This window comes from Triplophysa dalaica, chromosome 6 (assembly GCF_015846415.1).
Source record: "Triplophysa dalaica isolate WHDGS20190420 chromosome 6, ASM1584641v1, whole genome shotgun sequence".
NCBI lineage: Eukaryota > Metazoa > Chordata > Actinopteri > Cypriniformes > Nemacheilidae > Triplophysa > Triplophysa dalaica.
This window is the reverse complement of record NC_079547.1, coordinates 10,589,493-10,661,581: the sequence shown is the minus strand read 5'-3', so window position 1 is coordinate 10,661,581 and position 72,089 is coordinate 10,589,493. Positions and strand designations below refer to the sequence as shown.

Sequence of the window (72,089 nt, the reverse complement as noted above, 5' to 3'; positions counted from 1 at the left end):
CGGGTTCGAGCAGTCTAAGGGGACTAAGGTCGACTGCCTTCGCTGACTACGGTCAGGAATCGGACCATAACACATCCGCAAGGGATGACACTTACCCATAACCAGAAAAATGAAAGAAATGGTCATCAACGGTTAATACAGACCACGCATGCTTACACTCATATGCAAAAACAGGTGTAAACCGATAATACCTGAGGGGCGAGTGAAATTAACCAATTCTCATGTCTCTACGATGTTCAGTTCCAGAGATATAGGTCTAGCTTAATGGTTGCTAAGTTAACATGTTTAGTTGCTATGGATGTGGCATGGCACCTGCCATACATTATGATAGACGTGTATAAAAAAAGCTTAAGGCTTATGGCCAGGAGCATCTTAAATAGATACATTGATTCCCATTCATAATAGTCTAGAATGCGGTGCCATTTAAATTGTGTTTATTTTGTACACACATTATACAGTATATCCCATTTTGATGTAAGGTTTGAACTTCAGGAAGTCATGTTTACCATGTCTAAATGCATTGAGTTGCTGCCATGTGACTGGCTTAGTAGCAATTTGGGTTTACATGCAATTAAACTGGTGTACCTAATAAAGGTGTGTTGTATATATATATATATATATCAACACAGCATCATAAAAGCAGCCAGACATGTGCTGTATTTATAGATGTGTAATTATGGAGCAACGTTTAATGTGTAATACATTTTATTTCTAACACTGTCTTCCTGTGAGACACATTTCATTCCACACACATGCACAGTCTCGATCACACATGACACACAGAACTATACAGTACATGCACACTCTTATTATACAGAGAGACATAATATCCATAAATACACACATTGTGATCTGGTGACTCTAAAAAAGCCATTGAAATTAATTATATTTCACTTTTTTGTCTGTTATGAAGGCATGCCTCTTCCGATGACCTTCACATTTTGCATGCTTTTTTTGTGTCATAATATGTATAATAGTACTATATGGCAAGTCAGTTGGATTATTCATTAAGGAGCAGCAAGCTTTCAGGTAGACTTTTGAGGTTAATATAATAAAGGACTCTGTTATGGTCACATTTATGAAAAAGTTCAACATGTCCTTGATCATAAATTATCTAGAGAGTCCAGAGAATTGTACTGTGGTGAAAATTTGGAAATTGCTTGAAAGACCTAAAATTAGTATGCAAAAGTACGTCTTTAACATCATCACCAATAACTTGCGAACTGTTTGATTGACATCAATGGATCAAGAGGCAAAGTTGTTCTGAATGAGGAGAACTATCATATGATTATATTAGTTTGTGTAAATGACAAATGTCACGTGATACACAACTGCTTAAGCAATGAAATACGCAACAATTTTACCATTTTTACTGTTATAGCGCCACCTAGTGTGCAAATGCCACGTTATTTTGTAGGTGAACTTGGAGTGATGGTATACACATATTTCCCGAGCCCCATGATGATATGTTAAGCCGTTCTGGATTTATGGCCATTTAAATGTGATAGGCTCCTCCCATTTTTAAATTTGGCCGCCCCTAAGGGACCGTGAAAGGAAATTTCTGCTTTTTTTCGATAATTATTTACAATCACTCTCCACAGAAGTCATTTGCATTGTTTTGGTTCCGTTAAGTCGAAAAACCAACGACTAGTTCGCGAAAGTAGGTTTTAGACATCATCTGCGATAACTCACAAATCGTTTAATCGACAGAAGTGGTTCAAGAGGCAAAGTTGCTCAGAATAAGGAGAGCTATCATATGATAACATTAGTTTGGGTATATGTCAAATGTCACGTGATACACAATGGTTTAAGCACTCCTAAAGCGTTATTTCGCCCCCCGGTGGCCAAATGAGTTCATATTTCTTACAGACCTTAAGGACTGTGAGACAAATAATCCCAGCGAGTGTCGTTTTGATCGGCCTCAGTTAACTCGGTGTAATTAGCGCTCAAACTTCATTGGCCAATGGCGGCCATGTTTTTTGAGATACGCCAATGTCCTTTGAGATATTCATGTAGCATGAGACAAAGACCCACCATACCACATATCAAGTCAATCGGGCAAAGGGTTGCGTAGTTATAGCCATTTTCTAGCTCATTCAAATTATAGCGCCACCTAGTGGCCAAATGCCGCAGTTTTTTTATTGTGACCCCGGACTGAGAGTCTACACATATTTTCCAAGCCCCATGAACATATCTCAAACAGTTCACGAGTTAGGGCCATTTTAGTTAAATATGTTACTTCCGGTTTGGACGTTTTAGCGCCACATAGCGGCCGTGAATTGAAAATTCAACTTTTTTTTGATAATTATTTACATTCACACTCATCAGAACTCATCAGCGTTGGTTTGGTTCCGATCGGGCAAAAATCCAGGGACTAGTTCATTTTTAATTTTTTTCATAAAATGCAAATTAGCGAAAAAATTTGCATACCGGAAATGAAATCGGAGATATACGTTTTTTAAGTTTTGAGCCAATGATTACACTGATATAAAACACTTGGGTGTGCGACAAACGGTTTAGGGGTTACGTGCGCAAACGCGCCTTTCATCGCTGTAGCGCCACCTATGGGCCGATTTGGCTGGCTCCCTGTATCTGAGTAGCGACAAGGACTACTACCATCTGACCAAGTCACAGCTCTGTCGGCTTTACGGTTTGGGCTGCACGATCACTTTTAGGGAAGAATAATAATAAGAAGAAGAAGAAGAATTAAAGCTGCAAGCAGCATTTAGCGGGTTCGAGCAGTCTAAGGCCTCTATTGGCCTTGCCATTGTCAACTAGGCTCAGGAATGGCACCGTAACAAATCCACAACGAATGACACTCTTCCACACCAAGAAATATGACAGAAACGGTTGGTAACTTTTAATTCAGACCATGCATGCGTACACTCGTATGCAAAAACGGGCGTAAACCGATAATACCTAAGGGACGAGTGCAATAAACCATTTCTCATGTCTCTATGATGATTTGTTGCAGAGATAGAGATCTTGCTAAACGGTTGCTAAGCTAACCTGTTCGGTTGCCATGGGTGTCAATTAATACCTGTCAATTAATAACACATCAAACCACAAGTCAAACGAACCAAGCCCCGTGTCTTTATAATATTCTACTGCAGAGATGTAGGTCTGGCTAGACGATTGCAAAAAATAATCTGTTTGGTTGCTAAGGGTGTGGCTTGGCAGCTGTCAATTGATAAAGAACGAAGCCATTAGCAAAACAAAGCAACTCCTGTGTCTCTAAAACATTCTATTGCACAGATATAGGTCTTTTTTTTAATACAATGCACATTCTTCAAAATAGCTTATTTTTTGTTCTGAAGAATTGATAAAAAAAATACGACCAATTTAAATAGATAATTGATTCACATTCATGGTCTGCAACAATATTCCAGAAGACCTTGCCATTTAAGTGATGCTTATTTGGTTGAGTCTGGTGACTCTGAAGGCCATTGGAGTACAGTGAGCTCATTGTCATGTTCAAGAAACCAGTTTGAGATCATTTGAGCTTTCTGACATGGTCGATTTTTTTTACTGCTGGAAGTAGCCATCAAAACATGGACATGGTTGGCAACAATCCTCAGGTGGTATGTGTTATCTAATATATCCCATACCATATATCCAATTGTTTCTCCATTTTGATGCTCGGTTTGAACTTCAGCAAGTGTGTTTACCACGTCTAGATGCCAAAATGGATTGAGTTTATGCTATGTGACTGGCTGATTAGCAATTTGACTAGCAAATGATGTATTTATTAAAGACAAGTTTAAAATAGTAATTTTAAATGTATGATATTTCACCTTTTTGACTGTTGTGAAGGCATGCCTCTTCCGATAAGAATCACATGTTGCATGCTTGTTTTGTGTCATAATATGTATAATAGTACTTAATGGCAAGTCAGTTGGATTAATTATTAAGGAGTGGTGACCTTCACCACACTTGTTTCACGCTAATATAATAAAGGACCCTGTTATGGTCACAAAACAAAAAAAAACTCAACATGTTTTTGATGATTATTGACCTAGAGAGTCCAGAGAAATGTACTGTGCTGGAAATTTTGTAATTGCTTGAAAATCTTTGAACAAGTTTGCAAAAGTAGGTTTTATACATCATCACCAATAACTCACAAACCATTTGATAGACATCAATGGTTCAAGAGGCAAAGTTGTTATGAATGAGGAGATCTATCGTTTGATATCAATAGTTTGTGTATTAGTCAAATGTCACATGACACAAAGTTGTCCAGGCCACCAAAATACATGTACATTTTGCCTTTTTTAATGTTTTAGCGCCACCTAGTATCCAAACGCCACCTTCCTTTGTATGTGACCTTGGAGTGATGGTCTACACATATCATCTGAGCCCCATGATGATATGTTAAGCCGTTCTGGATTCATGGCCATTTTAATGTGATAGGCTCAGACCATTTTAAGTTTTGGCGTCCCTAAGCAGCGGTGAAAGAAAAATTTCAACTTTTTTTCAATGATTATTTACATTCACACTCCACAGAAGTCATCTGCATTGGTTTGGTTCCGATCGGTTGAAAAACCAGGAACTAGTTCGCGAAAGTAGGTTTTTGACATCATCAGCGATAACTCACGAACCGTTTGATCAATAGAAGTTGTTCCAGAGGCAAAGTTGCTCAGAATGAAGAGTACTATCATATTATAACCATAGTTTGGGTAAATGTCAAATATCACGTGATACACAGTTGTGCATGCACTCCAAAAGCGCTATTACGCCCCCAGGTGGCCGAATAAGTTCATGTTTCTTACACACCGTCAGGACCATGAGACAAATAAGCCCAGTGAGTGGCGTTTTGATCGGCCTCCGTTAACCCGGCGTAATGAGTGCTCAAACTTCATCGACCAATGGCGGCCATGTTTTTTGATATACGCCAATGTCCATTTAGATATTTATGTAGAATGAGACAAAGACACACCATACCAAATAATAAGTCAATCGGGCAAACTGTTGCGTAGTTATAGACATTTTCTAGCTCATTCAAATTATAGCGCCATCTAGTGGCCAAACGCCACTGTCTTTTTATTGTGACCCCGGACTGAGGGTCTACACATGTGTTCCAAGCCCCATGAAGATATCTCAAACAGTTCAGGAGTTATGGCCATTTTAGCTAAATATGTTACTTCCGGTTTGAATGTTTTAGCGCCACCTAGCGACCGTGAATTGAAAATTGAACTTTTTTTTAATAATTATTCATATTCACACTCCACAGAACTCATCAGCGTTGGTTTGGTTCCAATAGGGCAAAAATCCAGGGACTAGTTCATTTTTTTTTTTTTTCATAAAATGCTAATTACCGAAAAATCTATAATGGCGGAAATGAAATCGGAGATATACGTTTTTTAAGTTTTGAGCCAGTGATTACACTGATATAAGACACTTGGGTGTGCGACAAACGGTTTCGGAGTAACAAGCGCAAACGCGTTTGGTATTGCTATAGCGCCACCTATGGGTCGATATGGCTGGCTCCGTGTATCTGAGTAGCGACAAGGACTACTACCATCTGACCAAGTCTCAGCTCTGTCGGCCTTACGGTTTGGGCTGCAGTATCAGTTTTATGGCAGAATAATAATAAGAAGAAGAATAATTAAAGCTGCAAGCAGCATTTAGCGGGTTCGAGCGATTTAAGGCATCTAAGGTACGTCTGCCATCGCCGATCAGTTTCAATAATCGCACCATAACAGATCAAGGACGGACGACACTCTAGCGCACCAAGTAAAATGTCAGAAACGTTTAATACAGTTGCAGAGATATAGATCTTGCTAAAAGGTTGCTAAGCTAATCCGTTTGGTTGCTATTGGCGTGGAATGGCACCTGCCAATTAATAACACATCAAACCACAAGTGGCGAAACAACTCCAGTGACTCTGCGATGCTCTATTGCAGAGATGGAGGTCTAGCTTAATGGTTGCTAAGTTAACAGTTTAGTTGCTATGGGTGTGGTATGGCACCTGCCAATTGATATTACATTAAGTCACAAGTGAAATTAACCGAACCCCTGTGTCTCTACAATATTCAACTGCAGAGATATACGTCTGTGTAACTGATTGTAGAGCTAATCTGTTTAGTTGCTATGGGCATAGCTTGTCACCTGTCATATTATAATACACTTTTCCATGAGTAGAACGAAGCAACTTCTTTGTCTCTATGACATTCGATTGCAGAGATATTGGTCTTTTTTGTTCATTTAATGCATATTTTTCAACATAGCCTCTTTTGTGTTTTGAAGAATTAAAATTGAATTTAAAATTTAGGACAATTTTAAATGGATACATTGATTCATATTCATGAATACATTGTGGTCAGTAGGACATTGACATTGTCTGCAATAATATTTTAGAAGGACGTGCCATTTAAATTTTGTTTCTTTGGTAGACACACCTCACATGATATATCCCATTTCTTCTCAATTTTGATGTTTGGTTTGAACTTCAGGAAGTCATGTTTACCATGTCTAAATGCCTAAATGCATTGAGTTGCTGCCATGTGACTGGCTGAGTAGCAATTTGGGTTTACATGCAATTAAACTGGTTTTATCTAATAAAGGTGTGTTGTATATATATATATATCAACACAGCATCTTAAAACCAGCCAGACATGTGCTATATTTATAGATGTGTAAATATGGAGCAACTTTTAATCTGTAATACATTATATTTCTAACACTGTCTTCCTGTGAGACATATTTCATTACACACACATGCACAGTCTCGATCACACAAGACACACAGAACTATACAGTGCATTCACACTCTTATGATAAAGAGGGAAATGATACCCAGAAACATACACACATGCACACTACACACCTTTATCCTGCACACATTTATCGTTCCTTAAGCAAAGCTACATGCATTGTGATCTGGTGACTCTATAAGAAAGCCATTGAAATGAATGATATTTCACCTTTTTGACTCTTATGAAGGAAAGCCTATTCCTATGAGCATCACATTTTGCATGATTGTTAAGTATCATAATATGTATAATAGTACTAAATGGCAAGTCAGTTGGATCATTTATTAAGGACTAGCGACCTTCACCGTACTCGATTCACGCTAATATCAAAAAGGACACTGTTATGGTCACAAAACTAAAAACACTCAACATGTTTTTGATGATTATTGACCTAGAGAATCTGAAAAAATGTACTGTGGTGGAAATTTAGAAATTGCTTGAAAATCCTTGAACAAGTTTGCAAAAGTAGTTTTTTACATCATAACCAATAAGTCACAAACCTTTTGATAGACATGATAGACAATGGTTCAAGAGGCAAAGTTGTTATGAATGAGGAGATCTATCGTTTGATATCAATAGTTTGTGTATTACTCAAATGACATGTGACACAGAGTTGTCTAGGCCACCAAAAGACATGTACATTTGGCCATTTTTACTGTTATAGCGCCACCTAGTGTCCAAACACCACGTTATTTTGTAGGTGACCTTGGAGTGATGATCTACATATATTTCCCGAGGCATATGATGATATGTTAAGCCGTTCTGGATTTATGGCCATTTAAATGTGATAGGCTCCACCCATTCTTTTATTTTGGCGCCCCTAAGCGACCGTGAAAGGAAATTTCTACTTTTTTTCAATAATTATTTACAAACACTTCCCACAGAAGTCATCTGCATTGTTTTGGTTCCGATCGGTCGAAAATCCAACGACTAGTTTGCGAAGGTAGGTTTTTGACCTCATCAGCGATAACTCACAAACTGTTCGATTGACAGAAGTTGTTCCAGAGGCAAAGTTGCTCAGAATGAAGAGTACTATCATATGATACCAATAGTTTCTGTATATGTCAAATGTCACGTGATACACAATTGTTAAAGCACTCCTAAAGCGTTATTTCGCCCCCCGGTGGCCGAATGAGTTCACATTTCTTACAGACCTTAAAGACCATGAGACGAATAAGCCCAGCGAGCGTCGTTTTGTTCGGCCTCCGTTAACTCGGTCTAATAAGTGCTCAAACTTCATTGGCCAATGGCGGCCATGTTTTTTAAGATACGCCAATGTCCTTTTAGATATTCATGTAGAATGAGACAAAGACACACCATACCAAATAATAAGTCAATCGGGCAAACTGTTGCGTAGTTATGGCCATTTTCTAGCTCATTCAAATTATAGCGCCACCTAGTGGCCAAACGCCGCATTTTTTTTTATTGTGACCCCGGATTGAGGGTGTACACATATGTTAAAAGCCCCATGAAGATATCTCAAACAGTTAAGGAGTTATGGCCATTTTAGTTCAATATGTTACTTCCGTTTTGGACATTTTTGCGCCCTCTAGCGATGGGGGATGAAAATTTCAACTTTTTTTTAATAATTATTCATATTCACACTCCACAGAACTCATCAGCGTTGGTTTGGTTCCAATAGGGCAAAAATCCAGGGACTAGTTCATTTTTAATTTTTTTCATAAAATGCTAATTAGCGAAAAAATTTGCATACCGGAAATGAAATCAGAGATATACGTTTTTTAAGTTTTGAGCCAGTGATTACACTGATATAAGACACATGGGTGTGCGACAAACGGTTTAGGAGTAACAAGCGTTAACGCGTTCGGCATCGCTGTAGCGCCACCTATGGGCCGATTTGGCTGGTTCCGTGTATCTGAGTAGCGACAAGGACTACAACCATCTGACCAAGTCTCAGCCCTGTCGGCCTTACGGTTTGGGCTGCAGTATCAGTTCTAGGGAAGAAGTATAATAATAATAATAAAACCAACAAATACAATAGGTTTCTAGCCCTTCGGGCTCGAACCCTAATAAAACCAACAAATACAATAGGTTTCTAGCCCTTCGGGCTCGAACCCTAATAAAACCTACAAATACAATAGGTTTCTAGCCCTACGGGCTCGAACCCTAAATATAGCTGCAAGCAGCAATCATCGGGTTCGAGCAGTCTAAGGGGACTAAGGTCGACTGCCTTCGCTGACTACGGTCAGGAATCGGACCATAACACATCCGCAAGGGATGACACTTACCCATAACCAGAAAAATGAAAGAAATGGTCATCAACGGTTAATACAGACCACGCATGCTTACACTCATATGCAAAAACAGGTGTAAACCGATAATACCTGAGGGGCGAGTGAAATTAACCAATTCTCATGTCTCTACGATGTTCAGTTCCAGAGATATAGGTCTAGCTTAATGGTTGCTAAGTTAACATGTTTAGTTGCTATGGATGTGGCATGGCACCTGCCATACATTATGATAGACGTGTATAAAAAAAGCTTAAGGCTTATGGCCAGGAGCATCTTAAATAGATACATTGATTCCCATTCATAATAGTCTAGAATGCCGTGCCATTTAAATTGTGTTTATTTTGTACACACATTATACAGTATATCCCATTTTGATGTAAGGTTTGAACTTCAGGAAGTCATGTTTACCATGTCTAAATGCATTGAGTTGCTGCCATGTGACTGGCTTAGTAGCAATTTGGGTTTACATGCAATTAAACTGGTGTACCTAATAAAGGTGTGTTGTATATATATATATATATATATATCAACACAGCATCATAAAAGCAGCCAGACATGTGCTGTATTCATAGATGTGTAATTATGGAGCAACGTTTAATGTGTAATACATTTTATTTCTAACACTGTCTTCCTGTGAGACACATTTCATTCCACACACATGCACAGTCTCGATCACACATGACACACAGAACTATACAGTACATGCACACTCTTATTATACAGAGAGACATAATATCCATAAATACACACATTGTGATCTGGTGACTCTAAAAAAGCCATTGAAATTAATTATATTTCACTTTTTTGTCTGTTATGAAGGCATGCCTCTTCCGATGACCTTCACATTTTGCATGCTTTTTTTGTGTCATAATATGTATAATAGTACTATATGGCAAGTCAGTTGGATTATTCATTAAGGAGCAGCAAGCTTTCAGGTAGACTTTTGAGGTTAATATAATAAAGGACTCTGTTATGGTCACATTTATGAAAAAGTTCAACATGTCCTTGATCATAAATTATCTAGAGAGTCCAGAGAATTGTACTGTGGTGAAAATTTGGAAATTGCTTGAAAGACCTAAAATTAGTATGCAAAAGTACGTCTTTAACATCATCACCAATAACTTGCGAACTGTTTGATTGACATCAATGGATCAAGAGGCAAAGTTGTTCTCAATGAGGAGAACTATCATATGATTATATTAGTTTGTGTAAATGACAAATGTCACGTGATACACAACTGCTTAAGCAATGAAATACGCAACAATTTTACCATTTTTACTGTTATAGCGCCACCTAGTGTGCAAATGCCACGTTATTTTGTAGGTGAACTTGGAGTGATGGTATACACATATTTCCCGAGCCCCATGATGATATGTTAAGCCGTTCTGGATTTATGGCCATTTAAATGTGATAGGCTCCTCCCATTTTTAAATTTGGCCGCCCCTAAGGGACCGTGAAAGGAAATTTCTGCTTTTTTTCGATAATTATTTACAATCACTCTCCACAGAAGTCATCTGCATTGTTTTGGTTCCGTTAAGTCGAAAAACCAACGACTAGTTCGCGAAAGTAGGTTTTAGACATCATCTGCGATAACTCACAAATCGTTTAATCGACAGAAGTGGTTCAAGAGGCAAAGTTGCTCAGAATAAGGAGAGCTATCATATGATAACATTAGTTTGGGTATATGTCAAATGTCACGTGATACACAATGGTTTAAGCACTCCTAAAGCGTTATTTCGCCCCCCGGTGGCCAAATGAGTTCATATTTCTTACAGACCTTAAGGACTGTGAGACAAATAATCCCAGCGAGTGTCGTTTTGATCGGCCTCAGTTAACTCGGTGTAATTAGCGCTCAAACTTCATTGGCCAATGGCGGCCATGTTTTTTGAGATACGCCAATGTCCTTTGAGATATTCATGTAGCATGAGACAAAGACCCACCATACCACATATCAAGTCAATCGGGCAAAGGGTTGCGTAGTTATAGCCATTTTCTAGCTCATTCAAATTATAGCGCCACCTAGTGGCCACCCAGCAAACACAGAACGTTCCCCTAACGTTCCCCTATGGTTCCCATTTGGTTTTTTTGTTGGGAACCATAGGGGAACGTTTCAAGAACGTTCCCTGTAGGTTATATTTTTCCTAACCAACAGCTAACGTTTCCGGAACGTTCCCTGCAGGTTCGTTTTTTCTAACCAACACCTAACGTTCCCGGAACGTTCCCTGCACGTTAGTTTTTTTCTAACCAACAGCTAACGTTTCCGGAACGTTCCCTGCAGGTTCGTTTTTTCTAACCAACACCTAACGTTCCCGGAACGTTCCCTGCACGTTAGTTTTTTTCTAACCAACAGCTAACGTTCCCGGAACGTTACCTGCACGTTAGTTTTTTTCTAACCAACAGCTAACGTTCCCGGAACGTTCCCTGCAGGTTAGTTTTTTCTAACCAACAGCTAACGTTCCCGTAACGTTCCCTTCACGTTAGTTTTTTTTCTGACCAACAGCTAACGTTCCCGGAACGTTCCCTGCAGGTTACATTTTTTAGAGTAACAATAAAACCCAAAAATAACCTGCAGGGAACGTTCGGTACATGTTCCCTTTAGTTTATATAGCATTAAAAATGAAGTCTTAATTAACAAAGACTTTCTGTGAACCTACATTCGAAAATTTTAATTTTAATAGAACCATACAAACACAGATGAAAACTCTTTAACTCAAACTCTTTAAATATCTAAATATAAATTACCAAAAGTGATCTTATAAGCCTGACAAACATTACCATTATCAGGCAATGTGAGCACGCATGTACAACGTTTATTCTGTTTCTTACCATTTTCCGAAGTCTGCATTCAGGTTTTCAAGGAAATTCCGAATCAGGTCAGTAAGATTGTAATATAATAGAATATAATAGATACTAATATAATATAACTAAAACCAATTTTACTTTCAAGGAGCAATTATGGGCACCTTATCATTTCACAATCGTATAAATCCAATGTGTGGCATCACAGTGTTTGTAGAATGAATTTTCGATAGTTATTGACAGTTTTACGGTGTTGAATCATGGATTTTGGCATCTGATAATTGTAACATGAGTTCAGTTATTGTAAGACAGTACAGAATACTGCAATGTCTCTGAAAGACAGGGGGACTAGACACTACACTAGTGACAACATATAGAGGCTAACACTTCTGTACTCCGCTTACTGGAAAAATAGGCAGTAGATGATTTTTAGATATTTTTTTGGTTTACTATTACTGAGATTGCTGAAATTAGACATTGCTGGCCTATCAGCTTTCAGGCAAGCCTAAACAAACAGTAAATTACACATCACTAAAATTACAAGAGGCTTTAACAGTTTTATTAAATTGGGAATAAATCATACATATGGAACAAGAGAAATGACTGGGCAAATAATAAGTTTATGCAGAATCAATACAGGGAAAATAAAGCATCCATCCATCCATCCATCCATCCATCTTCTTCCGCTTATCCGGCGTCCGGGTCGCGGGGGCAGCAGTCTAAGCAGGGATGCCCAGACTTCCCTCACCCTAGACACTTCCTCCAGCTCTTCCGGGGGGACAGCGAGGGGTTCCCAGGCCAGCCGGGAGACATAGTCCCTACAGCGTGTCCTAGGTCTTCCCTAGGCGTCCAGGGGGCATCCGGAAAAGATGCCCGAGCCACCTCATCTGGCCCCTCTCGATGTGGAGGAGCAGCGGATCTACTCTGAGCTCCTCCCGAGTGACCGAGCTTCTCTAAGGGATCGCCTGGCCACCGTGCGGAGAAAGCTCATTTTGGCCGCCTGTATCCGGGATCTTGTCCTTTCTGTCATGACCCACAGCTCATGACCATAGGTGAGATAAGGAACGTAGATTGACCGGTAAATCGAGAGCTTCGCCTTGCGGCTCAGCTCCGTACAGCGACCGCATTACTGCAGAAGCAGCGCCGATCCGTCTGTCAATCTCCTGTTCCATCCTTCCCTCACTCGTGAACAAGACCCCCAGATACTTGAACTCCTCCACTTGAGGCAGGAACTCTCCACCTACCTGAAGTGGGCAAGCCACCCTTTTCCGACTGAGAACCATGGCCTTAGATTTGGAGGTGCTGATTCTCATCCCAGCCGCTTCACACTCGGCTGCAAACCGTCCCAGTGCATGTTGAAGGTCCTGGTCTGATGGGGCCAGCATGACGACATCATCTGACATGAAAATAAAGCACTTATTCTCAAAACCTTTACTCACTGATCCCCCAGAGGGACTAAAAGCACATCAAGCACTCCCAACATCACGGGAATTGTTGAAAGACAATTAAAACATTGCTTGTCAGGGATGGAGTGTGTCCATTTCAATTATGCTGAAATTGGGGAAACACTTGATCCTAACAGATAAACACCTGCAAAAATAAAAGTAGATTAATAGCAGCAACAATAAGCGTTATTCCTGATCATATATATGTACTTATACATTGGTTATAGGAATGACTCTATGAATTATATCATAATATATAGCATTATGATACAGGGGGACACTGTCACTGCATGTTACACAGTCAACATGATTAAATGTCACATAAGTTTTGTTCTAGAACGCATCTACATTTCAAATAAAAAATATATGCAAATTGAAACATGTGTAATGTGTTTACAAAAAAAAAACAAGGATTTTCATTGCAACTGTTAGTTCTCAGTGCAATTTTAATAGAGGGGAAAGAGTATGGAAACAGCAATCATATTTTAAGCAATCAATTTGATTTCCTTTATTATTAAGAGTTCCCACAAATACATGCTTGCAATCAACCACTGCATTAATGCTGAGTGGTATACACTTTTCCTGGGGATAGTGCTGTAAAGGTTTTGGGTGATACTGGCAGAAGTTGTACTGCAGAATTGACTGGCTGGCTCCGACAATAACAGTATATGTATTGTTTATAAACAAGGGTTTTATTGCAATACTGTTTGCTACAGGCAAGATTGTTAGAATGTAATTACAAAACTCGGGAACAACAAATGCTTTTCTTGGCTGCACTGACAGCCAGGCAAAACTTTGTGGCTTTAAGAAGAGTGTGATTCCACATTTTGATTGCCGGTTCGATCCTCAGGTCAGGCGGGTAACGATTGAGGTGTCCTTGAGCAAGGCACCTAACCCCTACTTGCTCCCCGGGCGCTGCAGCGATAGCTGCCCACTGCTCTGGGTGTATGTGTGTTCACCACTTGCTGTGCGTGTGTTCACTACTCTCTGGATGGGTTAAAAGCAGAGGTATATTTCGGATATGGGTCACCATATCTGACAAACAGGTCACTTTCACTTTTTCACTTTCATCTTGCCATGACTAAATGACTGGAGACGGCAGAGAAAGATGAATGTTCTACCGTAGATTATTCTTTAAATAATCAAATACCACATGACAATATTTGAACAACATAAAAAGAAAATAAGCCAATAACAATATTGACAAATTATACTATAGCTTGTCAAGCTATACAATTAATATGATTAAAATATTTTGTATACATCACAAAAAGATTTAGAAAAGTTATGATGGAAATGCTCTAATATATGGACAAAGCGAACTGCAACTGATAAATGTGGTAAAATAACTATTATTACTTTTAATCAATGCATACAGAATCCAATTATACAATGAATTAAAATGTACTATGGTTGAGGTAAACAAACACTAAAGGGCATATGAAAGAACTATTGTAGTTGTGGTTGTAGTGGAGTAGGCGGGGCGGAACCCGGGTTCGAGACCAGTGAGTAACTGTTAATGAGCGCCAGATCGGGAGCATAAAGAGAACGAGCGACCGGACCGTCGAGGAGAGAGGACTGGGCCCGAACATGTTTTACGTTTGTATTTGTTTTTATGTTATTTCGTCGGCAGTCGTCTGTGAGGGGCGGCCGGCTGTCTTTTACTTTGTTATTATTTGATTAAATGTTTGCCGGTTCCCGTCTCCTTTCTTCCACCCTCTTTGAACCTTTCTATAGTGGTTAACTCGTTTAATGTATCATGAAGGTTTCCAATGTATAGTGCAATTCCCAATTGCCTACATGCACCAGGCCATGTTTAAAATGAGAATACAAGGACAAAGCTCAATAATCAATTATACTTTTCTAAAGGTTTAAAATTAATTTGAGGTTACACTGACAGGAGAAAACCTACTAACCTGTGCTAGTTCACTCTTTCTACACTGCTAGGACCATGCTGAAGTGAATACTGACCAACCGGTCTGGACTAAAGTGTGAACGTCTGCTAAGCAAATACCACATAATTCATGATGTACAAAATCCAGCCTATTGTGCATTTACCACCAGACCTTGCAGGCAGCACACACCTGTTTGAGAATTTTCTTCCAGAGCTCACAAAGTCACGACAACGGACGCTTATTCAAGTGGCTATTCAGTTGATGGAGATTACAAATTCTTCGTAGACTCAATCTGTGGAAGCCACATAATGCAAATTACAAGACCGAACAGCGTCTTCTTTCTTAGGAGGTTATTGGATTGAGTTGCATGAGTCATTTGACTAGAAAAAAAGATGGAGAACAGGTAAGACATTTAAAAACTCATATATATATATATATACACAGTGGGTACCGAAAGTATTCAGACCCCCTTAAATGTTTCACTCTTTGTTATATTGCAGCCATTTGCTAAAATCATTTAAGTTCATTTGTTTTCCTCATTAATGTACACACAGCACCCCATATTGACAGAAAAACACAGAATTGTTGACATTTTTGCAGATTTATTAAAAAAGAAAAACTGAAATATCACATGGTCCTAAGTATTCAGACCCTTTGCTGTGACACTCATTTATTTAACTCAGGTGCTGTCCATTTCTTATGATCATCCTTGAGATGGTTCTACACCTTCATTTGAGTCCAGCTGTGTTTGATTATACTGAATGGACTTGATTAGGAAAGCCACACCCCTGTCTATATAAGACCTTACAGCTCACAGTGCATGATACAGCAAATGAGAATCATGAGGTCAAAGGAACTGCCTAAAGTGCTCAGAGACAGAATTGTGGCAAGGCACAGATCTGGCCAACGTTACAAAAAATCTGCCGCACTTAAGGCTTTTAAGAGCACAGTGGCCTCCATAATCCTTAAATGGAAGACGTTTGAGACGACCAGAACCCTTCCTAGAGCTGGCCGTCCAGCCAAACGGAGCTATCGGGGCAGAAGAGCCTTGGTGAGAGAGGTAAAGAAGAACCCAAAGATCACTGTGGCTGAGCTACAGAGATGCATTCGGAAGATGGGAGAAAGTTGTAGAAAGTCAACCATCACTGCAGCCCTCCACCAGTCGGGGCTTTATGGCAGAGTGGCCCGACGGAACCCTCTTGTCAGTGCAAGACACATGAAATCCCGCATGGAGTTTGCTAAAAAACAACTGAAGGACTCAAAGATGGTGACAAATAAGATTCTCTGGTCTGATGAGACCAAGATAGAACTTTGTGGCCTTAATTCTAAGCCGTATGTGTGTAGAAAAGCAGGCACTGCTCATCACCTGTCCAATACAGTCCCTACAGTGAAGCAGGGTGGTGGCAGCATCATGCTGTGGGGGTGTTTTTTCAGCTGCAGGGACAGGACGACTGGTTGCAATCGAGGGAAAGATGAATGCGGCCAAGTGCAGGGATATCCTGGACGAAAAACTCTCCAGAGTGCTCGGGACCTCAGACTGGGTCGCTGGTTTAACTTCCAACAAGACAATGACTCTAAGCACACAGCTGAAATAATGAAGGAGTGGTTTCACAACAACTCCGTGACTGTTCTTGAATGGCCCAGCCAGAGCCCTGACTTAAACCCAATAGAGCATCCCTGGAGAGACCAAAAAATGGCTGTCCACCAATGTTTACCATCCAACCTGACAGAACTGGAGAGGATCTGCAAGGAGGAATAGCAGAGGATCCCCAGATCCTTGTTGCATCTTTCCCCAAAAGACTCATGGCTGTATTAAATCAAAAGGGTGCTTCTACTAAATACTGAGCAAAGGGTCTGAATACGTACGACCATGTGATATTTCAGTTTTTTTTTTAAATAAATCTGCAAAAATGTCAACAATTCTGTGTTTTTCTGTCAATATTGAGTGCTGTGTACATTAATGAGGGACAAAAAATGAACTTAAATGATTTCAGCAAATTGCTTCAATATAACAAACAGTGAAAAACTTGAGGGGGTCTGGATACTTTCTATACCCACTATATATATTTATATATATTGTAAGAAATGTTTATGTTCAGGTAATACCTTTAGTTTTAATGGACAAATCAATACTACTACAATTACACTAAAATGTATTCTGTGTGGCTGAACCTGTCACTTGGCTTACATGTGTGGCAAATATTAAAGTTATCATAGCTGTTAAATTTTAATCTATACAGATTTCCTTAAGACTTGTCCACTTGTTATAAAACGCTATAGGTCTGGGGAAACATGGATACAATTTTGAAAGATGTAACTATTTACTTACAAACCCTCCAATGACTATGATATAAAACAACCTTTCCGCACATCATACAAATCATGCTTACCTCTCAACTACACCTTTAAAACACTTTTTCATCCATCGGCTTATGGGTGACACATGAGATGTCTTATCCTTGGTTTGTCGAATTATAGACCGAACAAACAGGGACTGGCATCCACTTTTCCTAAAGAAAAATTAAAGAAAAAGAATGAAAATGTGTTACACCTCTAACACATAATTTACATACAAAGGACTAAGCTTATGATTAACGTTGTTATTAAGTATTAAAATAAATAACAACCTTAATAAACAGTTATTATAGCTCTTTTTAGGGTATAAGAACTGCTTTTAACTTATGGCAAACAAATAGATGATTTTTAATAAATATGCATTCTAGAGGTAGTTATACAAAATTCTCGTTTAGATGGACACATTAAGCATTTAAGGGCAGCTAGTACTAGCTAATAACTGCATAAATAATAGTCTGTTATTGGCATTCAATCGCAAAAAAAACAAGTGTTTGCCGACTCGCTTTCAGATTCCAATTACCATATTGCACAATTATATTTAAAATAATATTTTTTATATTCATAATTTATTGAGACATGTTATTATATAAATGCACATTATTTTCTTAGAAAAACGAAAATAAGCCAACGAAAAAAAAAACTGTCAAAAGTTATATTTTGCTCGCGTGCGGCGCGCGAACCCTGAATGCGGGCAGCCTATAGGTCGAGGTCTTTACCCATCGCGCGCACAGAGCGACTACCTTCTGAGAGGAGTTATCCTGAGGTAAAATACTTTTTTTAATTAATCAGCCTATACAAAATACATTTGTAGTGAGCTTTTACGTTTTAAGTGTCTTTGCAAATGACATTTAAAACTAAGACAAAGTTAAGAAAATCTAAGTTGTAAAACTAATACTGGCACATAGAGGAATTTCGTGTCACAAAGCTTTCAAGTATCCCAATACCGCAAAAGTATTACTTAACCCTTTACACTAAAATGTGTTTTCAAAGACGAAATAGACAAAGTTCTCTCACAACAATTAAACTACTCGCGGAAACGCGAAACATGACTGAGGGCATATACGTGTGCGCGCATAGCTGCATATTCCACTCTAATAGGAATCACTGACCGCTTTCCTGAGGAAATTATTTTTACTTTACTGGTCAATGTATTTAAGCTAAACGTATAAACCTAAATGTAAATAACGTTGTGCTTAAAAATCTGAAAAAATCTAGTTTACCTAGTGCAGTAGGAAGAAGAAGATCGATTTCACTACTTCAAATTAAACAACTGCCACTTTCACATGAAACCCACTGAACTAACTTATCATGAAGTGAACTCCCTTTCATGTACATGTAACATTAAGCTACAACATCTGTCCCACGGCTTCCGATTTATTCTAGTCACTCGCTCTTTCCGTTAACGTCACATTGTGGTAATGGGGCAAATTCGCACGGATGAACAGAAAACAATTCGTTCCATAGTTACACCTAACATGGTGACGTTACTTGAAAAGATATAAACAATTTTGTCTGAAAAGCGTCGCTTCACAGACTTGGCTTCGAGCAAGAGACCTTCGCACACGTCAAGTGCTTATAGACGGACTTGACAACCTCTCCTCAATCACGGCACTTTATCTTGTACAAAACTGGACGCGCACTCACAAATACCGTGGCTCACTTTGATTTTCTGCGCTCGTGGAATGCATAACTGGGTGGGGCTAGACGTGTCTCTCCTACAAAAACTCGTCTCATTGGCTGATGGAACAGTAAAAGTGAGCTGTTAGTTTTCGCAGATCTGGTGAAACCACAGCATGTGTTAAACAGCCATAAATATTAAAATAAACATACTTAACAGATGTATACTTTATCCCAGTTTTTCCCAATCCTGGGCCTGTTTCAATATGCTTCCAATTGTTGGAGCACATACATATTGCAACTCCTAAATCATATAAATCTGTGAATTTAATTAAAATAATTATTCTTTTTTCCAGAGTCAATTGGCATCTGATTGTTGTAAGTAACAAACCTAGCAGTTACTCTGCATATCTTGTTTCCCATGTTCCACATAACATATTTTAAGTCATGGTATTTAGTCATGTTTGCTCTTTTTTTTGTGTGTCAACAGCAGCTACCTATACCCCAAAGGCTCTTTTAGGAGCCCTTTCACAGTACGTCTTTGACTTTTTTGTAAGTATATGTTTTGCATGACTGTCAGACACCCTTCTCTGTATTTGGGTTTAAATCAGTAAAAGCAATGTCATTCAGCAAGATAGTTATCAGTTATATCCTAAGGGACTCAAGGGAGACATAATTTTTTATAAAAGTAATAGTTCACCGCAAAATGAAAATTCTGTCATATTTACGTACCCTTTTGATAGTAACAACTGATGAAACTGGATCTCGAACAGACACATCTCACTCATATTGAGTTATGTTTGCTCTCTCTTATTGTGTCCACAGATACCTGTATGCACCAAAGGCTCTCTTAAGAGCCCATTCACAAAGCGTCTTTGGCTTTTTGTAAGTATATGTTTTGCGTGACTGTCAGACACCCAGTTATAGGAATGTCATGCAGCAAAAAAAGTTATCAGTAATATCCTAAGGGAGACAGTTTTTTGTTAATAAGCAAACAAAGCATTCTGCATTGCTAGCTTGACATGTTTATCAAAACATATTTAGTCAGTAATCCCTGAATCTCAAACTCATATTTTGTCATGTTTGCTCTTTTTCTGGTTTCAACAGCACCTAAATAAACTTTTAAGTACCCCTTACAGAACTTCATTGGCATAGTAAGTATATTGGCAATTAAATCAAATTTAGGTCAATAGCATTAACTTAACACATGATGATTGTTTCCTGCTGTTAAGAGACTTAAGACAAAGGCTATCCAACTCTGCTTCAGTGTTACTTACGGAGCCTGAGACTTGTATACAGTTGAGGTTAAAAGTTTACATACTGGAAAATGTTGCAAATTTAGGAATGACAAGAGGCATTTTGAAAATAACATTTTTTTATCATGTACTGTCCTGAACATGTTATTTTACATAAAATATGTTTGCATTTAGTCAACATCACAGAATAACTAACTTTACAAAAAACACATTTTACAAAAATAAACCCATTCAAAAGTTTACATACACATGATTGATACACACTGTATGATGTTACCTAAACAATTAGTGCCAGTATTCTGCGTATTTGAATCCTGTTTACCAGTAACTGTATAATAGAGATTTATCTTTTTTCACCGAGGAAAACTGACTCATACACAACTATTACAAAAGATACAAACATTCGCTGATGCTCAAGAAATCAACACCATACAATTAAAAACCAGGTAGGTATAAACTTAGGTGACCAGCTTTCATTTTTATTATTTTGTTAAAATAACATTTATAATTTATCAACACCCTCCAGAAGCAACAAAATTTAGACATGCTTCACATATAACAAAATAATAAACAATAGACACTAGTTTTTAGGTTTAAAGGGTTTAAACCCATCTGATGTTAAATGTATTGTTACCTTCTTGAGCATCTCTGAAAGTTTGTATCTTTTGTAATAGTTGGGTTTGGGTTTCTTGATTGTCCCGTGTAAACTTTTTTCTAAAATGTGCAAAGATTTCCAGATACTGCAAAATGTGTGTCAACTTTTGACCTCAACTGTATACAGTACAGCAGGTGTGTTCACTTAACACTGCTGATTTTGCTTTTGATGCTGGGGATTTATTCAGATTTGACTGTTTAATTCACAAGCTCCTATTTGATTTAATTTATAATAACATTGCCAGGCATTTACCTGCCTAAATTTATCTAATCACAAACTGTTATGTGCGTGTCAAGCTGGGTAATTTGAGAGATCATTTATGTAGTTTTTCATAATGTTTTGTTGTTTGGTGACAAAAATTCTAGCTTTGATTCTGTAACATTTCTGATTTCCATATCCATCAAAACAGACATGAAATATTAGTATTTTAAAATAATAATTCATTTATTAAGGCATTCATTCATTCATTGAGCTCACATGTAACAAAAAACTGTTTAATTTTTTTTTATGTTTCACTGTTTACCTAACACTAAACTAACAAAATAGTCTTAACTAAACTAAAGTTAACCTGCGCTACTTTAAATGATGTTAACTTACCAGTTGACGTTATATTCAATTGCAATTATAGACCACCATCAGACAACAGACAGAAAGTCTCCAAGCACTTGAAAATTAAAGCAAAAACAAAAGAAGAATTAAAAATATTGTGAAACACTCACTTGTTTCAGGGATGCATAAAAAGGTTTCAAAGTCAAAAAAAAAAAACTAAGATACCAAGAACATTTTTTCCATTTTTATTTCAGACGACACCAACGTTTTCCCACTGAAGACGACAAGGGGCAAGGCCTTGTTGTAGAGTGTAAGTTCATACACTTTGTGGTTCAAACAGAGTTTCCTGAAATGAAAGTCTGATGAAAGGATATTTCATTATTGTTTTAAATAACACTGTGGTGGCTTAAAACAAGCTCTACATAAACTAATGGTATACAGCCTCAATAAAAAAAATAAAACAGCTAAATGAAGCATTACTCATATACATTATATTGCCAAAGGTTTTGGGTCGCCCCCTCCTAATGAACAGGTTTGACTACTTAAGGCATTTCTGTGGGTAACAATCTTAACGTTACAGCATATAATGATATTCTATGGAATTGAGTGCTTCTAATTTTATAGCAAGAGTTTTGGGAGTGCCCTTTTCTTTTCCAACATGACAATACCTCTCTGTGTATAGGGCGAGGTTCAGAAAGAAATGACTGATTCAGTCAGGGTGTAAGAACTTGACTGGTCTGCATAAATCCAAGTCTTAAACCCAGATGAACACCTTTGGTGTGACTTTAAATGCCAAATTTGAGCCAAAAACTCATCACTTCACATCACTGACTTGTACATAGTGGTAAAGTCATTTTAGAACAGGAAAGACACTTCGGAAACTGTTCAAGATTGCATTTCTATCTGCAATTCCATTTTAAAGAATTTTGTTTCCATCTCTGTTGCGACAGTTTTGTAAGAAGCTCTATTCTGTTCTAAAATGACTGGAGCAATGTATACAAGTCATTGATGTGAAGTGATGAGTTTTTGGCTCGGAGTCTTAATTTAAAGTCACATTAAAGGTGTTCATCTGGGTTTAAGACTTGGGTAAATGCTTACCAGTCAAGTTCTTACAAACTGACTGAATCGTCATTTCTTTCTGAACATTGTATGTTGCGGTGTACAGGCACGTAAATGTCATTCAAACTGGGATTAAATCCCATTCCCATTTCTGCATTATCAGAGCCATGTTTGTTGTGGATCAAAACAATTCGAAATACTGTAACGTTACGTTGTCGTGGTTTACAGTAAAATGAGGACGTGGAGGCGAGCGCATGTTAGGATTTATGCAACTCTGATAAAGCTCTGGCAACAACAAAAACGTTTTATTCTTTAAAACTTATAACTTACAATAGGGTAAAAAGTTGTCGTATCAGGTGGCAATGCAGTTTACCAAACTTTCACACTCTACCGACTACACAATGTGAAAGAACCTACGGAAAGAGCATTTCAAAAAGAAATTCAAACTAACATACTAATAATAATAAACGCTTACCTTTAACAACACATCAAAAACGCCAAATGACTCCAAATCATGTGCTTTGTGGCTTTGTAATCCGTGTATCATTCGTTCTTTTCATATTCAATTGAGATTCCAAAATCGGAAAATTAAAAAACGGTTTGTTATTTCGTTATTCGTTTATAAATGTGATACCAAAAAACAAATAACGGGTCATTTTTCGTACTTTTGATTTAATGCTCAGATCAAAAATAGGAAATGAAATAAAGGGGACACGACAGATTTTGATTTTGAGATTTAATTTGTTCGATTTGGGTAAACCGGAAGTTATCTTCGTGTGTATGTGTTGCAGTTAAAAGAAGCCTGAAAACCCTCAATCTTGCAGTGATTGACTAAGTAATTTTTTTTGTAATTTCGTATCGACACCCTGGCCGCACTGGAATCATATGCTGATTTAATTAAAGACTTATTTGAAACTGTCAGGACACATAAAGAGATGTCAACTACGCTGCAGAAGATGGGTATCCAGCGAAGTTCTGAAATGAGACGAGGCTGAATCCAGCTTCTTATTCGCAGTTTCTTATTCACGCTTAGCTTCTTAGGGACCATCTCGCGTTTCTCTTCTTTTACGTTTTTAAAATAAAAACTTTTTTGTGTGTGTGTTTCTGTGTGCGCGCGCGTGTGTGTGTGTCTGTTGGCGTGTGTCTGTGCCTGCCTGCGTGCGTGTGTGAGAGAGAGTGCACAGAGGATGGGCTGCTGCTCGCTGTCTAAGTCATGACCTGCTGAATGCCCCTTGAGATGACCGTGAACTTCACGTGGAACCTCCATCACCCACTCCCCTTAACATTCTCTATATTACTTTGATCGAACAGTTTTTTTAGGCAGCCTATGTCCACCATGAATATTAATCGAATCCAAAAGTACCTACATGTTTGAAAGTGCAATATTCTGGTGCAGAACATGCAGTACGGTTTATGCATGAGTAATTTACGTGTATATTTGTAAAAAAAACATAGTATACACCGTTTTGTTATACTTTGCATATATATAATTAACTGTTTTTATTCTATATATTTATTTTTTCTATTTCCTTTGTTTGTCTATACTGTATTTTTTCATTCTGAGCTCCTGAAACCACAACACGTTGCTTGTCTTTGTGTGCACAATTTGAAAATAAAGCTTATTCTAATTTTTTACTGATCCATTGTTCTTATACAATTTATTATACTCTTGTTGGTCTTAGCCAGTGCATTATACACACATTATATTACTGCTATGTAGTTACATGTATATATATTTAAGTAAACTTTGACACAGAACTGTGTTTTTGTACAAGTATGTCTTTGATGGTGCGTTAAAAGTTCCACAGCTAGGTTACACCTTGTCTTGATGTCTACCGTCATGCAAGAAAACAGTTTTACTGTAGCATTTTTGGGTTATTGGACAATTTGGGGTGCCATATCTCGAGTTCTTTGAGGGTGCGTTAGACGTTCTACATTGGAGTTATACCCAGTATTCATGACTAACATCTAGCCAAAAAGCAGATATTTTTATTGTAGCATTTTGTAGCAGAACTTCGCTGGATACCCATCTTCTGCAGCGTAGTTGACATCTCTTTATGTGTCTTGACAGTTTCAAATAAGTCTTTAATTAAATCAGCATATGATTCCAGTACGGCCATGGTGTCGATACGAAATTACAAAAACAATTACTTAGTCAATCACTGCAAGATTGAGGATTTTCAGGCTTCTTTTAACTTTTTGCAAATGCGGCAAACTTCCAAGTGCAACACATACACACGAAGATAACTTCCGGTTTACCCAAATCGAACAAATTAAATCTCAAAATCAAAATCTGTCGTGTCCCCTTTATTTCATTTCCTATTTTTGATCTGAGCATTAAATCAAAAGTACGAAAAATGACCCGTTATTTGTTTTTTGGTATCACATTTATAAACGAATAACGAAATAACAAACCGTTTTTTAATTTTCCGATTTTGGAATCTCAATTGAATATGAAAAGAACGAATGATACACGGATTCTTTGTGCACAGCTGAGCTCATGCATCTTGGTGAACAAGATTCTTCTTCTGGTTTATAAACGATTCGCACAAATACGGGCATATCGCCACCTGCTGGGCTGGGTTGACGTGTAACAGGTTATTGAAATACGGATTCATCATACAATATACAAACAAAGAAAAGTAGCTTACTTTATTTCTATAACATTGAGAAACAAGCAGTGTCACTAAGGTAGAGATACTTGTCTTCCGCTGGTGTGTAAAAATATTTAGATCATAGTACAACATTTTCCTCCATCACATCATCAGTGCGCTACCAATAATATTCCTAAAGTGTTCCTGTACTTCAACAATACAAAAGGCTGTAATTTCCAGCGCAGGGAACACACAACAGAATGTATACCTTGCACATTAACCTGTTCCATCAGTGGAACATTTAAGTTTACTTGAATCTTTTACTATTAAATTGTATTCTAATGATGACAAACTGTAAATCACTTTTTTTTACTACTATAACTACTTTTTTGGTCAGCAATAATCTGCCAAGTGTCCTTTTTTGTTAAAAAGGCAATTTAAGGGCAGCATTCCAAATTATGAATTTATGACTGATGTTAAATGAATTATTGTGAAATATGTTATGACAACATTTTTCATGTCCAGTATATTGGCTTTAGAATGGATTCCAAATCTAAGAGGCAGCGATACACAAGGCAGTGGAAATATGCACGAAGATCATTGGATGAAGGTCCTGTGGAGAAGGAACGATTAGATCATCCATTAACACCTCAAGAAGGATATGCTGAAAGAATGGACATTGATGACGACATCTCAAGTTCTGTTGGTACTGTTGATGTTGGTTTCATTGGGAGTTGCAGTTCTGGACATGAGACTGTGAACAATGCGCTCAATGAGGAAACTGAGAGTGTAAATGAAATGGCCTCAACTTCACTCCCAACATTTCTGCAAGAATGGTCAATAAAGCACAACATCACGCATAATGCTTTAGATGATCTCCTGAAAGGACTTAAAAGAAATGGACACCCAGAGCTCCCATCCACAGCAAGGACATTGCTGAAAACTCCAAGGACTGTTACATCATCACAAAAGTCAGGAATGGAGTGTGTTCATTTTAATTTAAGAGAGAGCCTTAGTGACCAGTTAAAACGTTATCCGACAGAGATGATTGAACGAGTGAGTACACTGGAGCTATCATTTAATATTGATGGCCTACCCATTTTTAAAAGCAGCAGGACACATCTTTGGCCCATCCTCTGTGCTATTCACCTAAACCCCATAAGTGTTTTTCCTGTCACACTGACACTTGGTCCCACCAAACCAAAAGATCTGGAATTTGCTGAGGAAGCCATTAATGACATCCAAGAGCTCCTTGACAATGGTCTAGATGGAAAAAATATTAGGATCAGATGCTTTGTGTGTGATGCACCAGCAAGAGCAATGGTGAAGAAGATCAAGCAGTATTCTGGGTATTTTGGATGTGACAAATGCACTCAGAAAGGCACATGGATCTCTGGGCGAGTAACTTACCCAGAGGTAGACAATCTCACTCTGCGCACCAATGAAGCATTTCGTGCTGAAATGGCCATACGTCAGGAAAATCAGACTGCGCCAGTGTCTCCCTTTTTGAGGCTCCCGTTGGATATGATACAACAATTTCCAATTGACTACATGCACCAAGCCTGCCTGGGTGTTATGAAGAAGCTAATCACAGAGTGGGTTAGAGGAGACAGAAAAGTAAGACTGTCTGCGGGGCAAATAAATGAGGTGACGCAAAGGCTGCTGTCACTCAGAAGCGCCATTCCAAACTGTTTTGTCAGAAAACCTCGGAATCTAGAGGACATTGATAGGTGGAAGGCAACAGAACTGCGCCAGTTTGCTGTTTATACAGGCAAGATCGTGTTGAAGGGCATTTTGAGTGACCATCTTTACGACCATTTCATGGCATTCAGTGTTGCCTTGAGTCTTCTGCTTTGTCCAACATTGGCAAGGGAACACAACAGATACAGCAAAGAGCTAATGCAATACTTCATTGCGAAAACAAAAGAACTGTATGGCGACCACTTTCTTGTGTACAACATCCATTCAATGGTACATCTATCGGAAGAGGCAATGGCTTTTGGCAGCCTTGATGCATGCAGTGCATTCCCATTCGAGAATTATCTCGGTAAGCTAAAACGGCTTGTAAGGTCTGGAAAGCAGCCCCTTGTTCAATTGGCCAAACGTCTCACAGAGATGTCCACTTCTCCTCTCTCTGTGGTGACCTCCAGGTCGAAAACCAAAAGGCCAAATAATGCATTTATTCTTGCTGAAGGAAAGTGCTGTGAGGCCATTGAAGAGAGAAATGAATCGGATGATTCAGGTACTCCGTTGCTGATGTGCAGATGTTTTGAAAGATCTGAACCACTTTTCAGAGATCCAGTAGACTCAAGAACACTTGGATGTTTAAAAGTCCAAAGAAGATATTCAGTGATGAAGCTCATACCAGAACGCAAGCTGACAAGAATGGCCATAATGATAGAAAAAGGCCAGGAGTTGATTTTCTTGGCAGTCCTGCATGAACACTGAGCACAGGAAGAATCTCTCTACCTCTCTCTCTCTCTCCACTGGGACAGTCTATAGGCATCACATTTAAGGACATCATTGACAGCAAGGACAGACATTAAGGTTATTCAAATAAGATTTTAAACATTCTAGTACAGTCCGGAACTTGTTATCGCACAATAAACTCTGACAGTGTCACCAGGCTTGTATCACACTGAAGGATTTTATTTCACAATAAACGTATGATTGTACATTATCTCTGTTACACACTAACCTCATAAGTTATTGAACATGAAAAATTGATTTAAAACATTTTAGTAGCTAATTTTTTTATTTAAATGCAGACATTCTGGCTAAGAATCCAGTATTCAGTGTAATTTAATAAGTAAGTAATAAGGTACGAGAGGTTAAGTGTGAATAAGTAACTTATTTACGATAAAGTACTAGCCTCAAGTATGTTATTGCTTTTAAAAAACAGTTACTATTAAAATATGAAAAATATGAATGAAAGAAACGTAAACAGCACCAGAATATTTTGATTAACGTTGCCCTTAACTTTTCACATAACTTTCAATTATTTCACAGAACAGATGTTTACATATAGCCCATAACATGTAAGGGATGATTCAAGACTTGTCGTGCGTTAAAGGGTTTTAATGCACTACGTGGAGGCCATGAACCATTGGTTACTTTTAATACTATGCAATACCCAGATCATCATTAACAGTTTTTGTTTTTATAGTTTTGTATTAGCCTTTTGTTTGATATGAACTCTGCCTACTGATCCTCAGAGAAATCCAATTTCATTTTAACAGATGGCCACAAAACAGTATGCAGTGGTGGAATTTTCAGACGACAATTCGGTCGAAATTGTCCCCACCTCATGGTTGGAGGAGAGCAAAGAGGTATGTTTTTGTTTCAATCAATGTTTTTTTGTTTTAACTTAATTTACAGCTTATGCATATATTTACAGTGTTTTATATTTACTTTTTCAGGGAAAAATATTCTGCTATTGGACTTTTTCCAATGTGCGGCAGCTTGTGAAAGGCTGCAGTTTACCTGACAGGATCAACTGGAGGAAGTTACAGTTAAAAAAAATTTGGCTGAAAACAGGTAAAGGAATTCCATTGTAGGATATATATAATATCCAGTGCTAGGAATGGGAATGGGGAAATGCAGGGAGAGATCAAGGGATTGACATTCAAGGGGGATTGAGGAATTTCATATTGTATCCATAAAATACCATCTAAACACTATGCACTTTTCACACATACATAAAGCAAGATTTTCTTCATCTATAGGTAAAAAAAAATATCCCTGCTCAAATTTCAATGAAAATGATTAAAACTAAATGTCAAGAGCATTGCTAAAAAGGTATATTTGACCCAACATTTTTTTAGGCTCATACAGCACAGCTGTAGAAAAATGTTCCCGTGTTGTGGAGACTTCAAATATTGAAACAGAGGACACCACAAGAACTAAAAAGAGGGCACAGAAGAAGCCAAAGAGATTTCTGTCAGAAAAAGATTCCTCCTCAAGTGGTAACAATTCAAATCACTTCCAAAACCATTATTCCAACTCTTCAAAAGACTGAAACATTTCTTAAAACTATAAACAGTTTGAAACAAGTCACTCATTCTCTAGTTTACTAAATGCTATTTAAATATATTTTTTCCTTGAAGCACATATACACATTGTAGTAGAGTAGGCGGGGCGAGACCGCGATTCGAGGCCGATGTGCGCACAGCTGGCGCTCATCCACAATTACTCACCGGACTCGAACCACGGTCTCGCCCCGCCTACTCTACTACACACATAAAGCTCTATTCATTTATTCTGAGATGTTTCTGAGAAAACAAATTAATGAACAAAATTTAAGTTGTGACGTTTTGGGCACCTCAATAACCCTAAAATAAAACCTTTAACCAATTGTGATTAAAAACAAAAAATATGTATTAAAGGAAAGAATGTCATTGTTCCATATAGACAAGTTTCTTTGGACAAATTGTATTTTGCTACTTTGTTTCAGATATTTAGATTTGACATAATTAGATTTAAGATACAATTTGAACTGTTTTTGTGAACTCTTTGCTAGAGCTAGTCGGTCCCAATCGTGGAGAGCATGTATTCTGCATAGTTTAGTTCCAACCCTTATCCAACACACCTGTTCATCATTTGCAAATAGTCCTGAATACTTTGATCAGCTTGGTTAGTTGAATTTGGTTAGGGTTGGAACTAAACTCCGCAGGAGACCAGCCCTCCAGGAGCCGAGTTGACTAGACCTGCTCTAAGCTTTATTTTAACACAATTTGTTCTTTTTTTCAGATGATTGTAGAGTTTTAGCAAAGAAGAAGTCAGAAAAAAGTATATGCAAACCTGTTCCACCTAAATGTAAGTTGGTGGCATTAAAAATAATACATAATTGTTTTCCAGCCTTGATGTTCTATCAGTTTTTTATTTACAGACACACCCTTGTCCAAGACTCCTCTGGACATGGGTTCGTACAATATAAAAATATGTTTTTAAGTATTAGTACTAGACATGCAGTATATTACTCTCTTTTTCTCTCTTGCGTTTTGACTTCTAACAGACAACAATGACATTTCAAGTGGTTGTTCTGTAAATTGTAAGCATATATTTTCTTATTTAATTTTCATAACCTGAAACCTTATCAGTAAGGCATCATTTAATAGTTTATTTGGTAATTTTTTCTACAGCAGAAGAATCTCTGCAGAAGTACCCACAGCAAAGTGTGTCTTACAATCTTCAAGGTTGTGCAAAATGTGATTGCATTCTTGTATTTATTGACTATTAAAATTAGAGTATCTCTCTAATAATTGAATAACACTTTTAATACTTTTAAAACTTAAAAATATTTTTAGAAAAGGGTCAGTGCTGGTCCTTGATTTTGATCCTGGTTCTAAGCCGTTATAAAAAAACAGTAACCCACTGCTTCTTCGGGCTTATTGCTTTATTTTGCAACAGTTGCCAAAGAGCTCCTTTTAGAAGAGCCCCAGTCTTCGTCTGAAGCAGCAACAAAGAGTAAGTCCGTTTATTAATTTTCCAGATTAAAATAAAGCATATTCAATATTATTCTAAATGCTTTACAGACTATCGCACAAAAGTCTTGCAAAAGTTGCAAGACATTGTTGAAAACCAACAAGAAATCCTGGCCATGCAGCGACAATTGCTGGCTTCTACAGCTGTGATGGTAGTAGAGGATGGAGGGGACCTTCTTCACAATGGGCCGTGTCAGACAGTGGAAGAACTTCAGCTGCTGGATTCTGAACTTGCCCACAAGGACAAACAAATAAAGATGGTAAATATATATGTATATATAAATACAGTGAGGAAAATAAGTATTTGAACACCCTGCTATTTTGCATGTCCTCCAACTTAGAAATCATGGAGGGGTCTGAAATTGTCATCATAGGTGCATGTCCACTGTGAGAGACATAACCCTAACCCTATAAATGCAACTTCAACTAATTGTAAAGTGCTTCCTTTATAAAGAATGCTGCTATCTCACATTAAAGTAATAAGCCCCAAGAAGCCGTGGGTTACAGTGCATTTTATAACAGCTAAGGGGCGTATAGGCACGACGCGAAGCGGACTGCTTTTATAAAACAGTTACTCCATATGCTTAGCAAGGTTTCATTAAATAAAGTAAATAAAATGATATTTAGGCTATGTGGTGCGGTCAGCCGTTATGTATTGGGGTATTTTATAACGGCTAAGAACTCCGCTCAGCCTATCAGAATCAAGGACCAGAACTGACCGTTTTATAAAATGCAGTAAAGCAGTCCTTTTATAGAGTAAAAAAAGAATACCTGTAGTTAAGGTGTACCTTTAGAGTCTTCGTAGTGCGTTAAAAGACAACCTTATCGGAAAAAACAAAGCCCTGAACTTATTTTGTATAGTCTACTAATAATAATTCTTAATATAACATTAAACTTCAAATACTAGGCCTACTCACCCTCCTGTCATTAATGCATCTCTTGCTGTACGACATAGGAAGTTTTTTTTAATGATAACGTTTTTAACATAATATATATATAATTATGTGATAGTTCACCCAAAATACTAAATTCTTATTCATTTACTTACCCTCTTATCATTTCAAACCTGTACGACTTTTTTGTACGGAACACAAAAAATGTTTGCTATTTTGAAGAATGTTGGGAACCATTATTCATTGACTTGACATTGGTTTTGTGTCCACACACTGGAAGTGAATGGGTACGGCCATTGTTTGGTTACTAACATCCTTCAAAATATTTTTTTATATATACTTTTGTGTTCTGTATAAGAAAGAAAGTCATACAGTTTTCAAATGATAAGAGTGTGAGTAAATGATTATTATTATTTACTTAAAATGTGTTATAACTTAAAAAGAAACATCACTTTCTGTAGTACAGCAAGAGATTATGGCTGCATTAGCAAGAACAGGTACACAATAATTTAAATCAAACAAAATCCAGCAACAATATGCAGCCCAGCCTGCATAATCGAACTCCACAAAAACCCAGATAACAGAACCTTTGGCAAAGATTTACAAATCTTTCTGAATATTAAAAACACAAAAAGTAATAATTAATTCAACATCAATATACAACATCCTGATCAGTTTTGACTTAATATAAGTTTTCCAAATAAGCACTAAGAACATACACTTGTATGTGAAGGGAAATTAACTTGTTTTGAGTAGATGGATAATTTACAGTTTATATTTACTGTATATTTACTGTTTATCACTGTTAAAATAAATCCCCATCTAAAAAATGCTTGTGTGTTTTTAACCCATGGCTGGGTCAATATTGGACTGAACACATGGTTGGGTTATTTCAACCCAAATGTTGGCTTGTTCTCACGGTTGGGTAACAACAACTCCGCATTTGGGTTAATATAACCCAACCATGTGTTCTGTGCAACATTGATCCAGCCATGGGTTAAAAACACACCAGCATTTTTTTTGTAAAAACATTGTATAGTGTTAATATGTACGCAAAGTAGGAAGAGTAAAAGTTATGTAGTGTTGTGTTAATGAGATAACAGGCACAATAAGTGATGAAAATGTGAACAGGTACAGAAAAAAACCAACCACAACTGACTACTAAGAGTCAACTGCAACATATCTGGTAGACACATACAATCTGTCAAAATCTCACCATAAAGAGGAGGACTAAACAACTCCACAAACACTATTTCTGCCATACACATCTCTGTTTATTAGGCACATTAGTTATACCAAGAAATGATTGTTAATTATGGATGATAGCGTAATCATCAAATATTATGTGGTAGCCTCATTCCATCCTATCCATTTTTACTATCTAATTGTCATGAAACTCCGAGGAGACAAGGCAGGAGAACCCAAGTGCAGGCAGACAAGGTGGTACAGGGGTTTGAACGCGAATTTATTTATAATAAACAAGACAAAAACAGGCAAAACAAAAACCCTCAATGGGGAAAACAGGATAAACAATTAAGAAGGACACTGACTACAACTAGACTAAGAAACAAAGACTTGAAACAATAAACTAACACTTACTAAAACACGTTGGAAACATGTAACAGGAACAACAACTTCGCAGAGCATCAACAGGAACTAGTACAAGAACATGAACATCGAACAGCATAACACATTCACAATGCATGGCAAACGCAATGAACCGCACAAGACAATGAAACAAGAGGACTCTTATAGGGAGACAATGACAGGATAATTAATAGGGGACAGGTGAAACAGATGAAACACTAAGGGGAAGCTAATGACACGAAATGGCGGGAAACACAGACGAGACTCGGGGAGAGTATGGAAGCCCAAAAGGTCCAAAATCTCTCTCCCCACATGAAACAGGGAATTCTGTTTTGGTTCTGCCTCAAGACCAAGAATTAGCCAGACAAGATAGGCAGAACCGTGACAGAACCCCCGCCTTAAGGAGCGACATCCTGACGCTCCTCAAGGAGACTCACAGGACAAAACAGACTGAGACATAGACAAGACTAAACAAAACATGGAAAACAAAATCAGTGGCAGACAGGCAAGAATCAATAGGGGATTAGGGTGACTTAATAAAAATAACAAACAAGGGAGGGGGGGGTGGGGGCAAACAAGAAGACATGGGAAGTCCAAAAGGGGGAGGGCTGGGTGGGAAAGTTCCAGCCCTTGGGGACGCGCCAGGGCGCGGAGCCCCAGGAGGCTTGACAGGGGTAGTCCTGGGGGGAACCGTCCTAGTCCCCTGCAGGACTGGAGGGCTGGACCACGGCTGGAATGCCGGGCTGGACCAGGGTCTGAAGATCAGCCTGACAGGGTTGGACGGCGGCTGGGCAGCCGGACTTGACGGCGGCTGGGCAGCCGGACTTGACGGCGGCTGGGCAGCCGGACTTGACGGCGGCTGGGCGGCCGGACTTGACGGCGGCTGGGCGGCCGGACTTGACGGCGGCTGGGCGGCCGGACTTGACGGCGGCTGGGCGGCCGGACTTGACGGCGGCTGGGCGGCCGGACTTGACGGCGGCTGGGCGGCCGGACTTGACGGCGGCTGGGCGGCCGGACTTGACGGCGGCTGGGCGGCCGGACTTGACGGCGGCTGGGCGGCCGGACTTGACGGCGGCTGGGCGGCCGGACTTGACGGCGGCTGGGCGGCCGGACTTGACGGCGGCTGGGCGGCCGGACTTGACGGCGGCTGGGCGGCCGGACTTGACGGCGGCTGGGCGGCCGGACTTGACGGCGGCTGGGCGGCCGGACTTGACGGCGGCTGGGCGGCCGGACTTGACGGCGGCTGGGCGGCCGGACTTGACGGCGGCTGGGCAGCGCTCTCTGACGGCGGCTGGGCAGCGCTCTCTGACGGCGGCTGGGCAGCGCTCTCTGACGGCGGCTGGGCAGCGCTCTCTGACGGCGGCTGGGCAGCGCTCTCTGACGGCGGCTGGGCAGCGCTCTCTGACGGCGGCTGGGCAGCGCTCTCTGACGGCGGCTGGGCAGCGCTCTCTGACGGCGGCTGGGCAGCGCTCTCTGACGGCGGCTGGGCAGCGCTCTCTGACGGCGGCTGGGCAGCGCTCTCTGACGGCGGCTGGGCAGCGCTCTCTGACGGCGGCTGGGCAGCGCTCTCTGACGGCGGCTGGGCAGCGCTCTCTGACGGCGGCTGGGCAGCGCTCTCTGACGGCGGCTGGGCAGCGCTCTCTGACGGCAGCTGGGCGGCCGGACTTGACGGCGGGCTTGGTTCCGGCTCCTGGAACGGGCTTAGTTCCGGCTCCTGGAACGGGCTTAGTTCCGGCTCCTGGAACGGGCTTAGTTCCGGCTCCTGGAACGGGCTTAGTTCCGGCTCCTGGAACGGGCTTGGTTCCGGCTCCTGGAACGGGCTTGGTTCCGGCTCCTGGAACGGGCTTGGTTCCGGCTCCTGGAACGGGCCTGGTTCCGGCTCCTGGAACGGGCCTGGTTCCGGCTCCTGGAACGGATCCGCGGCCGGAACGGCCGCTCGGACAGTCGCCTCCCCACGGCGCCCCCCCAAAAAATATTTGGGACTGGATAGCACCGGACTGGGTAGCACCGGACTGGGTAGCACCGGACTGGGTAGCACCGGACTGGGTAGCACCGGACTGGGTAGCACCGGACTGGGTAGCACCGGACTGGGTAGCACCGGACTGGGTAGCACCGGACTGGGTAGCACCGGACTGGGTAGCACCGGACTGGGTAGCACCGGACTGGGTAGCACCGGACTGGGTAGCACCGGACTGGGTAGCACCGGACAGGGTAGCACCGGACTGGGTAGCACCGGACTGGGTAGCACCGGACTGGGTAGCACCGGACTGGGTAGCACCGGACTGGGTAGCACCGGACTGGGTAGCACCGGACTGGGTAGCTCCGGACTGGGTAGCTCCGGACTGGGTAGCTCCGGACTGGGTAGCTCCGGACTGGGTAGCTCCGGACTGGGTAGCTCCGGACTGGGTAGCTCCGGACTGGGTAGCTCCGGACTGGGTAGCTCCGGACTGGGTAGCTCCGGACTGGGTAGCTCCGGACTGGGTAGCTCCGGACTGGGTAGCTCCGGACTGGGTAGCTCCGGACTGGGTAGCTCCGGACTGGGTAGCTCCGGACTGGGTAGCTCCGGACTGGGTAGCTCCGGACTGGGTAGCTCCGGACTGGGTAGTTTCTTTCTCCTCCGCCGGCCAGTGGGACTGGCCGACGGTAGAGTGACCGCAGGAGGTGCTGCGGATGAGGGTGCCGAGCTCCCCAGGGTAAGGGCGGCCAGGGCGCGGTCCTCCGGGACGGTAGCCACGGGGGTGGACACCCAGTCTGGCACTAATGGCCAGGGATCATCCCGGTTGACCACATACCTGATCATGTCGCCCATCCACAGGGAGCTCAACATCCTCATCTCAGACCGCCGGAGAGGCTCGGTGAGGCAGCAGTTAAAAATAACCTTGAGCTCTGCCTCACCGAACTCAGTCTCCCTAGCTGCAGCCAGGAACTCCCGAGCGAACTGCCTGATCCCGCGATCCCCCTGCTTAAAACCCAACAGGAGTCGGGCCTGGTGGGACCGCAAGGAATCGTCCGCGGTTGCCTGCTGGGTTCTGTTGGGGCGGTTCATTCTGTCATGAAACTCCGAGGAGACAAGGCAGGAGAACCCAAGTGCAGGCAGACAAGGTGGTACAGGGGTTTGAACGCGAATTTATTTATAATAAACAAGACAAAAACAGGCAAAACAAAAACCCTCAATGGGGAAAACAGGATAAACAATTAAGAAGGACACTGACTACAACTAGACTAAGAAACAAAGACTTGAAACAATAAACTAACACTTACTAAAACACGTTGGAAACATGTAACAGGAACAACAACTTCGCAGAGCATCAACAGGAACTAGTACAAGAACATGAACATCGAACAGCATAACACATTCACAATGCATGGCAAACGCAATGAACCGCACAAGACAATGAAACAAGAGGACTCTTATAGGGAGACAATGACAGGATAATTAATAGGGGACAGGTGAAACAGATGAAACACTAAGGGGAAGCTAATGACACGAAATGGCGGGAAACACAGACGAGACTCGGGGAGAGTATGGAAGCCCAAAAGGTCCAAAATCTCTCTCCCCACATGAAACAGGGAATTCTGTTTTGGTTCTGCCTCAAGACCAAGAATTAGCCAGACAAGATAGGCAGAACCGTGACACTAATTATGTATGTGATGTTTTATTTTGTTTTGTTTTTATTATATTAGGCCTGTAAAACTATTGCTTAAAGTCCAGCTGTGTTGTGGTTAGCATATTCCAAATGATTTTTTCACATTATGCACATATACGATTTAAACTACTGCATCCTTTAGACTAAATGACATCAAGAATCAATGAACACTTCTTAACGATGGTTCAAGACAAATGAAAAACTTTATACCACAATGCATGCTGGGTACCATAAAACAAAGCTAATCCATGGTTCCCAGCATGTACTGCGCATGAACATGTTTTGCAGATAAACTGTCTTGCTTTTATTTGCTTTTATATTTGCTGTTTTTTTTGGGGACTTTCGCAGCTAATTTTGTGATGTTGATTGATTTGTTTATTCACACAGCTTGTTCATGTCAGTTCTGTCACAAATAAAAATCAAAAGTCTTAAGCACATTATAGAATTTTCATACCAACAAAATGTTTGAAGCAAGTTATTTATATCTTGCTGTAGTGTGTCCTAAGGAAATTTAAGTTTACATTCCAAGCAATCCTTTTGTCATTATTTTTGATAAATCAGTGAGATTTTTTGTACGTGTACCGAGAGTCTGAAAATAATAGATATGGTCCACACAGAGATGTGGTCTTGTCATCATCTGGTCTGTTTATTACATTAAGAAGGAGAAAAGAATGATACAGACTAAACCCTGTGACAATGTCTCAAAGACACTTGAAGGAGCACCTGCAAACATCCAGTACAATGAAGTTTTGGGCACTTTTTTCTGTGATCTGTAAAGTGGGGATGCTTAATAAAAAAAATGTCATAAATCAATATTATTTATCAATTAGCTTCTACATTTCTGTGTGGAGCATTCATTGTTGTCAGACTCCCTGTACATACAGAAACGTCACTGGATTTTCAAAAATAATAACAAAATGAATGCTAGGAAATGTAGACTTACATTTCCTATAGACACACTACAGCAAAATATAAAAAACTGGCTTAAAACGTTTTGTTGGGTAAGACTTTTGCACATTATTCTTTATGGTGTTGACTTCTTGAGCATCAGGGAATGTTGTTTAAGATATTTGTTTCTTGTTACTTTTTTGTTTATTTTGAACAAAATCAATGCACTGTCGATTTAATAAAGAGTTACCAGCTTGTAACTTGTTACAAAGTATAATACATAAAAAATAGGGTTGAAAGATAGGTATGTGGTTTCTTAATTTAGCAGTTTGCCATTTCCCGGCCAAAAATGGCTAACCTGCACCAGGTCTGGACTGGGACACAATGTTTCCTTTTTACAATCTGTTAGTCTACAACCCTTTTGAGGTACCGATACAATGAGTTATCAATACATGTGTTCTTCTCTCCATCTTATTCTCCTTCTCATCCCCTGCTTCCTTCAGATGTATATATTCTTCAGATTCTACTATAATCTGATTATTTAGCATTGCAGTGTATGGCAGTTAAGACTTGATAAGCAAATTTGAACTCACATGATCAAAAAATACAAATAGATCAATATTTATGAATGTCTTTGAACACACTTCAATTTTTTAATTAAATTCCTTCATTGCATTAATTATTTATCATATTTTATTACAGATGAACTACCTTCGATCCCTTGGGGGCTTAAATCCTGGTGCTGCGGTCCGCAAAATGTTGCGCAAGATTGCCCTAAATGAGGTCTTGGGGGCCTACAGTCTGAAAGGAAAGAAAAATAAAAAGGCCTTCCAAGACCTACAAATTTGTAACTTAGTAATAGGCAAGTTTTTTTTCCTGACTTGTGTCATTTTAGGGTCATTAAAAAGTTTTGTTTTACTGTGTGAACATAAAGGGAGTATTTATCTGATCAGAGATTGTCATTCTATTTTACAGGAGCAACACAAAAAAACTTTAGGAAGCTGAGGGCAACTGATGTGGAGGACGAAATTTCTCTAGTTTTAAAATATGCCCCACACAGGCATTTGAAATGGTAAACAATGTTATTTGTAAATTATCAGTATGATTCAATCAACTCTCTAACTTTTTATAAGACGGGCCAATAGGTTTAGAAAAGATTTGTAAATTAATTGCAGGCAGTATTAACGATCAACATTATTCATTGGAGACACTGCAATTAATAACTATTTCACATAATAAGTATTCACTTCAACTATAGTGTTTAAGATTCGTCTTATTCATTTCCTTTTTGTTTTGTTTTCAGATGATGCTGAAGTGAAGATAGTGGACTTGCTTCTGTATTTTAATTAATTGTAGACTATATATATCTCATTATACATTTAATAAATAGTAATTTTAATGTTATGTATACAATTTCATATTACCAATTAGTTTAACATCTTAAAGATATTATTCTCCAGTTGTTTTATTTGAATGTTGTTTAAGGTTTTTCATGTAGTTTATATTATATTTCTCATTCTACATTTAATAAATAGTAATTAAACTATCATTTTAAAATTAAATTTTTAGCTATTAGTTTAATGTTTTAAAGTTAATGTTATGTTCTTTGTATTTGTTTTATTTGTATGTTGTTCAAGGGTGTTTATGCAGTTTAATTTAAAAATGTTGATTGATTTAACCCCGGTTCTTGTTCTTTAAGCAATAAACAAGCTATAACACATGATTTCAGATTTATTTGCATTAATCATAACATTAAGGTTAGGGGAACGTTCCCCTAACGTTAGAGGAACGTTCCCGTAACGTTAGGTGACTGTTCCCGTAACGTTAGGGGAACGTTCACGTAACGTTAGGGGAACGTTCCCGTAACGTTAGGGGAACGGTATGGGGACGTTCCCCTAACCTATAGGGAACGTTCTTATAACGTTAAGAAAACTTTCCTGGAAAACCAACAGGGAACGTTAGAATATCTGTTCCGGTAACGTTCTGGGAACCATGCGCTAACGTTCCCAGAACGTTCCCGGAACCAAAAATTGTTTACTGGGCAAATGCCGCAGTTTTTTTATTGTGACCCCGGACTGAGAGTCTACACATATTTTCCAAGCCCCATGAACATATCTCAAACAGTTCACGAGTTAGGGCCATTTTAGTTAAATATGTTACTTCCGGTTTGGACGTTTTAGCGCCACATAGCGGCCGTGAATTGAAAATTCAACTTTTTTTTGATAATTATTTACATTCACACTCATCAGAACTCATCAGCGTTGGTTTGGTTCCGATCGGGCAAAAATCCAGGGACTAGTTCATTTTTAATTTTTTTCATAAAATGCAAATTAGCGAAAAAATTTGCATACCGGAAATGAAATCGGAGATATACGTTTTTTAAGTTTTGAGCCAATGATTACACTGATATAAAACACTTGGTTGTGCGACAAACGGTTTAGGGGTTACGTGCGCAAACGCGCCTTTCATCGCTGTAGCGCCACCTATGGGCCGATTTGGCTGGCTCCCTGTATCTGAGTAGCGACAAGGACTACTACCATCTGACCAAGTCACAGCTCTGTCGGCTTTACGGTTTGGGCTGCACGATCACTTTTAGGGAAGAATAATAATAATTAAAGCTGCAAGCAGCCTTTAAGCGGGTTTCGAGTATCTATGCCATTCAATGGAGCAGTGCATCCACGAACAGTGTAAGGGGTCAGACCCCAACGAACCCACGACGGATCAAACTCCCACCAACACAGAAAAATTATAGAAATTATCAGTATCAGCTCAAAGAAGCGTTGCATGCTTACACACTCATGACTAGCTGTTTTCTCTCAATAAAACAACAAAATAAACTAATTCAAAGTTGGTTGGTGTCAGGTAATGGTATCATAAAATACTGCCTGCAGGCATAGCCTTTATCCCCTAGCAGGATTCCATCATAGTCACCTATATAATAGAAAAATGCAGTTCTGTTAGGCCCAAGATTAGTAATCTATTTAGTTTGTAAAGTCTATTTGACTTGCCACGTTTAAATAATGTGCATAACTCTCTAGGATACTTGGGTCGTGCACAGAGCCTGGCCATTTCGTCACCAGATTTATAATGTGGAACATAGTCACACACCATCTAAGAGATGTGTTGTATAATTGAATACATTCCCTTGAATAATTATCAAACTAAATGTTATGAATGTTTACTGGCATGGTCATTTCATAATCTTTATGATCAATTATAATGTACCTGCAATAGAGAATTTTGAAATTGCTTAAAAAAATCAAAGAACTAGTTAGCAAAAGTCAGTTTTAAACACCATCACCGATAACTTGTGAACCGTTTGTGTGACATCAATTGATCAAGAGGCAAAGTTGTTCTGAATGATGAGGAGGACTATTAAATGATATCTTTAGTTTGTGTAAGTGTCAAATGTCATGTGATACACAATTGTTTAAGATATGAGATACACGTCAATTTTGCCATTTTTACTGTTTTAGCGCCACCTAGTGTCCAAACGCTACCTTCTTTTGTACGTGACCTCGGAGTGATGGTCTACACATATCAACTGAGCCCCATGATGATATGTTAAGCCCTTCTGGATTTATGGCCATTTTAATGTGATAGGATCTGCCCATTTTAAGTTTTGGCGTCCCTAAGCAACGGTGAAAAGAAATTTCAACTTTTTTTCAATGATTATTTACATTCACACTCCACAGAAGTCATCTGCATTGGTTTGGTTCCGATTGGTTGAAGAACCAAGGACTAGTTCGCGAAAGTAGGTTTTGACATCATCAGCGATAACTCAAAAACCGTTTGATTGACAGAAGCGTGTCTAGAAGCAAAGTTGTTCAGAATGAGAAGAGCTATCATATGATACAATAGTTTCTGTATATGTCAAATGTCACGTGATACACAGTTGTTTATGCACTCCAAAAGCGTTATTTCGCCCCCCGGTGGCCGAATAAGTTCACGTTTCTTATAGACCTTCAGGACCATGAGTCGAACAAGTCCAGCAAGTGTCGTTTCGATCGGCCTCAGTTAACCCGGTCTAATGAGTGCTCAAACTTCGTTGACCGTTGGCAGACATGATTTTTGAGAAACGCCAAAGTCCTTTTACACAGTCAAGGTTCATGACACAAAGACACACCATAACAAATAATTAGTCGATCGGGCAAACGGTTGCTTAGTTATAGCCCTTTTCGAGTTCTTTGCTATTATAGCGCCACCTAGTGGCCAAACACCGAGTTTTTTTTATTGTGACCCCGGACTGAGGGTCTACACATATGGTCTAAGCCCCGTGAAGATATCTCAAACCGTTCTCTAGGTATAGCCATTTTAATGAAATAGGCTACTTCCGGGTTTGACGTTTTGATGACCCCTAGCGACCCTGAATCGAAATTTCAACTTTTTTTCAATGAATATTTACATTCACACTCCACAGAATTTATCAGCGTTGGTTTGGTTCCGATCGGGCAAAAATCCAGGGACTAGTTCATTTTTTTTTTTTTTCTAAAATGCAAATTAGCGGGAAAATTTGCATACCGGAAATGAAATCGGGGATATACGTTTTTTAGCTTTTGAGCCAATGATTACAATGATATAAAACACTTGGGTGTGCGACAAACGGTTTAGGAGTAACGAGCGTTAACGTGCGCAAACACGCTTTTCATCGCTGTAGCGCCACCTATGGGCCGATTTGGCTGGGTCACTGTATCTGAGTAGCCTGCACAGATACAACCAAATGACCAAGTGTCGAGTTTCTACGACTTACGGTTTGGGCTGGGCGACCGGTTTTATGGCGGAAAAATAATAATAATAATAAAAATCCTTACAAAAACAATAGGTTTTCAGCACTTCGTGCTCGAAACCCTAATAAGAAGAAGAAGAATAAAACCTACAAATACAATAGGTTTCTAGCCCTACGGGCTCGAACCCTAAATATAGCTGCAAGCAGCAATCATCGGGTTCGAGCAGTCTAAGGCGTCTAAGGGGTCGACTAGGCTCGGGAATCGCACCATTACAATCCATGACGGATGTCACTCTCCCACAACAAGAAAAATGACGGAAAAATGACAACCATGGGACTGGTTGAGTATCAATTTGGGTTTACATGCAATTAAACTGGTGTACCTAATAAACGTTTGTTATGTACATAAATACAGCATCTTACAACCAGCCATACATGTGCCATATTTATAAATGTATTAATAAGGACCAACGTTTAACGTTTATAACATTTAATTTCTATCACTGTCGTCCTGTAAGACTTATTTCATTCCACACACATGCACAGTCTCAATCACGCACGACACACAGAACTATAAAGTACATTCACTCTCTTATGAAACAGAGAGAAATAACATCCATAAATACACACACACAGAATAAGTAATACTTACGCACGTATGCACATATAATATAATATACAATAAACCGCTACAGTGGAACTACATGCATTGTGATCTGTTGACTATAAAAAAGCCATTGAAATGAATTATATTTCACACTTTTGACTGTTATGAAGGCATGCCTCTTCCGATGACCTTCACATTTTGCATGCTTGTTTAGAGTCACAAGATGTATAATAGTACTTAATGACAAGTCAGTTGGATTATTCATTAAGGAGCTGCGAGCTTTCAGGTGGACTTATGAGGTTAATATGATAAATGACCCTGTTATGGTCACACAAATTAAAAAGTTCAACATGTCTTTGATAAGTATTCATCTAGAGAGTCCAAAGAATTGTATTGTGGAGGACATTTTTTAATTCCTTGAAAGACCTGAAATTAGTATGCAAAAGTAGGTTTTTAACATCATCACCGATAACTTGGGAACCATTTGATTGACATCAATAGATCAAGAGGCAGAGTTGTTCAGAATGAGGAGAACTATCATATGATGTCAATACTTTATGTAAATGACAAAAGTCACGTGATAGACAAATGTTTAAACAAAGAAATACACTTCAATTTTACCATTATTACTGTTATAGCGCCACCTAGTGTCCAAACGCCACGTTATCTTGTAGGTGACCTCGGAGTGATGGTATACACATATTTCCCGAGCCCCATGATGATATGTCAAGCCGTTCTGGATTTATGGCCATTTAAATGTGATAGGCCCCGCCCATTTTTAAATTTTGGCGCCCCTAAGCGACCGTGAAAGGAAATTTCTACTTTTTTTCGATAATTATTAACAATCACCTTCCACAGAAGTCATCTGCATTGTTTTGGTTCCGATCGGTCGAAAAACCAACAACTAGTTCGCGAAAGTAGGTTTTCGACATCATCAGCGATAACTCATGAACCGTTTGATCGACAGAAATGGTTCAAGAGGCAAAGTGGCTCAGAAAAAGGAGTCCTATTATATGATATAAATAGTTTGGATACATGTCAAATGTCACGTAATACACAATTGTATAAGCACTCCTAAAGCGTTATTTTGCCCCCCGGTGGCCGAATGAGTTCATATTTCTTACAGACCTTAAGGACCATGAGACGAATAAGCCCAGCGAGTGTCGTTTTGATCGGCCTCAGTTAACCCGGTGTAATTAGCGCTCAAACTTCATTGGCCAATGGCGGCCATTTTTTTTGAGATACGCCAATGTCCTTTTAGTTATTCATGTAGCATGAGACAAAGACCCACCATACCAAATATCATGTCATTCGGGCAAAGGATTGCGTAGTTATAGCCATTTTCTAGCTCATTCAAATTAAAGCGCCATCTAGTGGCCAAACGCCACTGTTTTTTTATTGTGACCCCGGACTGAGAGTCTACACATATTTTCCAAGCCCCATGAACATATCTCAAACAGTTCACGAGTTAGGGCCATTTTAGTTAAATATGTTACTTCCGGTTTGGACGTTTTAGCGCCACATAGCGGCCGTGAATTGAAAATTCAACTTTTTTTTGATAATTATTTACATTCACACTCATCAGAACTCATCAGCGTTGGTTTGGTTCCGATCGGGCAAAAATCCAGGGACTAGTTCATTTTTAAATTTTTTCATAAAATGCAAATTAGCGAAAAAATTTGCATACCGGAAATGAAATCGGAGATATACGTTTTTTAAGTTTTGAGCCAATGATTACACTGATATAAAACACTTGGGTGTGCGACAAACGGTTTAGGGGTTACGTGCGCAAACGCGCCTTTCATCGCTGTAGCGCCACCTATGGGCCGATTTGGCTGGCTCCCTGTATCTGAGTAGCGACAAGGACTACTACCATCTGACCAAGTCACAGCTCTGTCGGCTTTACGGTTTGGGCTGCACGATCACTTTTAGGGAAGAATAATAATAAGAAGAAGAAGAAGAAGAAGAATAAAACCTACAAATACAATAGGTTTCTAGCCCTACGGGCTCGAACCCTAAATATAGCTGCAAGCATCAATCATCGGGTTCGAGCAGTCTAAGGGGACTAAGGTCGACTGCCTTCGCTGACTACGGTCAGGAATCGGACCATAACACATCCGCAAGGGATGACACTTACCCATAACCAGAAAAATGAAAGAAATGGTCATCAACGGTTAATACAGACCACGCATGCTTACACTCATATGCAAAAACAGGTGTAAACCGATAATACCTGAGGGGCGAGTGAAATTAACCAATTCTCATGTCTCTACGATGTTCAGTTCCAGAGATATAGGTCTAGCTTAATGGTTGCTAAGTTAACATGTTTAGTTGCTATGGATGTGGCATGGCACCTGCCATACATTATGATAGACGTGTATAAAAAAAGCTTAAGGCTTATGGCCAGGAGCATCTTTAATAGATACATTGATTCCCATTCATAATAGTCTAGAATGCCGTGCCATTTAAATTGTGTTTATTTTGTACACACATTATACAGTATATCCCATTTTGATGTAAGGTTCGAACTTCAGGAAGTCATGTTTACCATGTCTAAATGCATTGAGTTGCTGCCATGTGACTGGCTTAGTAGCAATTTGGGTTTACATGCAATTAAACTGGTGTACCTAATAAAGGTGTGTTGTATATATATATATATATATCAACACAGCATCATAAAAGCAGCCAGACATGTGCTGTATTTATAGATGTGTAATTATGGAGCAACGTTTAATGTGTAATACATTTTATTTCTAACACTGTCTTCCTGTGAGACACATTTCATTCCACACACATGCACAGTCTCGATCACACATGACACACAGAACTATACAGTACATGCACACTCTTATTATACAGAGAGACATAATATCCATAAATACACACATTGTGATCTGGTGACTCTAAAAAAGCCATTGAAATTAATTATATTTCACTTTTTTGTCTGTTATGAAGGCATGCCTCTTCCGATGACCTTCACATTTTGCATGCTTTTTTTGTGTCATAATATGTATAATAGTACTATATGGCAAGTCAGTTGGATTATTCATTAAGGAGCAGCAAGCTTTCAGGTAGACTTTTGAGGTTAATATAATAAAGGACTCTGTTATGGTCACATTTATGAAAAAGTTCAACATGTCCTTGATCATAAATTATCTAGAGAGTCCAGAGAATTGTACTGTGGTGAAAATTTGGAAATTGCTTGAAAGACCTAAAATTAGTATGCAAAAGTACGTCTTTAACATCATCACCAATAACTTGCGAACTGTTTGATTGACATCAATGGATCAAGAGGCAAAGTTGTTCTGAATGAGGAGAACTATCATATGATTATATTAGTTTGTGTAAATGACAAATGTCACGTGATACACAACTGCTTAAACAATGAAATACGCAACAATTTTACCATTTTTACTGTTATAGCGCCACCTAGTGTGCAAATGCCACGTTATTTTGTAGGTGAACTTGGAGTGATGGTATACACATATTTCCCGAGCCCCATGATGATATGTTAAGCCGTTCTGGATTTATGGCCATTTAAATGTGATAGGCTCCTCCCATTTTTAAATTTGGCCGCCCCTAAGGGACCGTGAAAGGAAATTTCTGCTTTTTTTCGATAATTATTTACAATCACTCTCCACAGAAGTCATCTGCATTGTTTTGGTTCCGTTAAGTCGAAAAACCAACGACTAGTTCGCGAAAGTAGGTTTTAGACATCATCTGCGATAACTCACAAATCGTTTAATCGACAGAAGTGGTTCAAGAGGCAAAGTTGCTCAGAATAAGGAGAGCTATCATATGATAACATTAGTTTGGGTATATGTCAAATGTCACGTGATACACAATGGTTTAAGCACTCCTAAAGCGTTATTTCGCCCCCCGGTGGCCAAATGAGTTCATATTTCTTACAGACCTTAAGGACTGTGAGACAAATAATCCCAGCGAGTGTCGTTTTGATCGGCCTCAGTTAACTCGGTGTAATTAGCGCTGAAAATTCATTGGCCAATGGCGGCCATGTTTTTTGAGATACGCCAATGTCCTTTGAGATATTCATGTAGCATGAGACAAAGACCCACCATACCACATATCAAGTCAATCGGGCAAAGGGTTGCGTAGTTATAGCCATTTTCTAGCTCATTCAAATTATAGCGCCACCTAGTGGCCAAATGCCGCAGTTTTTTTATTGTGACCCCGGACTGAGAGTCTACACATATTTTCCAAGCCCCATGAACATATCTCAAACAGTTCACGAGTTAGGGCCATTTTAGTTAAATATGTTACTTCCGGTTTGGACGTTTTAGCGCCACATAGCGGCCGTGAATTGAAAATTCAACTTTTTTTTGATAATTATTTACATTCACACTCATCAGAACTCATCAGCGTTGGTTTGGTTCCGATCGGGCAAAAATCCAGGGACTAGTTCATTTTTAATTTTTTTCATAAAATGCAAATTAGCGAAAAAATTTGCATACCGGAAATGAAATCGGAGATATACGTTTTTTAAGTTTTGAGCCAATGATTACACTGATATAAAACACTTGGGTGTGCGACAAACGGTTTAGGGGTTACGTGCGCAAACGCGCCTTTCATCGCTGTAGCGCCACCTATGGGCCGATTTGGCTGGCTCCCTGTATCTGAGTAGCGACAAGGACTACTACCATCTGACCAAGTCACAGCTCTGTCGGCTTTACGGTTTGGGCTGCACGATCACTTTTAGGGAAGAATAATAATAAGAAGAAGAAGAAGAAGAAGAAATATAGCTGCAAGCAGCAATCATCGGGTTCGAGCAGGCTAAGTGGACTAATGTCGACTGCCTTTGGTCACTACGCTCAGGAATCGCACTATAACACATCCACAACGGATGACACTCTAATACACCAAGAAAAATAACAGAAACGGTCCGCAATGGTTAATACAGACCACAAATGCTAACACTCGTATGCAAATTATTTCTACACTATACAGAAACACTTATGCACATATAATACACAATGCAGTGCATCAGACAGCAAGGCCTTACAGTGGACAGTGAACACATCTGCAAAAATAATTTTGTTTCCCTTTTCCCTTTATCCTGCACATACTTAACGTTCCTTCAGCAAAGCTACATGCATTGTGATCTGGTGACTCTAAGAAAGCCATTGAAATTATGATATTTCACCTTTTTGACTCTTTTGAAGGCATGTCTCTTCCAATGAGCATCACATTTTGCATGCATGTTCACTGTCATAAGATGTATAATAGTACTTAATGACAAGTCAGTTGGATTATTCATTAAGGAGTAGCAAGCTTTCAGGTGGACTTTTTTGAGGTTGATATAATAAACAACCCTATTATGGTCACGTAAATGAAAAAGTTCAACATGTCTTTGATAATTAATTATCTAGAGAGTCCAGAGAATTGTACTGTGGTGAAAATTTGGAAATTTCAAGAAAGACCTAAAATTAGTATGCAAAAGTACGTCTTTAACATAATCACCAATAACTTGCCAACTGTTTTATTGATATCAATGGATCAAGAGGCAAAGTTGTTCAGAATGAGGAGAACTATCATATGATAGCATTAGTTTGTGTAAATGTAAAATGTCACGTGATACACAACTGCTTAAGCAATGAAATACGCATCAATTTTGCATTTTTTTGCTGTTATAACGCCACCTAGTGTCCAAACGCCACGTTATCTTGTAGGTGACCTCGGAGTGATGGTCTACACATATTTCCCGAGCCCCATGATGATATGTTAAACCGTTCTGGATTAATAGGCATTTTAATTTGATAGGCTCCGCCCATTTTTTTTATTTTGGCGCCCCTATTCAACCAGGAAAGAAAATTTCAACTTTTTTTGGATAACTATTTACCTTCACACTCCACACAAGTCATCTACATTGGTTTGGGTCTGATCGGTCGAAAAACCAACGACTAGTTTGCGAAATTAGGTTTTTGACATCATCAGCAATAACTCACGAACAGTTTGATCGACAGAAGTGGTTCAAGAGGCAAAGTGGCTCAGAAAAAGGAGTCCTATCATATGATATGAACAGTTTGAGTGTATGTCAAATGTCACGTGATACACAGTTGTTCATGCACTCCAAAAGCGTTATTACGCCCCCCGGTGGCCGAATAAGTTCATGTTTCTTACAGACCTTAAGGACCATGAGACGAATACGCCCAGCGAGTGTCGTTTTGATCGGCCTCTGTTAACCCGGTGTAATGAGTGCTCAAAATTCATCGACCAATGGCGGCCATGTTTTTTGAGATACGCCAATGTCCTTTTAGTTATTCATGTAGCATGAGACAAAGACCCACCATACCAAATATCAAGTCATTCGGGCAAAGGATTGCGTAGTTATAGCCATTTTCTAGCTAATTCAAATTATAGCGCCACCTAGTGGCCAAACGCCGCAGTTTTTTTATTGTGACCCCGGACTGAGGGTCTACACATGTGTTCCAAGCCCCATGAAGATATCTCAAATGGTTTACGAGTTATGGCCATTTTAGCTAAATATGCCACTTCCGGTTTGGACGTTTTAGCGCCACCAAGCGGCCGTGAGTGGAAAATTCAACTTTTTTTTGATAGTTATTTACATTCACACTCCACAGATGTCATCAGCGCTGGTTTGGTTCCGATAGGGCAAAAATCCAGGGACTAGTTCATTTTCTTTGTTGTTGCATAAAATGCAAATTAGCGGAAAAATTTGCATACCGGAAATGAAATCGGAGATATACATTTTTTAAGTTTTGAGCCAGTGATTACTCTGATATAAAACACTTGGCTGTGCGACAAACGGTTTAAAGGTTGCGCAAGCCAACGCGTGCGGCATCGCTGTAGCGCCACCTATGGGCCGATTTGGCTGGTTCCGTGTATCTGAGTAGCGACAAGGACTACTACCATCTGACCAAGTCTCAGCTCTGTCGGTCTTACGGTTTGGGCTGCACGATCAGTTTTAGGGAAGAAGTATAATAATAATAATAAAACATACAAATACAATAGGTTTCTAGCCCTACGGGCTCGAACCCTAATTAAAGCTGCAAGCAGCATTTAGCGGGTTCGAGCGGTCTAAGGCCTCTATTGGCCTTGCCATTGTCAACTAGGCTCAGGAATGGCACCGTAACAAATCCACAACGAATGACACTCTTCCACACCAAGAAATATGACAGAAACGGTTGGTAACTTTTAATACAGACCATGCATGCGTACACTCGTATGCAAAAACGGGCGTAAACCGAAAATACCTAAGGGACGAGTGCAATAAACCAATTCTCATGTCTCTATGATGATTTGTTGCAGAGATAGAGATCTTGCTAAACGGTTGCTAAGCTAACCTGTTCGGTTGCCATGGGTGTCATTTAATACCTGTCAATTCATAACACATTAAACCACAGGTCAAACGAACCAAGCCCCGTGTCTTTATAATATTCTACTGCAGAGATGTAGGTCTGGCTAGACGATTGCAAAAAATAATCTGTTTGGTTGCTAAGGGCGTGGCTTGGCAGCTGTCAATTGATAAAGAATGAAGCCATTAGCAAAACAAAGCAACTCCTGTGTCTCTAAAACATTCTATTGCACATATATAGGTCTTTTTTTTAATACAATGCACATTCTTCAAAATAGCTTATTTTGTGTTCTGAACAATTGATAAAAAAAATACGACCAATTTAAATTGATAATTGATTCACATTCATGGTCTGCAACAATATTCCAGAAGACCTTGCCATTTAACTGATGCTTATTTGGTTGAGTCTGGTGACTCTGAAGGCCACTGGAGTACAGTGAGCTCATTGTCATGTTCAAGAAACCAGTTTGAGATCATTTGAGCTTTCTGACATGGTCCATTTTTTTACTGCTGGAAGTAGCCATCAAAACATGGACTTGGTTGGCAACAATCCTCAGGTGGTATGTGTTATCTAATATATCCCATACCATATATCCAATTGTTTCTCCATTTTGATGCTCGGTTTGAACTTCAGCAAGTGTGTTTACCACGTCTGGATGCCAAAATGGATTGAGTTTATGCTATGTGACCGGCTGATTAGCAATTTGATTAGCAAATGATGTATTTATTAAAGACAAGTTTAAAATAGTAATTTTAAATGTATGATATTTCACCTTTTTGACTGTTGTGAAGGCATGCCTCTTCCGATAAGAATCACATGTTGCATGCTTGTTCAGTGTCATAATATGTATAATAGTACTTAATGGCAAGTCAGTTGGATTAATTATTAAGGAGTAGCGACCTTCACCGTACTTGTTTCACGCTAATATAATAAAGGACCCTGTTATGGTCACAAAACAAAAAAAAACTCAACATGTTTTTGATGATTATTGACCTAGAGAGTCCAGAGAAATGTACTGTGGTGGAAATTTTGTAATTGCTTGAAAATCCTTGAACAAGTTTGCAAAAGTAGGTTTTATACATCATCACCAATAACTCACAAACCATTTGATAGACATCAATGGTTCAAGAGGCAAAGTTGTTATGAATGAGGAGATCTATCGTTTGATATCAATAGTTTGTGTATTAGTCAAATGTCACGTGACACACCGTTGTCTAGGCCACCAAAAGACATGTACATTTAGCCATTTTTACTGTTATAGCGCCACCTAGTGTCCAAACGCCACGTTATTTTGTATGTGACATCGTAGTGGTGGTCTTCACATATTTTCTGAGCCCCTTGCTGATATGTTAAACCGTTCTGGATATATGCCCATTTAAAGGTGATAGGCTCCACCCATTTTAAGTTTTGGCGTCCCTAAGCAATGGTGAAAGGAAATTTCTACTTTTTTTCAATGATTATTTACAGTCACACTCCGAAGAAGCCATCTGCATTGGTTTGGTTCCGATCGGTTGAAAAACCAACGACTAGTTCGCGAAATTAGGTTTTTGACATCATCAGCGATAACTCACGAACCGTTCGATCGACAGAAGTGGTTCAAGAGGCAAAGTGGCTCAGAAAAAGTAGTCCTATCATATGATATAAACAGTTTGGGTATATGTCAAATATCACGTGATACACAGTTGTTCATGTACTCCTAAAGCGCTATTACGCCCCCCGGTGGCCGAATAAGTTCATGTTTCTTACAGACCTTCAGGACCATGAGACAAATAAGCCCAGTGAGTGGCGTTTTGATCGGCCTCCGTTAACCCGGTGTAATGAGTGCTCAAACTTCATCGACCAATGGCGGCCATGTTTTTTAAGATACGCCAATGTCCTTTTAGATATTCATGTAGAATGAGACAAAGACACACCATACCAAATAATAAGTCAATCAGGCAAACTGTTGCGTAGTTATAGCCATTTTCTAGCTCATTCAAATTATAGCGCCATCTAGTGGCCAAACGCCACTGTCTTTTTATTGTGACCCCGGACTGAGGGTCTACACATATGTTCCAAGCCCCATGAAGATATCTCAAACAGTTCAGGAGTTATGGCCATTTTAGTTAAATATGTTACTTCCGGTTTGGATGTTTTAGCGCCACCTAGCGACCGTGAATTGAAAATTCAACTTTTTTTTAATAATTATTCATATTCACACTCCACAGAACTCATCAGCGTTGGTTTGGTTCCAATAGGGCAAAAATCCAGGGACTAGTTCATTTTTTTTTTTTTTCATAAAATGCTAATTTGCGAAAAAATTTGCATACCGGAAATGAAATCTGAGTCATACGTTTTTTAAGTTCTGAGCCAGTCATTACACTGATATAAGACACTTGGGTGTGCGACAAACGGTTTAGGGGCTACGAACAAAAAGGCTGTTTTCATCGCTGTAGCGCCCCCTATGGGCCGATATGGCTGGCTCCGTGTATCTGAGTAGCGACAAGGACTACTACCATCTGACCAAGTCTCAGCTCTGTCGGTCTTACGGTTTGGGCTGCAGTATCAGTTTTATGGCAGAATAATAATAAGAAGAATAAAAATCTTAACAAATACAATAGGTTTCTAGCCCTACGGGCTCGAACCCTAATAAAACCTACAAATACAATAGGTTTCTAGCCCTACGGGCTCGAACCCTAAATATAGCTGCAAGCAGCAATCATCGGGTTCGAGCAGTCTAAGGGGACTAAGGTCGACTGCCTTCGCTGACTACGGTCAGGAATCGGACCATAACACATCCGCAAGGGATGACACTTACCCATAACCAGAAAAATGAAAGAAATGGTCATCAACGGTTAATACAGACCACGCATGCTTACACTCATATGCAAAAACAGGTGTAAACCGATAATACCTGAGGGGCGAGTGAAATTAACCAATTCTCATGTCTCTACGATGTTCAGTTCCAGAGATATAGGTCTAGCTTAATGGTTGCTAAGTTAACATGTTTAGTTGCTATGGATGTGGCATGGCACCTGCCATACATTATGATAGACTTGTATAAAAAAAGCTTAAGGCTTATGGCCAGGAGCATCTTAAATAGATACATTGATTCCCATTCATAATAGTCTAGAATGCCGTGCCATTTAAATTGTGTTTATTTTGTACACACATTATACAGTATATCCCATTTTGATGTAAGGTTTGAACTTCAGGAAGTCATGTTTACCATGTCTAAATGCATTGAGTTGCTGCCATGTGACTGGCTTAGTAGCAATTTGGGTTTACATGCAATTAAACTGGTGTACCTAATAAAGGTGTGTTGTATATATATATATATATATATCAACACAGCATCATAAAAGCAGCCAGACATGTGCTGTATTTATAGATGTGTAATTATGGAGCAACGTTTAATGTGTAATACATTTTATTTCTAACACTGTCTTCCTGTGAGACACATTTCATTCCACACACATGCACAGTCTCGATCACACATGACACACAGAACTATACAGTACATGCACACTCTTATTATACAGAGAGACATAATATCCATAAATACACACATTGTGATCTGGTGACTCTAAAAAAGCCATTGAAATTAATTATATTTCACTTTTTTGTCTGTTATGAAGGCATGCCTCTTCCGATGACCTTCACATTTTGCATGCTTTTTTTGTGTCATAATATGTATAATAGTACTATATGGCAAGTCAGTTGGATTATTCATTAAGGAGCAGCAAGCTTTCAGGTAGACTTTTGAGGTTAATATAATAAAGGACTCTGTTATGGTCACATTTATGAAAAAGTTCAAAATGTCCTTGATCATAAATTATCTAGAGAGTCCAGAGAATTGTACTGTGGTGAAAATTTGGAAATTGCTTGAAAGACCTAAAATTAGTATGCAAAAGTACGTCTTTAACATCATCACCAATAACTTGCGAACTGTTTGATTGACATCAATGGATCAAGAGGCAAAGTTGTTCTGAATGAGGAGAACTATCATATGATTATATTAGTTTGTGTAAATGACAAATGTCACGTGATACACAACTGCTTAAGCAATGAAATACGCAACAATTTTACCATTTTTACTGTTATAGCGCCACCTAGTGTGCAAATGCCACGTTATTTTGTAGGTGAACTTGGAGTGATGGTATACACATATTTCCCGAGCCCCATGATGATATGTTAAGCCGTTCTGGATTTATGGCCATTTAAATGTGATAGGCTCCTCCCATTTTTAAATTTGGCCGCCCCTAAGGGACCGTGAAAGGAAATTTCTGCTTTTTTTCGATAATTATTTACAATCACTCTCCACAGAAGTCATCTGCATTGTTTTGGTTCCGTTAAGTCGAAAAACCAACGACTAGTTCGCGAAAGTAGGTTTTAGACATCATCTGCGATAACTCACAAATCGTTTAATCGACAGAAGTGGTTCAAGAGGCAAAGTTGCTCAGAATAAGGAGAGCTATCATATGATAACATTAGTTTGGGTATATGTCAAATGTCACGTGATACACAATGGTTTAAGCACTCCTAAAGCGTTATTTCGCCCCCCGGTGGCCAAATGAGTTCATATTTCTTACAGACCTTAAGGACTGTGAGACAAATAATCCCAGCGAGTGTCGTTTTGACCGGCCTCAGTTAACTCGGTGTAATTAGCGCTCAAACTTCATTGGCCAATGGCGGCCATGTTTTTTGAGATACGCCAATGTCCTTTGAGATATTCATGTAGCATGAGACAAAGACCCACCATACCACATATCAAGTCAATCGGGCAAAGGGTTGCGTAGTTATAGCCATTTTCTAGCTCATTCAAATTATAGCGCCACCTAGTGGCCAAATGCCGCAGTTTTTTTATTGTGACCCCGGACTGAGAGTCTACACATATTTTCCAAGCCCCATGAACATATCTCAAACAGTTCACGAGTTAGGGCCATTTTAGTTAAATATGTTACTTCCGGTTTGGACGTTTTAGCGCCACATAGCGGCCGTGAATTGAAAATTCAACTTTTTTTGATAATTATTTACATTCACACTCATCAGAACTCATCAGCGTTGGTTTGGTTCCGATCGGGCAAAAATCCAGGGACTAGTTCATTTTTAATTTTTTTCATAAAATGCAAATTAGCGAAAAAATTTGCATACCGGAAATGAAATCGGAGATATACGTTTTTTAAGTTTTGAGCCAATGATTACACTGATATAAAACACTTGGGTGTGCGACAAACGGTTTAGGGGTTACGTGCGCAAACGCGCCTTTCATCGCTGTAGCGCCACCTATGGGCCGATTTGGCTGGCTCCCTGTATCTGAGTAGCGACAAGGACTACTACCATCTGACCAAGTCACAGCTCTGTCGGCTTTACGGTTTGGGCTGCACGATCACTTTTAGGGAAGAATAATAATAAGAAGAAGAAGAAGAATAAAACCTACAAATACAATAGGTTTCTAGCCCTACGGGCTCGAACCCTAATTAAAGCTGCAAGCAGCATTTAGCGGGTTCGAGCAGTCTAAGGCCTCTATTGGCCTTGCCATTGTCAACTAGGCTCAGGAATGGCACCGTAACAAATCCACAACGAATGACACTCTTCCACACCAAGAAATATGACAGAAACGGTTGGTAACTTTTAATACAGACCATGCATGCGTACACTCGTATGCAAAAACGGGCGTAAACCGATAATACCTAAGGGACGAGTGCAATAAACCATTTCTCATGTCTCTATGATGATTTGTTGCAGAGATAGAGATCTTGCTAAACGGTTGCTAAGCTAACCTGTTCGGTTGCCATGGGTGTCAATTAATACCTGTCAAATAATAACACATCAAACCACAAGTCAAACGAACCAAGCCCCGTGTCTTTATAATATTCTACTGCAGAGATGTAGGTCTGGCTAGACGATTGCAAAAAATAATCTGTTTGGTTGCTAAGGGCGTGGCTTGGCAGCTGTCAATTGATAAAGAATGAAGCCATTAGCAAAACAAAGCAACTCCTGTGTCTCTAAAACATTCTATTGCACATATATAGGTCTTTTTTTTAATACAATGCACATTCTTCAAAATAGCTTATTTTGTGTTCTGAAGAATTGATAAAAAAAATACGACCAATTTAAATAGATAATTGATTCACATTCATGGTCTGCAACAATATTCCAGAAGACCTTGCCATTTAAGTGATGCTTATTTGGTTGAGTCTGGTGACTCTGAAGGCCATTGGAGTACAGTGAGCTCATTGTCATGATCAAGAAACCAGTTTGAGATCATTTGAGCTTTCTGACATGGTCGATTTTTTTTACTGCTGGAAGTAGCCATCAAAACATGGACATGGTTGGCAACAATCCTCAGGTGGTATGTGTTATCTAATATATCCCATACCATATATCCAATTGTTTCTCCATTTTGATGCTCGGTTTGAACTTCAGCAAGTGTGTTTACCACGTCTAGAAGCCAAAATGGATTGAGTTTATGCTATGTGACTGGCTGATTAGCAATTTGACTAGCAAATGATGTATTTATTAAAGACAAGTTTAAAATAGTAATTTTAAATGTATGATATTTCACCTTTTTGACTGTTGTGAAGGCATGCCTCTTCCGATAAGAATCACATGTTGCATGCTTGTTTTGTGTCATAATATGTATAATATAATATAATATAATAAAGGACCCTGTTATGGTCACAAAAAAAAAACTCAACATGTTTTTGATGATTATTGACCTAGAGAGTCCAGAGAAATGTACTGTGGTGGAAATTTTGTAATTGCTTGAAAATCCTTGAACAAGTTTGCAAAAGTAGGTTTTATACATCATCACCAATAACTCACAAACCATTTGATAGACATCAATGGTTCAAGAGGCAAAGTTGTTATGAATGAGGAGATCTATCGTTTGATATCAATAGTTTGTGTATTAGTCAAATGTCACATGACACAAAGTTGTCCAGGCCACCAAAATACATGTACATTTTGCAATTTTTAATGTTTTAGCGCCACCTAGTATCCAAACGCCACCTTCCTTTGTATGTGACCTTGGAGTGATGGTCTACACATATCATCTGAGCCCCATGATGATATGTTAAGCCGTTCTGGATTTATGGCCATTTTAATGTGATAGGCTCAGACCATTTTAAGTTTTGGCGTCCCTAAGCAGCGGTGAAAGAAAAATTTCAACTTTTTTTCAATGATTATTTACATTCACACTCCACAGAAGTCATCTGCATTGGTTTGTGTCATGAGTCTTCTCGATAGGCATGGCAGAGAACCCAAGTGCAGGCAGAGGCAAGGCGGATGAAGACTTGACAAATATATATTTATTAACAATAAACACTAAACTAAACAAACAAGCAAAACAAAACCCACGATGGGGGAAAACAATACAGGGATAAATATACTTTGACAAAAAACAAGGACGCTGACTTACTAAACTAAAACTAAGAAAACAAGCACTTGGAACAGAACACTAAACTAACACTCACTTTGACACGGGAAACAGGAACAAGGTAAGATCACGGTATACAGGAACAGAGCACAAGTACAAGCACAAGCAATGAACCGCACAAGACAATGAAACAAGAGGACTCTTAAAGGGAGACAATGACAGGATAATTAGTAGGGGACAGGTGAAACAGATGAAACACTAAGGGGAAGCTAATGACACGAAATGGCGGGAAACACAGACGAGACTCGGGGAGAGTATGGAAGCCCAAAAGGTCCAAAATCTCTCTCCCCACATGAAACAGGGAATTCTGTTTTGGTTCTGCCTCAAGACCAAGAATTAGCCAGACAAGATAGGCAGAACCGTGACAGAACCCCCGCCTTAAGGAGCGACATCCTGACGCTCCTCAAGGAGACTCACAGGACAAGACAGACTGAGACATAGACAAGACTAAACAAAACATGGAAAACAAAATCAGTGGCAGACAGGCAAGAATCAATAGGGGATTAGGGTGACTTAATAAAAATAACAAACAAGGGAGGGGGGGTGGGGGCAAACAAGAAGACATGGGAAGTCCAAAAGGGGGAGGGCTGGGTGGGAAAGTTCCAGCCCTTGGGGACGCGCCAGGGCGCGGAGCCCCAGGAGGCTTGACAGGGGTAGTCCTGGGGGGAACCGTCCTAGTCCCCTGCAGGACTGGAGGGCTGGACCACGGCTGGAATGCCGGGCTGGACCAGGGTCTGAAGATCAGCCTGACAGGGTTGGACGGCGGCTGGGCAGCCGGACTTGACGGCGGCTGGGCAGCCGGACTTGACGGCGGCTGGGCAGCCGGACTTGACGGCGGCTGGGCAGCCGGACTTGACGGCGGCTGGGCAGCCGGACTTGACGGCGGCTGGGCAGCCGGACTTGACGGCGGCTGGGCAGCCGGACTTGACGGCGGCTGGGCAGCCGGACTTGACGGCGGCTGGGCAGCCGGACTTGACGGCGGCTAGGCAGCCGGACTTGACGGCGGCTGGGCAGCCGGACTTGACGGCGGCTGGGCAGCCGGACTTGACGGCGGCTGGGCAGCCGGACTTGACGGCGGCGGCTGGGCAGCCGGACTTGACGGCGGCGGCTGGGCAGCCGGACTTGACGGCGGCGGCTGGGCAGCCAGACTTGACGGCGGCGGCTGGGCAGCCGGACTTGACGGCGGCGGCTGGGCAGCCGGACTTGACGGCGGCGGCTGGGCAGCGCTCTCTGACGACGGCTGGGCAGCGCTCTCTGACGGCGGCTGGGCAGCGCTCTCTGACGGCGGCTGGGCAGCGCTCTCTGACGGCGGCTGGGCAGCGCTCTCTGACGGCGGCTGGGCAGGGCTCGGTGCCGGACGGACCGTCACCTTCCCACAGCGCCCCCCCAAAAAATATTTGGGGCTGGAAAGCTCCGGACTCGGTAGCTCCGGACTGGGTAGCTCCGGACTGGGTAGCTCCGGACTGGGTAGCTCCGGACTGGGTAGCTCCGGACTGGGTAGCTCCGGACTGGGTAGAACAGGACTGGGGACCACAGGACTCGGGACCACAGGACTCGGGACCACAGGACTCGGGACCACAGGACTCGGGACCACAGGACTCGGGACCACAGGACTCGGGACCACAGGACTCGGGACCACAGGACTCGGGCCCACAGGACTCGGGACCACAGGACTCGGGACCACAGGACTCGGGACCACCGGACTCGGGACCACCGGACTCGGGACCACCGGACTCAGGACCACCGGACTCGGGACCACCGGACTCGGGACCACCGGACTCGGGACCACCGGACTCGGGACCATCGGACTCGGGACCATCGGACTCGGGACCATCGGACTCGGGACCATCGGACTCGGGACCATCGGACTCGGGACTTTAGGGCTTGACACCTCCGGAATACCCAGGGCTCGAGCCGCCCTCCGGATCTTCTTTTTGACCCGCTTGCGACTCGACCTTGTCGATACAGGGGCTTCAGGAGGTGAGGAGGGGAACGGTGTGGGTCTCCCCAAGGTGAGGACACCCACCACAAGGTTCTCCGGAATGGACCCCCACCCAGAACGAGAGGAGGTTGGCTGACAACTGGGAGAGCAGTCCTTATCGAACTGCTCTCGAAGTTGCAGCCGTTCAACCAACTGTGGGAACGGCTGATAAACCAACTCCTCCCGCTCAGCAAAAGATGGTGGGTTGTCCATCCCGGCCATGAGGTACGCACTCACCAGTACCTCGGGGACAGATGCCCTCCTGGCCTCAACCTCCCGAGCATAGACCTGCAGTGGTCTCTGGCGCTGAGCCGGAAACGGACCACCTCCGGCGTGAGACTGGGAGGCAATGGCCTCCCACCACACAGGGTTGGAGGTGCACGACCAACGGTCAGTGGTCATGGCTGCTGTCTGCTGGTTTCTGTTATGGCGGTTCATTCTGTCATGAGTCTTCTCGATAGGCATGGCAGAGAACCCAAGTGCAGGCAGAGGCAAGGCGGATGAAGACTTGACAAATATATATTTATTAACAATAAACACTAAACTAAACAAACAAGCAAAACAAAACCCACGATGGGGGAAAACAATACAGGGATAAATATACTTTGACAAAAAACAAGGACGCTGACTTACTAAACTAAAACTAAGAAAACAAGCACTTGGAACAGAACACTAAACTAACACTCACTTTGACACGGGAAACAGGAACAAGGTAAGATCACGGTATACAGGAACAGAGCACAAGTACAAGCACAAGCAATGAACCGCACAAGACAATGAAACAAGAGGACTCTTAAAGGGAGACAATGACAGGATAATTAGTAGGGGACAGGTGAAACAGATGAAACACTAAGGGGAAGCTAATGACACGAAATGGCGGGAAACACAGACGAGACTCGGGGAGAGTATGGAAGCCCAAAAGGTCCAAAATCTCTCTCCCCACATGAAACAGGGAATTCTGTTTTGGTTCTGCCTCAAGACCAAGAATTAGCCAGACAAGATAGGCAGAACCGTGACAGGTTTGGTTCCGATCGGTTGAAAAACCAGGAACTAGTTCGCGAAAGTAGGTTTTTGACATCATCAGCGATAACTCACGAACCGTTTGATCGATAGAAGTTGTTCCAGAGGCAAAGTTGCTCAGAATGAAGAGTACTATCATATTATAACCATAGTTTGGGTAAATGTCAAATATCACGTGATACAGAGTTGTGCATGCACTCCAAAAGCGCTATTACGCCCCCCGGTGGCCGAATAAGTTCATGTTTCTTACACACCGTCAGGACCATGAGACAAATAAGCCCAGTGAGTGGCGTTTTGATCGGCCTCCGTTAACCCGGCGTAATGAGTGCTCAAACTTCATCGACCAATGGCGGCCATGTTTTTTGATATACGCCAATGTCCATTTAGATATTTATGTAGAATGAGACAAAGACAAACCATACCAAATAATAAGTCAATCGGGAAAACTGTTGCGTAGTTATAGACATTTTCTAGCTCATTCAAATTATAGCGCCATCTAGTGGCCAAACGCCACTGTTTTTTTATTGTGACCCCGGACTGAGGGTCTACACATGTGTTCCAAGCCCCATGAAGATATCTCAAACAGTTCAGGAGTTATGGCCATTTTAGCTAAATATGTTACTTCCGGTTTGGATGTTTTAGCGCCACCTAGCGACCGTGAATTGAAAATTGAACTTTTTTTTTATAATTATTCATATTCACACTCCACAGAACTCATCAGCGTTGGTTTGTTTCCAATAGGGCAAAAATCCAGGGACTAGTTCATTTTTTTTTTTTCATAAAATGCTAATTAGCGAAAAATCTATAATGGCGGAAATGAAATCGGAGATATACATTTTTTAAGTTTTGAGCCAGTGATTACACTGATATAAGACACGTGGGTGTGCGACAAACGGTTTCGGAGTAACAAGCGCAAACGCGTTTGGTATTGCTATAGCGCCACCTATGGGTCGATATGGCTGGCTCCGTGTATCTGAGTAGCGACAAGGACTACTACCATCTGACCAAGTCTCAGCTCTGTCGGCCTTACGGTTTGGGCTGCAGTATCAGTTTTATGGCAGAATAATAATAAGAAGAAGAATAAATATAGCTGCAAGCAGCAATCATCGGGTTCGAGCAGTCTAAGGGGACTAAGGTCGACTGCCTTCGCTGACTACGGTCAGGAATCGGACCATAACACATCCGCAAGGGATGACACTTACCCATAACCAGAAAAATGAAAGAAATGGTCATCAACGGTTAATACAGACCACGCATGCTTACACTCATATGCAAAAACAGGTGTAAACCGATAATACCTGAGGGGCGAGTGAAATTAACCAATTCTCATGTCTCTACGATGTTCAGTTCCAGAGATATAGGTCTAGCTTAATGGTTGCTAAGTTAACATGTTTAGTTGCTATGGATGTGGCATGGCACCTGCCATACATTATGATAGACGTGTATAAAAAAAGCTTAAGGCTTATGGCCAGGAGCATCTTAAATAGATACATTGATTCCCATTCATAATAGTCTAGAATGCCGTGCCATTTAAATTGTGTTTATTTTGTACACACATTATACAGTATATCCCATTTTGATGTAAGGTTTGAACTTCAGGAAGTCATGTTTACCATGTCTAAATGCATTGAGTTGCTGCCATGTGACTGGCTTAGTAGCAATTTGGGTTTACATGCAATTAAACTGGTGTACCTAATAAAAGTGATTTGTATATATATATATATATATCAACACAGCATCATAAAAGCAGCCAGACATGTGCTGTATTTATAGATGTGTAATTATGGAGCAACGTTTAATGTGTAATACATTTTATTTCTAACACTGTCTTCCTGTGAGACACATTTCATTCCACACACATGCACAGTCTCGATCACACATGACACACAGAACTATACAGTACATGCACACTCTTATTATACAGAGAGACATAATATCCATAAATACACACATTGTGATCTGGTGACTCTAAAAAAGCCATTGAAATTAATTATATTTCACTTTTTTGTCTGTTATGAAGGCATGCCTCTTCCGATGACCTTCACATTTTGCATGCTTTTTTTGTGTCATAATATGTATAATAGTACTATATGGCAAGTCAGTTGGATTATTCATTAAGGAGCAGCAAGCTTTCAGGTAGACTTTTGAGGTTAATATAATAAAGGACTCTGTTATGGTCACATTTATGAAAAAGTTCAACATGTCCTTGATCATAAATTATCTAGAGAGTCCAGAGAATTGTACTGTGGTGAAAATTTGGAAATTGCTTGAAAGACCTAAAATTAGTATGCAAAAGTACGTCTTTAACATCATCACCAATAACTTGCGAACTGTTTGATTGACATCAATGGATCAAGAGGCAAAGTTGTTCTGAATGAGGAGAACTATCATATGATTATATTAGTTTGTGTAAATGACAAATGTCACGTGATACACAACTGCTTAAGCAATGAAATACGCAACAATTTTACCATTTTTACTGTTATAGCGCCACCTAGTGTGCAAATGCCACGTTATTTTGTAGGTGAACTTGGAGTGATGGTATACACATATTTCCCGAGCCCCATGATGATATGTTAAGCCGTTCTGGATTTATGGCCATTTAAATGTGATAGGCTCCTCCCATTTTTAAATTTGGCCGCCCCTAAGGGACCGTGAAAGGAAATTTCTGCTTTTTTTCGATAATTATTTACAATCACTCTCCACAGAAGTCATTTGCATTGTTTTGGTTCCGTTAAGTCGAAAAACCAACGACTAGTTCGCGAAAGTAGGTTTTAGACATCATCTGCGATAACTCACAAATCGTTTAATCGACAGAAGTGGTTCAAGAGGCAAAGTTGCTCAGAATAAGGAGAGCTATCATATGATAACATTAGTTTGGGTATATGTCAAATGTCACGTGATACACAATGGTTTAAGCACTCCTAAAGCGTTATTTCGCCCCCCGGTGGCCAAATGAGTTCATATTTCTTACAGACCTTAAGGACTGTGAGACAAATAATCCCAGCGAGTGTCGTTTTGATCGGCCTCAGTTAACTCGGTGTAATTAGCGCTCAAACTTCATTGGCCAATGGCGGCCATGTTTTTTGAGATACGCCAATGTCCTTTGAGATATTCATGTAGCATGAGACAAAGACCCACCATACCACATATCAAGTCAATCGGGCAAAGGGTTGCGTAGTTATAGCCATTTTCTAGCTCATTCAAATTATAGCGCCACCTAGTGGCCAAATGCCGCAGTTTTTTTATTGTGACCCCGGACTGAGAGTCTACACATATTTTCCAAGCCCCATGAACATATCTCAAACAGTTCACGAGTTAGGGCCATTTTAGTTAAATATGTTACTTCCGGTTTGGACGTTTTAGCGCCACATAGCGGCCGTGAATTGAAAATTCAACTTTTTTTTGATAATTATTTACATTCACACTCATCAGAACTCATCAGCGTTGGTTTGGTTCCGATCGGGCAAAAATCCAGGGACTAGTTCATTTTTAATTTTTTTCATAAAATGCAAATTAGCGAAAAAATTTGCATACCGGAAATGAAATCGGAGATATACGTTTTTTAAGTTTTGAGCCAATGATTACACTGATATAAAACACTTGGGTGTGCGACAAACGGTTTAGGGGTTACGTGCGCAAACGCGCCTTTCATCGCTGTAGCGCCACCTATGGGCCGATTTGGCTGGCTCCCTGTATCTGAGTAGCGACAAGGACTACTACCATCTGACCAAGTCACAGCTCTGTCGGCTTTACGGTTTGGGCTGCACGATCACTTTTAGGGAAGAATAATAATAAGAAGAAGAAGAAGAATTAAAGCTGCAAGCAGCATTTAGCGGGTTCGAGCGGTCTAAGGCCTCTATTGGCCTTGCCATTGTCAACTAGGCTCAGGAATGGCACCGTAACAAATCCACAACGAATGACACTCTTCCACACCAAGAAATATGACAGAAACGGTTGGTAACTTTTAATACAGACCATGCATGCGTACACTCGTATGCAAAAACGGGCGTAAACCGAAAATACCTAAGGGACGAGTGCAATAAACCAATTCTCATGTCTCTATGATGATTTGTTGCAGAGATAGAGATCTTGCTAAACGGTTGCTAAGCTCACCTGTTCGGTTGCCATGGGTGTCATTTAATACCTGTCAATTCATAACACATTAAACCACAGGTCAAACGAACCAAGCCCCGTGTCTTTATAATATTCTACTGCAGAGATGTAGGTCTGGCTAGACGATTGCAAAAAATAATCTGTTTGGTTGCTAAGGGCGTGGCTTGGCAGCTGTCAATTGATAAAGAATGAAGCCATTAGCAAAACAAAGCAACTCCTGTGTCTCTAAAACATTCTATTGCACATATATAGGTCTTTTTTTTATACAATGCACATTCTTCAAAATAGCTTATTTTGTTTTCTGAACAATTGATAAAAAAAATACGACCAATTTAAATTGATAATTGATTCACATTCATGGTCTGCAACAATATTCCAGAAGACCTTGCCATTTAACTGATGCTTATTTGGTTGAGTCTGGTGACTCTGAAGGCCACTGGAGTACAGTGAGCTCATTGTCATGTTCAAGAAACCAGTTTGAGATCATTTGAGCTTTCTGACATGGTCCATTTTTTACTGCTGGAAGTAGCCATCAAAACATGGACTTGGTTGGCAACAATCCTCAGGTGGTATGTGTTATCTAATATATCCCATACCATATATCCAATTGTTTCTCCATTTTGATGCTCGGTTTGAACTTCAGCAAGTGTGTTTACCACGTCTGGATGCCAAAATGGATTGAGTTTATGCTATGTGACCGGCTGATTAGCAATTTGATTAGCAAATGATGTATTTATTAAAGACAAGTTTAAAATAGTAATTTTAAATGTATGATATTTCACCTTTTTGACTGTTGTGAAGGCATGCCTCTTCCGATAAGAATCACATGTTGCATGCTTGTTCAGTGTCATAATATGTATAATAGTACTTAATGGCAAGTCAGTTGGATTAATTATTAAGGAGTAGCGACCTTCACCGTACTTGTTTCACGCTAATATAATAAAGGACCCTGTTATGGTCACAAAACAAAAAAAAACTCAACATGTTTTTGATGATTATTGACCTAGAGAGTCCAGAGAAATGTACTGTGGTGGAAATTTTGTAATTGCTTGAAAATCCTTGAACAAGTTTGCAAAAGTAGGTTTTATACATCATCACCAATAACTCACAAACCATTTGATAGACATCAATGGTTCAAGAGGCAAAGTTGTTATGAATGAGGAGATCTATCGTTTGATATCAATAGTTTGTGTATTAGTCAAATGTCACGTGACACACCGTTGTCTAGGCCACCAAAAGACATGTACATTTAGCCATTTTTACTGTTATAGCGCCACCTAGTGTCCAAACGCCACGTTATTTTGTATGTGACATCGTAGTGGTGGTCTTCACATATTTTCTGAGCCCCTTGCTGATATGTTAAACCGTTCTGGATATATGCCCATTTAAAGGTGATAGGCTCCACCCATTTTAAGTTTTGGCGTCCCTAAGCAATGGTGAAAGGAAATTTCTACTTTTTTTCAATGATTATTTACAGTCACACTCCGAAGAAGCCATCTGCATTGGTTTGGTTCCGATCGGTTGAAAAACCAACGACTAGTTCGCGAAATTAGGTTTTTGACATCATCAGCGATAACTCACGAACCGTTCGATCGACAGAAGTGGTTCAAGAGGCAAAGTGGCTCAGAAAAAGTAGTCCTATCATATGATATAAACAGTTTGGGTATATGTCAAATATCACGTGATACACAGTTGTTCATGTACTCCTAAAGCGCTATTACGCCCCCCGGTGGCCGAATAAGTTCATGTTTCTTACAGACCTTCAGGACCATGAGACAAATAAGCCCAGTGAGTGGCGTTTTGATCGGCCTCCGTTAACCCGGTGTAATGAGTGCTCAAACTTCATCGACCAATGGCGGCCATGTTTTTTAAGATACGCCAATGTCCTTTTAGATATTCATGTAGAATGAGACAAAGACACACCATACCAAATAATAAGTCAATCAGGCAAACTGTTGCGTAGTTATAGCCATTTTCTAGCTCATTCAAATTATAGCGCCATCTAGTGGCCAAACGCCACTGTCTTTTTATTGTGACCCCGGACTGAGGGTCTACACATATGTTCCAAGCCCCATGAAGATATCTCAAACAGTTCAGGAGTTATGGCCATTTTAGTTAAATATGTTACTTCCGGTTTGGATGTTTTAGCGCCACCTAGCGACCGTGAATTGAAAATTCAACTTTTTTTTAATAATTATTCATATTCACACTCCACAGAACTCATCAGCGTTGGTTTGGTTCCAATAGGGCAAAAATCCAGGGACTAGTTCATTTTTTTTTTTTTTCATAAAATGCTAATTTGCGAAAAAATTTGCATACCGGAAATGAAATCTGAGTCATACGTTTTTTAAGTTCTGAGCCAGTCATTACACTGATATAAGACACTTGGGTGTGCGACAAACGGTTTAGGGGCTACGAACAAAAAGGCTGTTTTCATCGCTGTAGCGCCCCCTATGGGCCGATATGGCTGGCTCCGTGTATCTGAGTAGCGACAAGGACTACTACCATCTGACCAAGTCTCAGCTCTGTCGGTCTTACGGTTTGGGCTGCAGTATCAGTTTTATGGCAGAATAATAATAAGAAGAATTAAAGCTGCAAGCAGCATTTAGCGGGTTCGAGCAGTCTAAGGCCTCTATTGGCCTTGCCATTGTCAACTAGGCTCAGGAAAGGCACCGTAACAAATCCACAACGAATGACACTCTTCCACACCAAGAAATATGACAGAAACGGTTGGTAACTTTTAATACAGACCATGCATGCGAACACTCGTATGCAAAAACGGGCGTAAACCGATAATACCTAAGGGACGAGTGCAATAAACCAATTCTCATGTCTCTACGATGATTTGTTGCAGAGATAGAGATCTTGCTAAACGGTTGCTAAGCTAACCTGTTCGGTTGCCATGGGTGTCAATTAATACCTGTCAATTAATAACACATCAAACAACAAGTCAAACGAACCAAGCCCCGTGACTTTATAATATTCTACTGGAGAGATGTAGGTCTGGCTAGACGATTGCAAAAAATAATCTGTTTGGTTGCTAAGGGTGTGGCTTGGCAGCTGTCAATTGATAAAGAACGAAGCCATTAGCAAAACAAAGCAACTCCTGTGTCTCTAAAACATTCTATTGCACATATATAGGTCTTTTTTTTAATACAATGCACATTCTTCAAAATAGCTTATTTTGTGTTCTGAAGAATTGATAAAAAAAATATGACCAATTTAAATAGATAATTGATTCACATTCATGGTCTGCAACAATATTCCAGAAGACCTTGCCATTTAACTGATGCTTATTTGGTTGAGTCTGGTGACTCTGAAGGCCATTGGAGTACAGTGAGCTCATTGTCATGTTCAAGAAACCAGTTTGAGATCATTTGAGCTTTCTGACATCGTCCATTTTTAACTGTTGGAAGTAGCCATCAAAACATGGACTTGGTTGGCAACAATCCTCAGGTGGTATGTGTTATCTAATATATCCCATACCATATATCCATTTGTTTCTCCATTTTGATGCTCAGTTTGAACTTCAGCAAGTGTGTTTACCACGTCTAGAAACCAAAATGGATTGAGTTTATGCTATGTGACTGGCTGATTAGCAATTTGATTAGCAAATGATGTATTTATTAAAGACAAGTTTAAAATAGTAATTTTAAATGTATGATATTTCACCTTTTTGACTGTTCTGAAGGCATGCCTCTTCCGATAAGAATCACATGTTGCATGCTTGTTTTGTGTCATAATATGTATAATAGTACTTAATGGCAAGTCAGTTGGATTAATTATTAAGGAGTAGCGACCTTCACCGTACTCGTTTCACGCTAATATAATAAAGGACCCTGTTATGGTCACAAAACAAAAAAAACTCAACATATTTTTAATGATTATTGACCTAGAGAGTCCAGAGAAATGTACTGTGGTGGAAATTTTGAAATTGCTTGAAAATCCTTGAACAAGTTTGCAAAAGTAGGTTTTTTACATCATCACCAATAACTCACAAACCATTTGATAGACATCAATGGTTCAAGAGGCAAAGCTGTTATGAATGAGGAGATCTATCGTTTGATATCAATAGTTTGTGTATTAGTCAAATGTCACGTGACACACCGTTGTCTAGACTCTAGGCCACCAAAAGACATGTACATTTAGCCATTTTTACTATTATAGCGCCACCTAGTGTCCAAACGCCACGTTATTTTGTATGTGACCTCGGAGTGAAGGTCTACATATATTTCCCGAGGCATATGATGATATGTTAAGTTGTTCTGGATTTATGGCCATTTAAATGTGATAGGCTCCACACATTTTTTATTTTGGCGCCCCTAAGCGACCGTGAAAGGAAATTTAAACTTTTTTTCAATAATTATTTACAAACACTTCCCAAAGAAGTCATCTGCATTGTTTTGGTTCCGATCGGTCGAAAATCCAACGACTAGTTCGCGAAAGTAGGTTTTTGACATCATCAGCAATAACTCACGAACCGTTCGATCGATAGAAGTTGTTCCAGAGGCAAAGTTGCTCAGAATGAAGAGTACTATCATATTATAACAGTAGTTTGGGTATATGTCAAATATCACGTGATACACAGTTGTGCATGCACTCCAAAAGCGCTATTACGCCCCCCGGTGGCCGAATAAGTTCATGTTTCTTAAAGACCTTGAGGACCATGAGACAAATAAGCCCAGTGAGTGGCGTTTTGATCGGCCTCCGTTAACCCGTTGTAATGAGTGCTCAAACTTCATGGACCAATGGCGGCCATGTTTTTTAAGATACGCCAATGTCCTTTTAGATATTCATGTAGAATGAGACAAAGACACACCATACCAAATAATAAGTCAATCGGGCAAACTGTTGCGTAGTTATAGCCATTTTCTAGCTCATTCAAATTATAGCTCCATCTAGTGGCCAAACGCCACTGTTTTTTTATTGTGACCCCGGACTGAGGGTCTACACATATGTTCCAAGCCCCATGAAGATATCTCAAACAGTTCAGGAGTTATGGCCATTTTAGTTAAATATGTTACTTCCGGTTTGGATGTTTTAGCGCCACCTAGCGACCATGAATTGAAAATTCAACTTTTTTTTAATAATTATTCATATTCACACTCCACAGAACTCATCAGCGTTTGTTTGGTTCCAATAGGGCAAAAATCCAGGGACTAGTTCATTTTTTTTTTTTTTCATAAAATGCTAATTAGCGAAAAAATTTGCATACCGGAAATGAAATCTGAGTCATATGTTTTTTAAGTTTTGAGCCAGTGATTACGCTGATATAAGACACTTGGGTGTGCGACAAACGGTTTAGGGGCTACGAACAAAAAGGCTGTTTTCATCGCTGTAGCGCCCCCTATAGGCCAATATGGCTGGGTCCGTGTATCTGAGTAGCGACAAGGACTACTACCATCTGACCGAGTCTCAGCTCTGTCGGCCTTACGGTTTGGGCTGCAGTATCAGTTTTATGGCAGAATAATAATAAGAAGAATAAAAATCTTAACAAATACAATAGGTTTCTAGCCCTTCGGGCTCGAACCCTAATAAAAATCTTAACAAATACAATAGGTTTCTAGCCCTACGGGCTCGAACCCTAATAAAACCTACAAATACAATAGGTTTCTAGCCCTACGGGCTCGAACCCTAATAAAACCAACAAATACAATAGGTTTCTAGCCCTTCGGGCTCGAACCCTAATTAAAGCTGCAAGCAGCATTTAGCGGGTTCGAGCGGTCTAAGGCCTCTATTGGCCTTGCCATTGTCAACTAGGCTCAGGAATGGCACCGTAACAAATCCACAACGAATGACACTCTTCCACACCAAGAAATATGACAGAAACGGTTGGTAACTTTTAATACAGACCATGCATGCGTACACTCGTATGCAAAAACGGGCGTAAACCGATAATACCTAAGGGACGAGTGCAATAAACCATTTCTCATGTCTCTATGATGATTTGTTGCAGAGATAGAGATCTTGCTAAACGGTTGCTAAGCTAACCTGTTCGGTTGCCATGGGTGTCATTTAATACCTGTCAATTCATAACACATCAAACCACAGGTCAAACGAACGAAGCCCCGTGTCTTTATAATATTCTACTGCAGAGATGTAGGTCTGGCTAGACGATTGCAAAAAATAATCTGTTTGGTTGCTAAGGGCGTGGCTTGGCAGCTGTCAATTGATAAAGAATGAAGCCATTAGCAAAACAAAGCAACTCCTGTGTCTCTAAAACATTCTATTGCACATATATAGGTCTTTTTTTAATACAATGCACATTCTTCAAAATAGCTTATTTTGTGTTCTGAAGAATTGATAAAAAAAATACGACCAATTTAAATAGATAATTGATTCACATTCATGGTCTGCAACAATATTCCAGAAGACCTTGCCATTTAACTGATGCTTATTTGGTTGAGTCTGGTGACTCTGAAGGCCATTGGAGTACAGTGAGCTCATTGTCATGTTCAAGAAACCAGTTTGAGATCATTTGAGCTTTCTGACATGGTTGATTTTTTTTACTGCTGGAAGTAGCCATCAAAACATGGACATGGTTGGCAACAATCCTCAGGTGGTATGTGTTATCTAATATATCCCATACCATATATCCAATTGTTTCTCCATTTTGATGCTCGGTTTGAACTTCAGCAAGTGTGTTTACCACGTCTAGAAGCCAAACTGGATTGAGTTTATGCTATGTGACTGGCTGATTAGCAATTTGACTAGCAAATGATGTATTTATTAAAGACAAGTTTAAAATAGTAATTTTAAATGTATGATATTTCACCTTTTTGACTGTTGTGAAGGCATGACTCTTCCGATAAGAATCACATATTGCATGCTTGTTTTGTGTCATAATAGGTATAATAGTACTTAATGGCAAGTCAGTTGGATTAATTATTAAGGAGTGGTGACCTTCACCACACTCGTTTCACGCTAATATAATAAAGGACCCCGTTATGGTCACAAAAAAAAAACTCAACATGTTTTTGATGATTATTGACCTAGAGAGTCCAGAGAAATGTACTGTGTTGGAAATTTTGTAATTGCTTGAAAATCCTTGAACAAGTTTGCAAAAGTAGGTTTTATACATCATCACCAATAACTCACAAACCATTTGATAGACATCAATGGTTCAAGAGGCAAAGTTGTTATGAATGAGGAGATCTAT

At 40.1% G+C, this 72,089-nt stretch overlaps 1 protein-coding gene and 1 long non-coding RNA gene across 8 annotated transcripts; one reads left to right on the top strand and one right to left on the bottom strand.

Annotated features, from left to right (window-relative positions):
* Nucleotides 1–15,391: 15,391 nt before the first annotated feature.
* Nucleotides 15,392–23,166, bottom strand: LOC130425035 (uncharacterized). The gene is made up of 5 exons (XR_008907022.1): nucleotides 23,110–23,166; nucleotides 21,801–21,934; nucleotides 21,624–21,690; nucleotides 17,534–17,653; nucleotides 15,392–15,523 (listed from the first exon to the last, which is right to left on the bottom strand). It is a non-coding gene; the product is annotated as an uncharacterized LOC130425035 (long non-coding RNA).
* Nucleotides 17,190–39,166, top strand: LOC130425034 (uncharacterized). 7 transcript variants are annotated; one of them, XM_056751065.1, is made up of 17 exons: nucleotides 18,282–19,493; nucleotides 19,606–19,667; nucleotides 19,941–20,000; nucleotides 20,223–20,269; nucleotides 21,830–21,885; nucleotides 28,468–28,557; nucleotides 28,648–28,765; nucleotides 29,053–29,193; nucleotides 29,978–30,043; nucleotides 30,117–30,149; nucleotides 30,243–30,278; nucleotides 30,370–30,435; nucleotides 30,638–30,694; nucleotides 30,763–30,971; nucleotides 38,429–38,588; nucleotides 38,702–38,798; nucleotides 39,030–39,166. In XM_056751065.1, coding segments are annotated over exons 6-17 (1,074 nt in total). In that variant the 5' UTR covers nucleotides 18,282–19,493; nucleotides 19,606–19,667; nucleotides 19,941–20,000; nucleotides 20,223–20,269; nucleotides 21,830–21,885; the 3' UTR covers nucleotides 39,031–39,166. The 7 variants fall into 7 exon arrangements, 4 of the variants coding, with proteins under 4 accessions (XP_056607043.1, XP_056607044.1, XP_056607046.1 ...); XM_056751068.1 differs by having other exon boundaries at nucleotides 18,283–19,493; nucleotides 30,370–30,423; XM_056751066.1 differs by lacking the exon at nucleotides 20,223–20,269.
* The last annotated feature ends 32,923 nt before the right edge of the window (nucleotides 39,167–72,089 follow it).

What these genes read in the sequence shown, in the direction of transcription:
- LOC130425034 (XM_056751066.1), top strand. Translation starts at nt 28,468, where the DNA reads ATGGCCACAAAACAGTATGCAGTGGTGGAATTTTCAGACGACAATTCG. An exon ending in CAAGACTCCTCTGGACATGG is followed by an intron (nt 30,150 to 30,242) that starts GTTCGTACAATA and finishes GACTTCTAACAG; the next exon opens with ACAACAATGACATTTCAAGT. An exon ending in AAGTGGTTGTTCTGTAAATT is followed by an intron (nt 30,279 to 30,369) that starts GTAAGCATATAT and finishes TTTTTTCTACAG; the next exon opens with CAGAAGAATCTCTGCAGAAG.